At 46.3% G+C, this 71316-nt stretch overlaps 1 protein-coding gene across 4 annotated transcripts; it reads left to right on the top strand.

Annotated features, from left to right (window-relative positions):
• The first annotated feature begins 23110 nt into the window (after positions 1 to 23110).
• EHF (ETS homologous factor) lies at positions 23111 to 65865 on the top strand. 4 transcript variants are annotated; one of them, XM_060159425.1, is made up of 9 exons: positions 23111 to 23245; positions 44892 to 44991; positions 48627 to 48872; positions 51160 to 51222; positions 53896 to 53964; positions 54083 to 54151; positions 59549 to 59608; positions 61174 to 61369; positions 61473 to 65865. In XM_060159425.1, exons 2-9 carry the CDS (start codon positions 44895 to 44897, stop codon positions 61570 to 61572), a joined length of 900 nt encoding a protein of 299 aa, XP_060015408.1. In that variant the 5' UTR covers positions 23111 to 23245; positions 44892 to 44894; the 3' UTR covers positions 61573 to 65865. The 4 variants fall into 4 exon arrangements, with proteins under 4 accessions (XP_060015408.1, XP_060015406.1, XP_060015409.1 ...); XM_060159423.1 differs by having other exon boundaries at positions 59546 to 59608; XM_060159424.1 differs by having other exon boundaries at positions 23140 to 23236; positions 59546 to 59608.
• The last annotated feature ends 5451 nt before the right edge of the window (positions 65866 to 71316 follow it).

Below are 71316 nucleotides of genomic sequence, written 5' to 3'. Positions count from 1 at the left end.
AATGCTATGAAGAAGGGACAAAGCTCAGTGCCTTCATGACCGAGAGGGGGCTGGACAGAGGAAGCATGGATTCTAGGGATGGAGGTTTCCTGACCAAAGATTTTCCCTCTACTTGAAGTTTTGTCTAGACCTGGGAAATAAAGTAGGTAAAGCACCAAACACAGTGCATGCTACGTAGTAGGTGCTCAATAAAATGTTTTGTTTTTCTCCTTATTGCTTCTCTTTACTCTTTTATTTTTCTTTCTTTCCCTTCCTCCATCCTTTCCTGTATCTAATTTAATTCCACCTCTACTTCCTTCTTAGCATTAGTTACAGCGGGGGTTGGCAAACTTTTTCTATAAAGGCCCAGGCAGTAAATATTTTAGGCTTTGCAAGCCAGACCACCTCTGTCATAACTACTCAGCTTTGCTGTTGCGGTGTGAGGGCAGTGGCAGAGACTATATAAATGGGTAACTATGGCTGTGTTCCTGTATAACTTCAGTTATGGGTGCTGAAATTGGACCGGCATATATTTTTCATGTGTTACTAAGTCATATTATTATTATTTTTTTCGATCATTTAAAAATGTAAAGAACAGTCTTAACTCGCAGGCTATACAAAAGCAGTGAATTGGATTTGGCCCAAAGGCTATAGTTAGTTGAACTCTGATTTACAACCATAGTTTTTAAATTTGGGGGTCTATAGCCAACCTCTCTGAGAACCCAAGGAAAACTTCACATTAATTCATTCATCCTACAGATGTTTTGAATCCTAGGTGCTCTGCCGGCCACTGGAGCTATGGCAGGAGCGCCATAAAATCCTACCCTTGCGGAGCTTACGTTCTAAACACTTAATAAACACTAAATAAACAAGCAAAGCGAGACTTAGCATGTGCTATGAAGACATAAACAGGGTGCTGTGGGGAACTGGGGGAGTGATGGGGGGTGATGCTGATTCAGATCTGAGGGTGAGACATTGGTGCTGAACTTGAACTAGGAGAAGGGGCAGCTGTAGAAGTGTTGAGAGGGGGGACAGCAAGGGCAAAGTCCAGGGGCCTGGGCCGAGAAGGAGCCAGTGGGGCCCAAGCACCATCATCCTGACCTGAGGCCGAAGAAGAGGGTGACAGAGGGCAGGCAGGGCCATCTAGGTCATGATAAGTGTCTGCTGCCCTCACCTCCCCTGTAAAAGCAATGGAAACAGCAGGAAGTAACTCAAGGGTTTTAGGGTGAGACGTGACAAGATCTGGTTCTATCACTTTGGCTGAGTCTAGAAGCCCATTCCTAGAAAACTGTACTTAGAGTCACGCTGCCAATTGTTCTGCTGACTGTGTACCAGGGGTGGAGGATTCTTAAGTATCCTAAAAGTCCCTCTATGGAAGGCCAAACCTTAAATCCAGAACCCCAGCGTCAAAGAAAGGAAAAGGTGGAGGAGAGACTGATGTTCTGAACAGAAAAGGGCTTTGTGTCCCCTGGAGAGTCCTAGACGGTGCTGGTCCAAGTCAGCTGCTTCCAGCTGGTCTCCTTGGTGGCCTCCCTGAGGCGAGGCTTGCTGGAGAGGGGTGGGAGGTGACTGCAGCAGCTTATGGGGGCCGTCTGTAAACGCAGCTTTTATTTGACAGAAGATGCGTGGATCAGGGTTTGTACAGAAAGCTCCTGGGGGTGGTCGGAGGCAGGGGTGGTGACAGAGAGTCAAGCCTCTCTCTTCTCGTCACACTCCAGCCACCCTCCCCCGCCCCCATACACACACAACACACACACACTCTCTTCCAAGGAACCAGTGCAGACACGCCCTTCCCAGGAAACCCTGCCTGTTAGCACAGCATCAAACCACATGACCCCTACTTGGCTATGCCTCTAGCTTCTCCCATCTTGCAGAGAGAACTGGGCCCTGAGTCAGCTCTCCTGCTCCAACCCAGTGGCCACCTGTGCCCCTGGGGGAGCTTTGGAGGCTGAGAAACCTTCAAAGAGCAGTTAATCACTAACTAGCTGGAGATAAGAGAGAGAGAATGAAACAATGGAGCAAATGCCCAGCCCAGAGCTTAGAGCTTCCTTGCCTGCACACGCCAGGACCTCTCCTGCCCTGGGAGCTGGGATCGAACTGAGGTTGTTCGCCAGAGACAAGTGACACGCCAGTCTTGGAGGGGCTGTAGCGCACCAGGACTGAGGGTCTGGTGGCTGTTGTGGCTCCTTCCCCAGTAGACCCTGTCCCTTCAGCCAAGCCTCGGCCCCAAGGACAAATGGGGACAGGTACCCAGGGATGGCTCCCTTTATCTCTAAGGTCAGGGTCTGGAATTCAGATTGGCCCCTTTATGGTGCCAACTCTGTGCGGGACACAGAGAGCCAAGATAAATCAGACAAGGTCCCTGCCTTCAGTGAGCTCACCCACAGGGCATGTCTCCAGTAGTCTAGCTGCTGAAATGCAGGCAGAGGAGGAGACAGACAGGCTGGGACCAAGGAGGAAGGGTCAGCCCACCCTGGGGAGGTCAGGGAGGGCACTCCAAGGAGTTCACAAGCACAGTCACTAGTTGAGGGGCTGCCAGTGTCCGGCATCATCCCGGGCGCTTCCTATGCATTATCTCTAATCCCACATTGCCCTGCATGGGAGCTGCCTGCCCCACTTTACAGATAAGGAGCTCGGACACTCTCCCAATAATGCTAGAACCGGGATTCCAAGTTAGGGCTTCCCAACCTTAAAACCACATCAATTTCCATCCAACTGCCCCTTTCCCGTGGCTAACGGCTAAGATGTTCTCAGCGGGGTGTTTTCCCTTTAGCCAAAGACGTGAATCTTGGGGAAAACAAAAGTTCCAGACTTCCATTCAAGATGCTGACAGCCATTCATGCCTTAGTATGAATGATGAGGTGGGGGGCACGTTGCTGGGGGCAGGAATGTTGCAGTTTGGGACGGGGGTTGCCAAGAGTACAGAAAAAGTGTCTCCCAGCCAGAAAAAAAAAAAAAGGAGCCAAACTTAGAGCACCTGGTTCTGAGGTTTTCCTAGTTTTTCTTAAGGCCCTGCTGACCTGATAGTCCCAAAGGGCTGTTCATTTATGTCTCCCGAGAACTCCCTGATGTTCAGCCTGCTTTCTTTCTGATGCTGTCAGCGGGATCCGGCAGAATAACCTCATGGATCTTTATTACCTCCTGACTCCTCAGCATCTTGGACTTCAAAACTCTTGGCCTCCCAAGAGATCGGAGGGGCTTTCAGAGGAAACAAATCGAAACGCCTGCCAGCTGCAACCTGAGCTCTGCAAGGCAGAAATCTGTTCCTTCTGCCCGTGGCACATTCTCCTCCATCCTGTTCACACAGCTGCGCAGCAGCCGGGCTGGGGTGGCAGGGTGGGGTGAGCAGTGCCCTGCGCTGCTCTGACCATTGGCTTGGCAAGGTAGACTCGGCCTTTTAGGAATCAGGGCTGTTCAAGGGTGGTTTAGACCAAGGCTAAACAGATGCTGCAGAAGAGTGTGCTGAGTCTCCTTGGGGTGGGGGCCAGGACAGAAGGGAGGAGGGGTTGCCTTGCTGTAAGGAAGGCTCTCCTACCTCGTGATAACAGCCAATGTTTTTTGTTTTGTTTTGTTTTGTTTTGCAGTACGCGGGCCTCTCACTGTTGTGGCCTCTCCCATTGCGGAGCACAGGCTCCGGACGCACAGGCCCAGCGGCCATGGCTCACGGGCCCAGCCGCTCCGCGGCATGTGGGATCCTCCCGGACCGGGGCACGAACCCGTGTCCCCTGCCTCGGCAGGCGGACTCTCAACCACTGCGCCACCAGGGAAGCCCGGCCAATGGTTTTTTGAGCACCTAATATGTGCCAGTCACTGGGCAAAGTGCTTAACACATATTAACTCGTTAACCGTCCCGATGGCCGTATAAAGTAAGCCCTGTTATTATCATCCTCCCCCCTTGACAGGTGAGAAAACCCAGGCACAGGAACTGGCTCAAGGCTTCATGGCTGGTAAGTAGCAGAGTTGGGCTTCGCATCCAGGCAGTCTGGCTCCAGAGGGTGCTCAGGTTATGCTGTTCAAGCTGCGGTCTGGGGCCGCAGAACCCCAGCCCACCCCAAAGTGCCAGAATCAGCATCTTGGCATCTGCATTTGAACAGGATCCCCAGGTGATTCACATGCACACTGAAGTCCAAGAGCTGCTGCCCGCACTGCATTATACTCTCTATTCCCAGTAGGAGATTTGCTTTCCAAACTCTTCGTTCATTGCACTGGCGTAGAATTCCCACGCTCTAGACCTTGTGCCAGACAGCTGATGGCAGCTGAGAGACAAGCGTCCTCAGGATGCTGTCGACTATGTCCTCCATGCAGGCAGGGCATGGAGTGGAATGAAGGGGGGTGAAGTGGTACGAGCCAGGGTGCCGGGGCTGCCACTCGCCGGTGATGAGATAGTGACTGGGTCACTTCACCTTGCGGGGTCCCGGGTTCTTCACCTGCAAAACAAGGCAGGTGGAGCAGAAGACACCTGTCCCATGGTGAATTCTATATGCAAAGGGTGGGCACCCAGTGGACCCTCAGTGAGGATCTGCTGAAAGAGGGAAGGAAGGAATGAATGAGAGTGCTGATCTCCATGTGGGTTTTCTATGTGTACAGCAAGGAAACAGCCCCCCATTTGCAAGTGAAGAAAAGAAGGGGAGACAGGAGCATCCCTTCTGTCAGTGAAGAGGCAGGCCCTTCCCAAACCCCTCATCCATGATACGGGAGTGCTAGGTTGCCCCTCTCAGTGGTCCTCCGTCCCCTCAATTCATTGCTCCTGGTTTATTGCTCCTCTACTTCACACCTGTGGATCCCTCGGTAGCTTTGGCCCCATGTCCAGTGGGGGGGGGAGGGGGAGGGGGGATGACTGAGAATCCTGACCTCTGGCTTCAGGGATACCAGGGATTGACGGGAAAGGGGCGGTAAGATCTAGACAGTGTGATCATTGGGGCTCTTCTCCCTCCTCTAACTCCTCTCCTTCCTTCTCCCCTCTTGCAGACCACTCTGAGTCCCTTTTGGTTACCAAGACAAAAAAACTAATCCTAACAACACTAGCCAGTATTCCATTAGCTCTTACTCTGAGCCAGTCCTAGAATCATGCACTTTACTAGGTCACGGAATCCTCCAAACAACCTGAGGATGCGCAGGAACCATCGTTACTTCCCTTTTCTAGCCGAGGCGACTGAGGCTCAGAGTGGTTAAGCCACTTGCCTGAGGCAGCTCAGCCACTTCTTTGTGGTGATTTGAATCCAGGTTTGCTCAACTCCAAAGCCCAAGGACCAAGTCACTAACTACACTTACTGCCTTGGTAACGTAACTGTGGGTCACTCCTCCGCCACACAGGAAGCCCACTGAGCAGGGCTTCCCAGCCAAGAACTTCCTGACCCAGCATATCCAAACATAGCTGGAAGGGGGCACAAAATGCAGCTTCCCAGGCCCCATCCTGCAGTGACTCTGACTCAGCGAGTCTGCACGGGGGTGGGGGGGGGCCAGGACCCTTATGTTCTGGTAAAGCTCCTTAGGTGCCTCTGATACTGAGCCTGTGGGGCACCCTGGATCCAGAGAGAAACTGGGTTGGGTGGGGACTGGAGGTGTTTCTCTATCATTTAGAGTAGGAGGAGCCTGGCTTCTGGGAAGAAGGGTAATTAACTTGGAGGGAGCTTCCTGAGAGTGACCTTTGCCCTCAGTGAAAGTGTGGGGATTAAGATAAGGGAGATAGATCCCTGGCAGCGGGCGGGCGGGCAGGGTGTTTGCTGTCTGGCTCCAGGCTCAGCTGCTGCAGCCTCTGTCCTGGAGGCAGTGTGGGGTGGCCCAGGGGGACAGGAGTGGGATTCATTAAAGCATGAAGCAGTGAACCTTTGGGCTATCCCCACCGGTTCTTCAAAGCCCCAAAACAAGGTGACACGAGACTGTCTCTGTCTCGAGATGCATAAGTGCTCTTGGCCACACGGCCTAGTTCAAGGCCCCCCAGACCCAATGCTTTGCTCCAGCCACTGGCCACCTGTCCTATTAGCCTCTTAGGGCCTTCTTTAAAATGACTCCCTGATCAGAGCATTTACATTTATTTAGAAAGTGACTCTATCACTACCCTTGATGGAAAATTAACATCACTTCCTAGGCATACACGGTAACTGTCACAGGATGAAAATCCAACAATGGGATAAACTTTTAACTGGCTGCTGCCGTCGTGCCCTTTTTGTTAAAAGGGGCCATCATCAGACGGAGGTCTCCTTTAAGGTGTGTGACATGGAAAGAGAATTCGAAAGGGTAACGCTTTTCTCACGATGCGATTCAGTGTTGTTGAATTCCAGGCCCATGTATCATCTAAAATCATGTCACTCGTAACCACTAATACATGCCACAGCATGAGAATGTAAGTTTCATGACGGCAGGGTTTTTGTTTCTTTAAAATCTGTTTTAGTCCCTTCTCTATTCCTAGTATTCCGAGAGCCTAGAACAGTGCCTGGAACGCAGGAGATGCTCAGGTATCTATTGAAAGCATGGACCATGGGGCACCTGGCCTGGGCCCTTCCATCCCTTTCTCTTTTCTGGACTGAGAAGCAGAATGTCAAAATGCAGAGGGCATCAGACTGGCAACCACTTGTCTTGGTTCCTTGATTCTAGCCTGGCCGCTCACTTAGGACTGAGACCTCTGAAAGCCTGAGCCAAAGCCTGCCCAGCCCGGCTCCTCCCCAACCCTGGAAGGGTTGTGAGGACCCAGTGAGATGTTGGGCGGCCAGGACCTTGTGTGCACAAGGCAGGGCTGGGTTGATTGTAAATGCCAGGTGCCTGATTGTGACCCCGATGTCTTTGTGCACCAAAGGTCTGACTCTAGAACGTTTTCTTTGCCCTCTCCTGGAGACAGCCTACTGGCTTTCCTTTTTGCATTGGGCAAGCACGCTGGCCCGGAGGATGGAGCCAGACCTCACACTGTGGAGACCTGCTTCCGTGTCTTCCTGAGTGCTGGGAGGTTGTGATGCCATCTTCCCTGTGAGTGCTTATCTTTAGTGGAACCATTACTAGACTGCTGAGAATATTAATAATAATACACTCCTACTAATAACCCAAGGAGGCACCTACTTGTCTGCCACTGAGCCAGTCTGACCTGGACCTCTGGAGCCTGGTCACAGCCCTCTGCTTCTATTAGCACTTTGTAAACCTGAGGGTGTTCTGTTTTCCTCCCTAAGGAGTGGTGGTTAGAACCTGCCAGAACTTTCTCAGGACACAACCCCCAATAGTTACTGCCCTTTGTAACATAACTTATTCAAAACTTAAGATTTGCCAGACAAAGGCAGAGAGGAACTGGCCCCGAGGATGAAGGCAGGAGGATTTATGTGACACCCGCCAGGGCTGCAAGGTTACGTTCCATTGCTGAGATCTGATACCTGTCATCTACGGTGGGGTGATGGCCACACCATATCATCCCTCATTCACTAACTACGTGTTTAGGGATTCCTATAGTGCACCCGCCACGGCGCAAGCGCAGCCAGGGAGAGAGGCAAGTGACTAAGCCATTTCAATGCAGTGCAATGAATGCTCCTTGGAGGAAGAGCCCAGGAGAAGGGAGGGAACCACTCGGGGGTGATGGGTGAGGAGATGGTGTCAGGGCCATCAAGCAGCAAAGCTCCCCAGACGAAGCTCTGTTTGGGCTGAGATCTGAAGCTTGGGTAGCAGTTGGCCAGGAGAAGCAGGAGGAAGTATGCTCTGGCAGATGGTCCAGCATATGGAATAGACTGGAGGAGATAGAGACAGAGGGAAAGAGGAGGGGAGAGTGACCTGTCTGTTTGGGGGACTGAATGGAGCCAGTATGTGGAAGTCTAGTGAGGAATAGCTGGAGATGAGCTTGAAGGAATAAGTAGGACCCAGATCACAGAGGCCCTTGCAAATCACGTGATGGAGGCTAAACTTTACTGCAAAGGGAATGGGAGCCACGGAAGTGTGTTAAACCAGCAGATGCACGTTATAGAAAGGCCTCTGAGATCTCCTCTTCTTCCATCCGTGGCTCTGAGGACAGATCCCTAAGGGCCTCCTGGGCAGAAGTTCATGTGACATACCTAGAGTGAGAGTGGTCCACTGCCACGTCGGGGTTGAGGCTCGGCTCCCATACAGCTGAGAGCAAGATGGTGACAAATGACTCAGCCCCAGACACCGGAACGGTCACGGGAAGGAGGCACCTGTTAGGGTCTTGCTGGTTTGCTGCTGGCCTACACATTTAATTACTGAACAGGCGGCCACACCACTTGTCCTTCTCAGCCCCTTTTTATTTTATTTATTTTAAAAATTTATTTATTTATTTGGCTGTGCTGGGTCTTAGTTGCGGCACGCGGACTCTTAGTTGCGGCATGCATGTGGGATCTAGTTCCCTGATCAGGGATGGAACCCGGGCCCCCTGCACTGGGAGCGTGGAGTCTTAGCCACTGGGCCACCAGGGAAGTCCTCTCAACCCCGTTTTAATCTCTGTTCTCCACCAAGCACTTCACCTCTCCCCTCTCTGCTCTCTTCCCCTCTACCCTCAGCTTTCTTAGCCATGCTCAGGTATCCTAGTTTTCACCTTGGACCAGAGAAGATCTGAGGCAGCATCACCTGGTCTTGGCCTTGGAAAGAACACTGCAGGCATCAGTTGGGAGGGCTGGGAAGGTGCCTCGCACTGGGCTTCTTGTCCTGCTCTACCAACCACCAGCCATTAGACATGGGCAGAATGACTTTTCCTCTCTGAGTCTCTGTGTCCTCATCTGTAAAATGGGGATAATCTCACAGGGATAGTGTGAGATTTAGGTGAGGTTTGTGAACCTGCTTTGTAAACAGCAAAGCTCTGGGTAAATATCTATTTTGGGTTATTATGTATTGCTTTGCTGGATTCTGCAGAACGGTGGCAGGGAGAGAAATGGAGAGATCTGCTGTGTTGGAATATTTTTGTCATATAGATATAAATAGATAAATATACACCTGTCACAAAATTAAAACAAAGAAGAACGGGAACTTTCCTCCCAATCCCACCCCCCACCCCGGCAGAAACTATTAATATGATTGCTGTATATTCTCCCAGTCATACACAAAATACATAATTTAAACCAAAAAAATACAACAACTTTATAAGCCTTGTTTTTTAGCTTGTTTTTTTCACTGTATGTGGACATTATTTATTTATTTATTTTTATTCAGTAGTCAGAACTTCCTCTGACCACAGCCGGGAAATGTTCTCTCTGATTTTTTTTTAATTAATTTATTTATTTTGGGCTGTGTTGGGTCTTCGTTTCTGTGTGAGGGCTTTCTCTAGTTGTGGCAAATGGGGGCCACTCTTCATCGCAGTGTGTGGGCCTCACTATCGCGGCCTCTCTTGTTGCGGAACACAGGCTCCAGACGCGCAGGCTCAGGAGTTGTGGCTCACGGGCTTAGTTGCTCCGCAGCATGTGGGATCCTCCTAGACCAGGGCTCGAACCCGTGTCCCCTGCATTAGGAGGCAGACTCTCAACCACTGCGCCACCAGGGAAGCCCCCTGTGGACATTTTTTAATGTCATGGTATACAGACCTATCTTCCTAATATCACTGCATAGTATAGATGGACCATAGTTTATCGTAACATTATTCTGTTGGTGAACATTAATATTATTTCCAGTTTTTCATCATGTATTTCTGTGGTCTTTTGTGCCTATATCTATGAAAGAAATTCTGAGTAATGGGGTTGCTGGGCCAAAGGGTATGAGCGTTCACATCTTGGTAGATACCACCAAATTGCTCTCCATAAAGATTGTACAAACATACCCTCCAAGGTGCTCCTGAACTAAATGTGGGTGTTACCTGTTCTTCTGGAGCTTTTAAAACTGTGAAACCCCCTCCTCCCTCCGCTGGCCATGTGGTCCACTGACCAGTTTTGTTCCAATGCTCCTCTGCCTGACAAGCTGAGTGCCAAGTGACAGCAGTGGGCAGGGGTCGTCTGAAAAATGGTTACCCAAGAAAATGGTAGGAACCTGGCCCGAGACTATCTGGAATGCTTGCTTTGAGGGTTAAATGGAGTCACTACATTTCCAAACATAAAATCCAGAAGCAATAGAGTCACCTACTTTAAGCACATAGCATTGTACCTGACGCAAAATATTATTATTGTTATTGGTTTTGTTATTCTAGAAAGTTCTGACACACAGATCTTTGTTGTGTTTGGAGGGATGGTGGTGAGAGGGAGGAGGAAGGTGTGGAGAGGTTGAGGTGTGAGTTTAACAAAGTGTGACTTTGTCATTGTCAGGCTGTGACTGCTCACATGTCTTGGTCACATCCAGGCCTTCCGTGTTACAAAATGCAAATCGCCAGGTAACTAAGAGCATTTCCATGGAAAGAGCCTGTGACCTCCTGGTGGTGCTTGCGTGTGAGAGAGTGAGCGCTGTGGGAAAGAGGAAAAGGGGAAGAGTGGGGAGGGGGAGAAGGAGGCCTCTGCGGCCCTCGAAACCTAAAACAAGGGGCCATTGGAAAGTTCTAGACCCGATTACTGACAACACTGGCCCCGCTTGTGTTAGCCTAAGACTTAGGGCCAGCTTGGGGTTGGTCACCAATTCAACTGGCCCCATTCTAAAACTCCTTTAAGCAGGGACGGGGAGTCAAGCCCAATGGAATCTGGGGAGACGGTGATCTATGGACACCGTGTAAGACAGTTACACAGTTTGAGTGAGTGTAACTGTGTAAGACAGTTACACAGGCCGAGGAGGCAGAATTCAGAATGACAGGAATGATAAAACAAATAACTGAAAAAGTAGCCCTTTACATATATTACCTAACTGAATCCCTTTAATTACCCTACAGAATTAGTACTGTGATAGTCCACATCTAATAAATGGGGAAGTAGAGGCTCAGAGAAGTCAAGTCACTTGGCCAAGGTCACACAGCCACAAGTGGCCAATCTGGAACACAAACTTAGGTCTATCTGACCCTAAACCCAAGCGCTGAGGAGAACCTCTCTTTCGGCCTGGCAGAGCTCATCTTGGATGAGGCTGTCATAGATCGCTAAATATGATAATGGGAGGTTTTCATTTTTTTATCTTGTTGAAAAATGACCTATTTTTACCCATTAGTAGGACAACACGAAGAGCCCTGGCTTCCATTTTTAAACCACATGGCTGATTTTTGTATACTTGACAATTCTATCACACTCCAACTGTACACCCTCCTCCCACTGTCTTTGAGAATTTGGGGCTAGTGGGGGCCATCCGGGGAGGCTTAATGCGGAGGAAGGCAAGGCAAGAGGTTATGCCGTGTGGTAGATGGGTTGAGGAGCAGGGGGTCTGGGCTTTTTGTTTAGAAATTCTAGTTGGGTCCCCAGTGGCCTGGTGGAGCTTCTGGACCTCAAAGGCTTTGAGGTAGTGACTCATCGCTGTGTAAACCAGCCAGCTCTCAGCCTTCGTGCCGCCCCTCCAGGCTGCAATGAGCATCGTCACAGGGTGCTGCCTGGCTTTGTTCTGCAGTGAGAGACTTTCCTTGGTCCTTCTGCATTCCTGAGTCACTGTCAGGCTCAGGGGTGCTTATCCGGACTGGCCAATCGTTCACTATCACCTTGGAGGGCAGTACAGTTATGTAGGAAGAGGTGCTCCCATGGAGGGGGTGCTCCCACCCTGAGCTCCTCTCTCAACTTTCCAGGTACTGGTGAGGAGCATGGGCTGAGAACTGTGGAACAGAGGATGCTGCCACAGGGTGACCTTTGAGTCAGGCATGTTCACGTGTGTCATCTCATTGAAAGCTTTACAGTACATACATATTATGAGAGATAGTACATGGGAGAATGAGGCAAAGAGGGGCAGGGAGCAAGAATCTTGTGTTGGGCCACCTGGGTTTCAGACCCAGCTCTGCCTCTTACCGGATGTATGACTTTGGCCAAATTTCTTAGCTTCTCTGAGACTCTATTTCCTCAACAGAGATAAAAATGGTAACTGCATCAAAGGGCTTTTGAGAGGATTTGATGCAAAGATGGAAATATAATGCTTAGCACACCTGTAAGTTCTCCACGAGGGATGATGATGATAATGAAACTAGGACAAACTTTATGCCCATTTTACAGATAGGAAAACCGAGCCTCAAGTTGTCTGAAGTGGCATAGCTCGTAAGCGGTAGAGTTGGGATGAAAACCTCAGTCTGTTTCCAAGTCAAGAGTCCTTTTCTCCATACTGGACAGTCTACAGGCACGAGTCTGCCTATAAGACTGTCATGGGCTGAAAAACAGTACATCCAAACTACAAAGGTTCATCGACCTGGGTTGGTTCTATGTTTTCTGCACAGTCTGAAGCTGGGGAGCCATGTAATGAGATTATATAAATATTTACTCAGGGTTCTGGGAAACCCAGCAGGGTTGCAGGGTAAGCCATCATCTCACAGCAAGCAAGCAAGGGCTGGCCTGCTAATTCCCCTTCTCTCCGAGGCTGATCAGATTGCCCAGTGCCTCATCAAATGCCAATTTCCTTCTACTTAGAGGGGAGAAAAAGCGATCAGCTCCTGCCGAGGAACGGGGAGAGGATGTTTTTCACTTTAGGTTAGGGGTGGTTAGGGATAGAGGCTCTGAGGTCAGGCAGCCCTGGTTTCTGTCTGTCCTTCCCAGCAGTGTGACCTCAGGCAAGTTACTAAATCCCCCTCAGTTTCAGGTTCCTGTCATTAAAATGGGGGATGATAATGCTACCTTGAGGGGCTGTGGTGAGGATTAAATGAGAGATTGTATGTAAATAAAGTACTTAGTATCTGGCACGTAGTAAGTGCTTAATAAAAATAATAAGGCAGAGCTGGGTGGATTGTGGGATTGGTTGGCTAGCAAGTGTCTTGTTTCTTGCCATTCAGAGGCCCTGGTGAGACTATGGCCACTGTGGCCACGTGATCCTTGGCACGGGCACCTCTAAAAGAGAGCCACTCGGCAAGCTCTCTTACGAGTTCATTAACCAGCTCATAGGACCTTTGGTTCAACTGCAGCTCTCGGTCCAGCCTCCACAGGTTTAATCAGAGCAACCATTCATGGTGCACTGGCATGTTCCCCTAAACATACGTTATGACTTTAATCCCCTCCGCAGCCCTGGGTGATGGCAATGTCTCCATTTGCAGATAAGAACACGGGGACTCAGAGATGGTAGGTGACTGCCCAAGGACACACAGCTGTTAGAGAAGATCAGATTGGAGCCTTTGTGACACACAGCTGGATTGACCAACCTTCCTGGTTTAGCAGGAGCTTCCTGGACCATGGAGTTTCCTGGGAGGTGGGGCATTCAGTGCTAAAATCAGGAAAGTCTGGGATGCGTTAAGTCCTCTACATGCCACCTCCCCGCCGAGGCTGGGCAGCGGGTTTGGAAAAAACCCAGGGTGAGAGAGAGGAGAAGAGGGGAATGCAGGGATAGAACAGTAGCAGCAGCTCTGCACTGTTTCTTTCTGGAAAGATGTCCAGAGCTTCTGCCACTTCTGCCACTGTTCTCAGGCTCCCTCCTCTTTCCTGCAGTCACTACAGAGCCTTGCACCAGGAGGTGCTCCGTATCTTCTGTGGGTTTGATTCCCATTGGGAATTAGAGTTGTCTGTGTCTGGAGGTGTCTCTCCCTGAGGCTGGAGGAGAGCGGTTGCAGGGGCGAGAGGAGCCACTGGGAACCATGCACGTGACCTCAGACTGCTGTCAGCTCTGCGCTAACTGCACGACCTCTGGAAAGATGCCAAACCAAGTGGTGTCTTCATTTCAACCATCTTGTATGCATCACACGTTCCAGGGACATTGGGAAGATCGAAGGAGACACACAGAGGAAACCGTTTCTAAAGCGCCACAGACACACAGGGTGTGTGGGTTATGCCGCTGCTTCTAGATACCTGAGCCCCAGCTCTGGGGTCTCACCAACTCAGTGCCCTGCAATTGAGAGAAGTCACGGCAGGCCTTTCCGGGGATAGGCAATGTAGACCCTGTCTGCCTAGGTTACCCAGGCTGGCTGGGGAAAAGCGGAACCCCAAGTGGTCCCCATGGCAGAATAGTAAATGTGCTGATGTCTCGCTCCTTTAGAATCTATGTTCCGTGATGGCAGGAATTTTTGTCTTTTTTTTTCCTCCAGTGGCTAAATCCCCATTGCCTGGCACAGTGCTTGGCCCATGGCAGAAGCTCCATAAACATTTGTTAAATGTTGACTATTGGTTCCAAGTACAAACAAACCATCTGGGGAGACTTAAATTCTAATGAAGCAATTGGAGAAGACTGAATGGAGAAAATGGGTTGGCTTCCACTGGGCAAAGGTGGGGAAGGGACGGTCCACTTGGTGGGATGGCAGGGAAGCAGGGAAGCAGAAGCCGTGTGGGCCCACAGTGTCTGGGATGTACCCCCAGGGACTTAGTACATAGGTGAAGACCAAGTGATGGGGACAGGTAACGCTGTGCCCTCAGGGAGTTGGGACTGCCTGTCTTTAAGGCATCACTTTCCACATTTCAATCACTCAAATGTTATTATCACTATTTTTGCTATGTCTTGTACCCATTTATATTATTTGCTTAACAATTTTCATTTTCACTTACACGGACTCTCTTTTACTTTACTAAGTTTGTTTTTACATCAAAAACATATAATTGTTAAAATGGAAATTATTTGTGCTTAAAAATCATCTTGCCTACCCTCTGAGGAGCACAGCTCCAGGGAATGGGGAAACTGGCAAAGGTTTTGGAATAAGAGAATGATCTAGCTGCTTTTTGAGAAGGCGGCAAACATGAAGAATGGGGGTGTGTGAATACAATTCTGGTGCAGTTGTGACCAGAATGGTAAGAAATATTACCAAGGTGAGTTTGGAGGGCATTTCACAGTTTCTCTAAGGGCTTCAGGATGAAACATGCAGGAACTGCTCTCTCTCCATCTGTTTCCTTCTTGGTCTCAGTTTACCCTCTTCCCCAGCAACTCTGCCCCACCATCGAGTGCTTGCTGCCAACAGCTCTGAGGAACGGAGAGGGGTTGCAGTTAGAGCAACGAGTGGTCCGCTGGGGGTCAGGATGTGGGCTGCGCGGTGACCCATGGTGGGTGTGGATGCCCAGCGATCATGTCCATGGTGGCATAGTGCTGTGTCTTCCTAGGCTCATCTTACCTGGTTGTTCAAAGAATGTCACCCCAGCCAAGGCTCAAGTTCACAGAGCATTGACCCATCCCCTAACAAGCCTCTTTTTCCTAGCTGTGCATTCAGCGTCCAAGTTAAAGTGACCTGCCAAGCTGAAAAGAAAATGAATTAGCAAAACCCAGAAATCTGCCAAGGGTGTGCCCCCTCCACCATAACCACACACAATTGTGAGAGCTAAGGTTGGACTCCCTGAGGTTTTCTGCTCTAGTGGGTCTGGCAATTCCTGGAGAACCACAAACTGGTGAATTTGAGGATGGTAAACCTTGGGCAGACCTTGAAGTCTTTTGGCGCTGATGGAAAAAGTCCCTCAACGTCGGACTTTGGTGTTGATGGAGAACGTCCAAGGCAAGCTGACCGTGCCCTTCCCGCAGGCTCGCCTTGTCGGGTGCCTCTGCCCCTTGCCCTCCATTTCCCATTCTTTCCAGCAGCACAGAGCTCGAGGGCCTCCATGTTTTCCACTGTAAGGAGTGGGTAGACTGTGGCTGGTCCCTTTCACTTGGGGCTGTCCTCCCGAGAGAAGTTTTCAGATGAACTGACTGTGCAGATTTTGGGTTCAGTTTACAGAGGACTTCCTTATTTCAGTTTGACTGTGCACCCATCTACACAGTATCTTTTGGTTCTCAGAATTTCAGAGCTATTAACCTCCAACCTTAAATCAGGATTCTCATAAAACTTTCCTGGGGCACTTTCATAAGAGAAACCACGTCTCAAAATAGGTATTTGGTACACTGTCCTTGTCCAGGAAGACAGATTGACTAATTCCAAACCCTGAACTCACATGTGGTTGCTAAGAATGGGGATGGGGGAGAGAAAGGGGAGAAAAATCATAGACACACCATGATACATGCGGGGAGATTTCATCTGGAGTTCCCCTAAATCAGGAATTATTCAGAAATAATTCCAAGGGCTTCTTTCTTGACATTCCACCAAAGTGCAGGTGCATACGTTTTGAATGGACTGAATGAATAGTTTATTTATGCAATGAATTTTTTTACATAGTTCCAATGGACGTGCTTGTCAACTCTCGGATATCATTTCCAGGAGGTTTCTAGATGCATTCTTTCCAGAGGCATGAGCAGGTCCAGAATTCCTAACTTCTATCTGGAAGGCATTTAGGAGCAGAATCTGGTTGATTAGTATTTTACATTTTCTTGAGACACTCTCAATTGCTTATGAAGAGTGGGATTGGGAAACCGATGAGACCCTGCCCCCAACGAGTTTCAACTACTGCCCTCAACCTTCATATGTAATGCCTTTTTAAAAAAAAATTTTTTTAACATCTTTATTGGAGTATAATTGCTTTACAATGGTGTGTTAGTTTCTGCTTTACAACAAAATGAATCAGTTATATATATACTTATGTTCCCATATCTCTTCCCTCTTGCGTCTCCCTCCCTCCCACACTCCCTATCCCACCCCTCTAGGTGGTCACAAAGCACTGAGCTGATCTCCCTGTGCTATGCGGCTGCTTCCCACTAGCTATCTGCCTTATGTTTGGTAGTGTATATATGTCCATGCCTCTCTCTCGCTTTGTCACAGCTTACCCTTCCCCCTCCCCATATCCTCAAGTCCATGCTCTAGTAGGTCTGTGTCTTTACTCCTGTCTTACCCCTAGGTTCTTCATGACCTTTTTTTCCCTTAAATTCCCACATGTAATGCCTTGATCGTCACTCCAGCTCTTCACTCTATTCTGCCATTTCTGGATCTAGATGCTATGGGACTTAGCCTGCCGAGTGCTATTAGGCCTGGTGAGTGGCAGGGTGACCTTTGTGTCAAAAGAGACTCATGACTTCCCAGGCGAGACCAAGTCACAACACTTTCCAGTGGGTTTCCCCTCAATTCTTATTCTGAGCATTTGGCTTTTTACATGTTTGGTATTGAAGGGCAGGGGGTGAAGACTACCCTAGAAGGTCCAGACCTGCTTGCCTGTTTCATATTTTTTTCATTTCACCTTTACAATCTCACTCTTCCAAGAAACATCCACGTGTCCAATTGCCTTCCAGAACTGAGCTTGGTTTTCCCTGTCCCTATAAGATATTATAATCCAAATTTCAACACGCTGTTAAGCTTCTCTTTTTAGAAGAGGGTTGTGGTTGAGGTCTTGTTTTGGAATGACACTGGCTGGGTCTGAGCTCCAGCAACTTGCTTTACTGTGTGGCCTTGGCCAAGTTACTTATCAGGCTTATGAGGCTCAGTTTCCTCATCTGCAAAGTAAGAAGAATAATAAGACCTTTCTCATCGAGTTTTGTGAGGATTAAATGAGGTGATGCAAGTTAAATTCTTAGTCTAGTGACTGGGATATTGTTACAAATGAATAAAAGTGAAGAGTCATTATTACGCTTCCATTTTCCTATAACTTGTCCAGCACCACTCTCTTCTCCTACTTTGTCCTTTGAAGCGTGGAGAATTAGTGCTCTGATCACCCATATGTAACTTCATGTGTTGCTAAGGGGATCACTTGAGATTCAAGCCCCATACTTAGAGAAGAGAGTCAGCATTTCCCTAGAGCCCATCAAAGGCCAGGCACTGAGGCTTTGTACATTTCTCATTTAAATCCTCAAACAGCTCACTCAGAGTGTTTATATCCCCAATAAACAGATGGGGAAACTGAGAGCTAAAGTGTAAGTAAATGTGACAAGATTGTCCTGGTCCGTCTGGCTCCAAAATCTCTGTCCTTTCCACAATAACAGTGGCTGCTGAGACAGCTGAGGGTTTTTTTTGAGGGTGAGGGAAGAAGTTCTTAGCACCCCTCATCTTGCAACACCACAGGTTCTCCCCAATAATTAGACATTTAGATTGTGATTGTACACATTTTCTACTTGGGTCTGAGAGTTTGCTGTCTCTCATGGTCCCTGGGTGAAAGAGACGAGGCACTGAGACTTTCACCCAAGATCAGTCCCATTAAAATATCCTCTTGGACAGTAGGAACCTAGGCTTCTGGTTTGTCATTGGTGGAATAATATGGGAGCCCACAAAATAAAGATAGATGGTGATGAATGCAAAATTGATTATTGTCTCTGCTGTCACCCACCTTCGGAGGTGCCAATTTGGCAGGTATAGGCAGGAGCCCCTGAGTTGTATTAAGCAATACAGTTGCTCCCCTGGCTTAGAGCAAGGACGCAGGGGTCAGAGAAGGCTGAGTGCCTGTGGGGGAAGGGAAGGGCGACTGATCAGGGGAGGCTGCAGATGCCTCACCTCCAATCCATCTGCAGAAGCATCTCTTTATTCTGTTTTATATTTGGGGGTTCCATGATAGTGGAAGAAGTTCTAACGCCAAAGTAATACGTAAATACAACCCCTATAAGAAGCTCTTCCCCACACAAAAGAGAAGAAAATATAGGCTGCAAGAAGATGGTCTGGACGTGGCCAACTTTTGCTTCGTCTTTCCCCCTGCTCTGAGATGGAGAAATAAACTTTCCTGAACACCCTGATGGAAATGCTGTCTAGGCTCTCAGAGCAGTTTGATTCAAGAAGCAAAGTGCTTACACCAACAGTGGAGTTGGCATTAAGTCAGGGCACTGTGTAAAGCTGTTTGTGAGGTGAGATAAGGCCAGAAAGAAAGTAATGAGATATAGGTGAAGCAGAAGGAACAGGTCAGGGGTGAGTTAAGTAAGTCAAGAATGGTGGTATCTTGAGAATAATTAAAACATGAAGGGAGAGTTCATGACATTTACTGTTGGTGCCTAGGTAAGCTCGGTGGCGCAGCCAGGTGCCCGAGGGGTAGCTGTGTGTGTGTGCACGCAAGCGTGTATGCGATGGGTCACTTTTTTCCAGAAATGGTGAGCCACCCTTTCCCACTCCAGCACCAAGGTTGTCCCCACTTCAGCAGGTGTGTGGTACGTGCCATGGGCAGAGAATATTCTCAGCATGTAGGCACAGATGTGATGGCAAAAGACATGGTCAAAAGGTGCCTTGCATATCTGTTAGGACAGCTGTCAGACCTCCCAAATGGAGCTCAGGTGCTACCTTCAGAGCCCAGGAAATTTCTCCTCAGAGGATTTGTAGACCCCTGGGAATCGAATCTAAGCCAAAATGTAAAGATTTTGGAAGCGTAGCTTTTAGAAGGGAGTAGGGTGTGAGGCAAGATGATACTCATTAATCGTGGTACCTTATTTGACTCTAGCCAAGGTAACTGATGATAATGCTCTATGTCACTCCCCTCCCCCCACCAGAGTCTCTTGTTCCTGTTACTTCTAGAGTAATATTCTTGTGTGGCTCCCACTAAATAGTTGTTACATTCTGCCCCGGAGGTAAGTCCATGTCATCAAGAGCGGATGATAGACAGAAACAGATATAAACACACTCTTGCTTTCAAAAATAAATATGGGGCCTCTAGTTAAAAGGTGCTGTGTAAAGTAAGCCAGCATCCTCTTTTTGCAAAGCAAGCGCACCACTCTCGTTAACCTTGTAACCACAGCCTGTGTTGGTATTAAGACTCGACCCCTTAGGGCTTGATACTTGGCTCAGAGAGATTCTTTGTCTTGTCTTTGATGTAGGAATGTGGATCTCCTAGCAGACAATTCAACTGAACTCAGGGTCCCCAGGCCACTGCCCACACCCTGGCCTGGTTTGCTCTGCCCCCTTTCCTCTGTGTGAACCAGCAACGCAGCTTGACTCAAAGTCTCTGTGTCTTTGCACAGGTCTGAGACAGTGATAGGGCCTTGAAATCAGGAAAGTTTCTAGGCAGAGTAACTGGGTTTGCAGAGTTGGTTCCATTTATCTCAGTATTATCTTAATCTTGACCTGAGGGCAAGCTGCTTTGCCTCTCTTAAGTCCTTGCATCCTTAAAACCCAGGCAGTCAGCTTTGTCTCATCACTCTGTTGCTTCCCTTTGTCTTTATCAGTCTACAGGAGATCCTCGGAGCACAGAGCAAACAGAATCTGTGATGGGGCTGCAGCTCTGACATGATAACCAGACTCTTGCCTGATTCCTCCTTGAGAAAGTTATGACTTTCAAGAAACTAACAATGTGTTTATATAAAGGCTCTGGTGTGTTTGATGGTTTTGTGGTTACACTTTTAAACTTATCCGTGAGAGACATGCTTGATATATTTGAGGCTCTTGCAGCTGAAGGCTTCAGCATCAAATCCAACTTTTAGCATTTTCAGTTATAAATCAGGACTTCCATCCATTCCATCATGTATCTATCTATCTATCTGTCTGTCTATCTATCTATCTATCTATCTATCATCTATCTATCTATCTGTCTGTCTATCTATCTATCATCTATCTATCTATCTGTCTATCTATCTATCTATCATCTATCTATCCATCAATCTAATTTGATGTAAGTGCTGTCTCTTTTACCATAGAGTAAAAGACCTCATACTTTGAAGGAATTTCTCTATGGATGTGAAATCCATTGATCCATCTATCTGTCTATCTATCTAACCATCCATCTATCTAATTTGATGTAAGTGCTGTCTTGTTGAAGTTATACGGTAAGAGACCTCATACTCTGAAGAAATTTCTCTATGGGTGTAACATGCCTAAAAATCTAGCCTTTTTTTTTTTTTTGGATGGGGGAGGAAGATGTTTTTGCTTTTGTTTTTCGTCTGGGAGGTTCAACTAAGTCCCAAGTAGAGAAAATAACCAATACTTGATAAGAACCCACTAAGGACTAGACACATTGTAGGTACTTTGTGTATATACACAAAGACTCCACAACTAAAGTGGCTTGTGAGTATGAGGTGACGTCTTTTCATCCTCTTTCACTACTACCATCCTCAAAAGACTCTTCTCAGGAGTGCCTTAATGGAGCAGTCCTCTGATGGAAAATGGGCAGGGTAAGAGTGGATGAAGAAATAGACATGTAACTGAAACTCTTCACCTAGAAATGAAAAAGCCTGCAATCAAAGGTGGTTGGGACCGAACTGGAGAGTCACACCACTTTTGGAGTTGCTTTTGAGGTTTACCACCTCTTGACCACACACCCCCTACCTCCCACCTACCCCACTGCTGTCTCAGGTTTTTTGTTTGTTTTTTTAAAAATATTTATTTATTTATTTATTTGGCTGTACCAGGTCTTAGTTGCAGGATCTATGTTGTGGCATGCAGGAATCTTGTAGTTGTGGCATGCAGACTCTTAGCTGCGGCATGCATGTGGGATCTAGTTCCCTGACCAGGGATCGAACCCAGGTCCCCTGCATTGGGAGCCTGGAGTCTTAACTGCTGAACCACAAGGGAAGTCCCTGTTTCAGGTTAATCTCAGGCAAAATTGTAAAGAAGGCCAAGTTTGCTTCCTGGAGTTACACTGGCACTCAAAACACCTGGATGCCCCTCCTCCCAACACACACACACACACACACACACACACACACACACACACACACGCCCGCATAAACACACAGGCTCCTGTGCGAGCACACACACCCCCTGCAGTGGGTGGGGTTGGTAGTTCAGGTGGCTCCTGATTCATCTTTTAAGCAAAACATCACCAGTCTGTTCCCTCAGGGCCCTGCTCTCAGATCTGGAACTCATAGATTAATTGGGGCTAATGTGATAATGGGCAATAATGACATTTACTGTATTTATCGGACATTTGCATTTTAACAAGGCCTTTGAAGATAGGGAATGGTGGGAATGTTTAGTGAAGGCCAAGGAGGTAGAGGGGCTTTTTAGAGCCTCCCTAAATTGCACTCCCCAAACCTTCAAAACCTTCAAGACCTGCCTGAGTTCCAAGACCCTCCCAAACCCACCCCTGCCCTCCCACCGAGTCTTTTACACTTTCCCAAACCTCAGCAAACATGGTGGGTGCCCACACTAGGAAAACCAGCAAGAAAGGAGGGCTACCGTCCACTCACCACTCCACCTTAATAGGATAACTGCTTACTTTTTGCTCTATTCAGTTGTTGCCCATATATAGACTTTCCTTTTTTACACAAGGAACTTCTTGGTTTTGATCACAAAATCTTTGTCTCTTTGCCAAAACTCAAATTCCCTTTCCCCTCCCACAGAGGGGAGGCCTGGTGAGTTAAAGAAATCTGCCTAGACACTTAGCTCATGCCAGGCCAGAGTCCAAGGAGATCCAAGAGAGAAAGTTCATGGTTAGGGGAGGGTATTTTTCCTTGCCAGGAGCCGACACTCATCTGTATTGGTGGAAGGGCATTTGTGACCCAGTGAAGCAGGCCCTTGGCCCAGGGGGATGGGGATAGCATGGGCATTTGAATCCGTGGATCCTGCCCCAGATTCCATCTTCTTCTTGCCCAAAGTGTGTTGTTGTATTTCCAGTTACAGCATCCTGGTCTTTCCCCCTCTAGCACCTGTAGGGAGGGTCGATATATAGTAAAATAGACCATGGAAGTGTCAAGAGGAAGTAAAGAATCTGGATAATCCACCAACCAGATAGTCAGCCCTCGAGCTGTTGAGAGCTGAATCTTCTACCTGAACAACTCAGGGTAGACTCTCCCTTCCAGGACCCTCCCTTCAAATTTTCCAAAGCTCTTACCTAGGGCCAGGGGAGATAGGCTTTTCAAAGTCCACTGAAATTGCCAAGGGTCACTGTCAAGGAGTAAATCATGGTGCTTGGAGATAGAACCTATGTTCCCGCTACCAGGCCAGGAGTCCCTTAAGAACCTGGTACCTGTGTGACCAGGGCAAAGATCTTGATGTCAAAGCAGAGTGGACTGAATACAAATTAGTACGTGAGACAGAGGTTTAAGAGCGCCCCCAAATCCCCTGTACCATCATCTCCTCCAGATTTGAGCTTCTGCTCACTTTGCTCTCACATTCTCCATTCCTGCTGGTATCTTTGGGGAGCAAGCCTGGTGCTTTTCACCTGAAACAGTCTCTAAGTTAGAAAGAACAGTCACCACCAAATCAATTCCTCATCCATTAACAGGTTGTCTCTGTTCTCGAGACACAGGCATAACCTGGTTAGACCTGTTTTGTTTGAACACTAACGTGTGAGTTTGCCAAATGCAAATGAGCAAATGTTTGTAATCCTTTATTTTATTTTTTTAAAGGGCCCAGCAGCCAATCAGAAGAGGGGGAAGTGACTTAGGGAATTCCCGGTTGGTGGCTTATTGCTTAACATCCTACAAAATGATTTAAAATTATTGTCATGTGCATTGATCTTCACTCTGATGAGAGCTCAGACGTGATAACACTCCTGGTTCCCTGTAGGAGCTGGCGTGAGGGCTGCTTGCTACCTTCCCTCCATCCCCTACAACTATTGGATTTCCCACCCAGAATCTTTAGGTAAATGAGGTAAGTCCTTACTTTTAAACCTTCTTTTGAATCTGGAATTCAAACACCTGAGTGAAAAGAGAAACCTGCCTTGAATCAGACAGGTGAAAATAAACCAGACTCCCGGAGGCAGCTGGCAGGAAGCGAAGCTCACCTCAGCTGTGCTTTCCTCACTGGGTTGTCTTAGGATTTTATTTTGGAGGGCAGCAGGGTGACTTTGGCTGTTATCTGTGAACTCCCTGCATGGAGTCTGGTCTTTGATCACTGTGAATTTAAAAGCCGCCTGGTGTCCCTCTCTTTCTGTGACAAAGCCATTTCCCTGGATTGAATTCTGAAATTCTGAAAGCTGGGGATAGGTTCTTCTCAGTGAAGAACTGGTTGGCTGAATAGCTACTGGGGCTCAGGGCACATGTTCTCACTTTCTAGAGATGTCTTCTGTTGGTAGTTTTTCTGACTCATTACATTAGTTGTAGAGAAAGGCAGATTATCTTCAGTATATTCTGGTGTTTGAAAATGGCTGGAAACAGGCAAGGGTGTGTGTATGCACCCACATTGGAAAAAATGGTCAGGCAGCCCAGGTAGGGAAGGGTATTGGGGAGAGCTGCACATCTCTGTCCAGAAAACAAAAAAACAAAAACAATTTTGGCAAAGAGTTTTGTCATTTCACGTGGGGACAAACTAACCCTTTGTTTGTTCCATGATGGGATACTATGACCAGACAGCCAGATGTGAGTCAGCAGCCCCAAATGCCTTCTAAGACAGGGGTTCTTTTGATTTCGTTTGGACACGATGGAGAAGAACTGGCCTACGTGTGGATAGAACTGGAAACAGTGGGGAGTTAATCTTCTTGCTGGTAAATGACAACGCCGAGTCAGGAAATTGACATTCTCAGCATCCGTCTTTGCCAAGATTTAGGATACTCCTAGGATTGTGGGTGCATGTGTCTTGTTATGATGAAGCATAAGCTTCTGTGAGTCTAAGTTCACAGGTGTCTTGCTGGTTATCTGCACTGACCTTAGTAACAGGCATAAAGTGAGTGAGTGTTTGGACTTGAGAACTTTTCAGTGGAAGGTCTAATTCAGGAGTTGGTTCTATAGGCATGGCTGCGAGGATATGTTTAGATAGAGCCTTTCACTGCATAAAAGCAGAGTTGGGGATCAAGAGTGGCCATGCGCTAATTCCACTGAGGTCAAGGGAAGAGTTGATTTCCAACAGGAGAGATGAAGTTGTGTTATTGGGTAGAACTTCAGGCGTAAGAGATGCTACCAGGAAAGGCTGTTAAGAGATTTTAAGAATGACTTTATGGAGCTCTATAACAGTGAATAATCTTTCATTCTTAAAAAGGAAAAGAATGACTTTAATAGCTGCATTGGGAGTTGGCAGAAGGCTGCATTTATCCTCTTTTTGAGACCTAGAATTCTGAGACTATGAAATAACTCATCAATTCCATTGTATAATCTGAAGTCGGGTAGGATCACATTATTCCCACACCATCACTCATGGCTTATATGGATAGACTTTAAAAAACAGTGGGAACATGGAATGAGGGTCATTTGGAAGTGTGTGATCACACTTGAAAAAATAATAAATATAATGGAGATAATCCTCCATGTTTCCAAACCATTTTACAGAGGCATTTTATTTATTTACTTATTTATTTATTTTGAGGTACGCGGGCCTCTCACTGTTGTGGCCCCTCCCGTTGCGGAGCACAGCCTCCGGAGGCGCAGGCGCAGCGGCCATGGCTCACGGGCCCAGCCGCTCCGCGGCATGTGGGGTCTTCCCGGACCGGGGCATGAACCCGTGTGTCCTAGCATCGGCAGGGGGACTCTCAACCACTGCGCCACCAGGGAAGCCCCAGAGGCATTGCAGAAGAAAGTAACTTTGAGGGAACAACCGTGCTGTAAGTTCTCTTGTGTTACTGTTCAAGATGGCGGCGTTAGTCGAGACCTTTTTAGGGTGGTTGTGGGTAGGGTGATGCCTTTGATCCAGGCCTCACATGTATGAAAGATCTCAAATTCAATTATATTTGTTCTTTTGTGTTAAAAAGCATCTATTTGTTAAATTCAAACAACCCCTTTTGATTTTTTTCCCCATTTTTTAAACATACTGTGAGCTCCCCCAAATGGAAATGCCTTGGGCCTCTCTGGACCTCTGAGAAGCCCTACATTCACACTCATGATTCCACCTTTATGCTCCCATTAATTTACCAACTTTATGCAGATCTTCTTTCATTACCTTTTTGACAACTTCAAAGGCTGAGACAAAACGGAAAGTGAGAGGTTAAAATATTTACTCAACTGCACTCAGTTAGCTAATTGGAAACTGGAAGGAGCTCATGTCAGGTCCTAGGCCGGAAAGTGAGTGCTTTGGGTCAAAGTTCATTTCCAGGAAGTAGAATTTAGCTTTCTGGAATCTTGTAACGTTTTACTTTTCCTCATCCCCACCTACACCTCCGCCTCCAAATTACAGTTAGCACTGGGCTGTGTGCTTTGCTTTCTGAAAACTCAGTGTAGGAACCCTGTTTAATGTTAAAGCATCAAACCCAGCCGTAGAGGTTTATACAAATCGTTAAAAAGTGATTCAGTCCTTCCCCCTTTTCCTCCAGTTGGAGTCCTCCTTAAGTCCTTTTGAACAGATGGGATTTTCAAAGACCTCTGGGAGATGGGGTAGGGTGGATACCAAGAACGCCGTGGTAGAAATTGCTAACACACTTGAGAAGCAACGCCACGGTTTTAAGGAATCAAATATAAAGTCGGAAGCTGATTTTCGGTGATACCTTTTTCTGCCGTTTCAGCCTATTTCTCTCGTTAGGGTCCCTCTCCGGTAGAATTTAAGTGACAATCATTTCTGTTGTGGGAGGGGCCAGTCGGGAGGATTGGGCTCCATGTAGCCTTGGTGTTTGAGACCACGCTTCTAATCCTGGTTTTGTTACTGGGTAACTGACCCTGCGGGGCTGTCAGCCTGGGTGAGCCACACCGGCTCTGTCTGAGCTGGGGGTTGTCACCTGAAGACAGAGGCAGGGAGGCAGCCATATGGTGCTGGAGTTCTCTTAAATCTATTGCTGAATAACTGAAGAGACAGCGAAGATAATAAACTTCATTTAATATTTTCTTATCCAATTTTTCATAATAGGATTTTAAATCATCGGATTCGTTTTGAGGAGCTGCAATTGTGCTCCTATTAGACATATGTGACTATTATGTTTATTTAAATCGGACAGGATTTTAAAGCCCAGACTATTAAGTTGTGCAGGAAACAAAGAGTGCAGTGGGGGAGGATGGCTTCCCACAGCAGCTAATGTTAGGATGGGACATATGTTCAAGCTGAGTGGTTTTGATGTCGGGAAGCTGAGATGTGCTGGAGTAGAAATTTCCATGGATCCCTCAGAATTATTTGATAAAAAATTTATTGGACTTCAGAGGGGGGAAAAAAAGATATTTCTTTAAGAATCTTCCTTGAAGAATTCCAGACTCACGTTTTTGAGTGATTGGAGCATGGTGTGGGCAAGGCAGGGTGCAGGACAATCAGGCGACTGGCAGTCAGGAGACCTGGTTTTGTAGTCCCAGCAAAGCTGTGCTCCCAGAGCAGTACACTCCACCTCTCTGGGCTTTTGTTTCCTCATTTGGACAAAGGAGTTTGAACCCGATCATCCGTAAGGTCCACTTCGGCCCTCGGAATCTGATGACCCAGGGAAACTAGCTATGCCTAGAGGTCGGCAGGTTTAGCTCGAGTCTGTGAAAGCTGAGAATGGGGTGGGAGATGCCTTCCTAAGGATGAGACAGGAAAGAAGACCAGTAGGAGCCCTTAAGTGGCTTCCTTGGGGTCTTCAGAATTTTGGCCAAGGGATGTACCTGGTGGAGGTACTAAAGACTAGATACCTTTACTAGGGGTGCTTGAGCCGTTCCCATGACAACATCCCATCTTTATCAATTGCCTCATTTGTCTGAAGTTGGTGCCAGTGTAGAAGTGGATGCAGCTGACTGCTTTGTGACCCCCGGGAGCCACTGGTGTCCACGGGTAGGCACTCTAATGCTGTCTTCTGTAAAACACGAAAGCAGCCGGCTGAAAAGTGAATGCTCAGGACCCCGTGGAGGCTGCTCAGTTCATCTGACTGTCCATGAATTATTGGGTAGATTGGATGGACATGGACTCACTTCTCCAAGAGGAAGACCCGGGGGGTCATCAGAAAGGGAACGTGGCTGGCCAAGCCACTGGGCAGCCCACCTGGAGAGCCTGGTCTTCCCAGAGGCCCTTGGCGCGAATCTGGAGCAACCAAAGCTTGCAAGAGGGTCGAGCAGGATGGCCCATTTAAAGAGGCTACCAGGGTTTTAATTGGCCTTCTTTTAAAAGAGATACCTTGTAAAATACTTCTTTGAAAAGGGATTTCACTAGCACCTAAGCACGCTCTGTCTTCGGTTTGTTTTATGGGGCTGAGCCCCTTGTTCTGGTTCATTGGATTCACATTATCTCTTCTCTTCCAATCTTCCCCCACACCCCGGCCCTTAGAGCCTCCTTCCTGTCCTTTCTCAGGAGCATCTTCGTTGTTATTAAGGGTATCTGCCTATTTATTTAAAATGTGGCCAGCAGAGGTGCATTCCAAACCTGCTTTCTGATGGAAACCAAGCCCCAAATCAAAAGGAGCCAAAATGCTTCCTATAATATTTTGATTATTGGACTATTAGACCACCTCTTAAACCCCACTATTAAAGTAACTATTTTTACTTTCGTAGGACCTTGTCTAGATGTACAATTTCTTTGATGTGGTTGTAATTGTGTTGAATTCAAAATTTCCTATTCTGTCACATCCCCCTCACTCTATATTATAGACACCACATAAACAATCTTGGGGGCTAAATCTTTATGGGTCCAATTGTGGATCTGAGAAATTTTAGTCTGCCTGCCAGCCCTTTCTTTGCCTGATGCAGACTTCTTCCAAAAGTCTATTGAGTCTTTTTTGGAATATGAAGAAGGTCTTCTACTTTTGTGTATGACAGTGGAGCTTGGAGCATATGACTGTCTCATAGAGATTTTTTGGGGGGGGGTCCCTCTTGGGAACCTTTAAAAAATTCCCTCAGTAGGGCTAATGATATATCCTATTGGATGAAGTAAGTGGGGTCTGAAAGGTGAAGATTATTTCAGCCTTGTCTCCTTGTGACTACTGATAAGATGTTTTCTTTGCAACAGACTTTAGTTTATTATTTTTTTAAATAAATTTATTTATTTTATTTATTTATTTTTGGCTGTTTTGGGTCTTCATTGCTGCATGCGGGCTTTCTCTAGTTGCGGCGAGAAACTAGAGAAAGCCCTAGTTTCTCTTTGTTGCAGTGCGCGGGCCTCTCATGGCGGTGGCTTCTCTCGTTGTGCAGCACGGGCTGTAGGCGCACTGGCTTCAGTACTTGTGGCACATGGGCTCAGTAGTTGTGGAGCATGAGCTCTAGAGCACAGGCTCAGTAGTGTGGCACATGGGCTCAGTAGTTGTGGCTCACAGGCTCAGTAGTTGTGGCGCATGGCCTTAGTTGCTCCGCGGCATGTGGGATCTCCCCGGACCAGGGATCGAACCCGTGTCCCCTTCATTGGCAGGTGGATTCTCAACCACTGCACCACCAGGGAAGCCCCTGCAAAGAACTTTAGATTTGGCCCAAATTCAGCCTCTGTCTCAATTACGTCCACTGAGAAAAACAGAGAGCACCTAGCTTACCTTTCACTTGTCTTAACTCCATTGGCCAGAGGCTGTGGACTGAGGAGCATTGGTGAAGAGTAGACTTTGGCTGCTTATGTATCTGAAGGAGCAGGGGGCTATGAGTTTTTGTTGCCTGGAAGCAGCTGGAATGTGGTACAAAGAACATGGAGGTTAGAGTCAGGATACCTGGGTTCACCTTCGACTCCGCCACTGAGTAGCTGAGTGACTTTGGGTGAATTATGTAAGCTCAAGAATATATATTCCTCATCTGGAAAATAGGGTTAATAATATCTGCACAGGCTGTTGTAAGGATTAAATTAGACAAAGATTCTGAAAGCACCTGGACAAATGCTTGTGAGGAAACAATTCGTAATTTGTGGAACGGAATTGGAGGGTCAGTGCTCAACATGGGTGTTTTCAGTGAGGTGCTATTGAGTAGGAGTGGCTGATAATAATTCTGGAATTTTGTTTTTCAAAGTGATCGATGTTGATTCTGTACTGTGACCTTGGGAAAGAACTGCAATGCGGTTTTCAGTGGGGAAGGTGGGATGAGCCATGTGAAGCCGAGAACTCCAAATGGAGCCTTGGGTTGAACTGGCTGCAAACCACCACCCATGGCAGTTCCAAGGAAGACCTGGAGTAGGTACATAGCACGTTTTTATCCCGTCTTGATGCCTGACATGTAGGGGCCTCCAGGAGAAACTGATCTCCCTCCCAGCAGTTCACATGGTTAACCGCAACTTTATATATGTTGCTCAACCCTTAAATTCTTTTTTTTTTTTTTTCGGTACGCGGGCCTCTCACTGTTGTGGCCTCTCCCATTGCGGAGCACAGGCTCCGGACGCGCAGGCTCAGCGGCCGTGGCTCACGGGCCCAGCCGCTCCGCGGCATGTGGGATCTTCCCGGACCGGGGCACGAACCCGTGTCCCCTGCATCGGCAGGCAGACTCTCAACCACTGTGCCACAAGGGAAGCCCACCCTTAAATTCTTGAGTGCCTCCAGATACCTACTGGCCACTGCAGCTAAGGCATTACTTACTCTGGGTATTCTAGAGGCTTTAAAAAAATTCCTGGGCTTCCCTGGTGGCGCAGTGGTTGGGAGTCTGCCTGCCGATGGAGGGGACACGGGTTCGTGCCCCGGTCCGGGAAGATCCCACATGCCGTGGAGCGGCTAGGCCCGTGAGCCATGGCCGCTGAGCCTGCGCGTCCGGAGCCTGTGCTCCGCAATGGGAGAGGCCACAACAGTGGGAGGCCCGCGTACCGAAAAAAAAAAAAAAATCCTACTTATTTTGCCAAGGCACTATAGGGTCTGCCTCCTGTAAATTGTTCAGCTGAGGCTTCTGGCCATGTGGAAGTGGTCTCAAGAGGCTATTTGAATTGAACAAGCAGTCCTTGCTGTAGAACAGCAAGGGTTCCTAACCTGGGATCCAAAGATCTCTTAGTGTCCATGGGGAGAAGTCAGAGGGTTTGTGAACTTGGATGTGGGAAAAAAATTACATGTTTATTTTCAGTAATCTAACTAAAATTCAACATTCAGTGTGAATTCAATCCAATTTCAATATGAATATAAGCAAAACTCCCCAGTAGCAATAGCTGTAACTGATTGGCACCAGGAGAACTTGCAGATACTTTCATATCATGTTATACTCGTTACAGACGTCTCAAAACATCACTATTCATCACTACTTTGATATTACGGAAGTTATTGGACCTGCACTAGATATTCTTGTTTAATGTACTAATAAAGAAGCCCATATGTTATTATGATATCACACATTTATTTTTAAAGTATTTTGATAATTGTATTTCAAGATAAACTTCCTTTCTAATATTATTTTACTTTGTCATTTTAAAAGCATTTTTTTGAGAAGGGGTCTATAAGCCTCAGCAGACTGTGTAAAATGGGTCCATGGTATAAAGAGAAGGCTAAGAATGCCTAATTTATAGCACTCTCTCACACAGAGCTAATGAAATGACTTCTGAACAGCAGTAGCTAATAGATGGTCTCTATCGAAATGGGCTGTATTTTCTTCCCACCCATCATTCTTGCCTATGGGTAGCTTTGGAGCTGTCGAGGGACCTTGGCATAATGAAAATAATAATAATGACAACAACAATAATAATACTAGCTAACATTTGTTGAGTGCCTGCTGTAAGCCAGGTGCTGTTACAGACATGTTCAATGTCGTATTTCATTTAATTCTCCTAACTACTTTAGGAGCTTTAGACAGAAAAGCTTTAGACAGCAAAGACTCCCCCTGCCTTCCATGATGATAGAGCAAGGGTTCAGGTGAAGGCAAAAGTTGGGACTGACCCCGGGGACAGGGCCGGTGTCAGTGGGATAGAGCAAATGCAGTCACACAGGGTCCAACACTTAGGAAGCACCTGTGCTTAGTTTAATGCTCTGTTGTGGCTGTCTTGAAATTCTTAATACATTTGGAACAAGGGGTTCCAAATTTTCCCTTGCACCAAGCCCTGCAAATTATGTAGCTGGGCCTCCCTCTGGATGTGATGAAATTATTCAAACTTGTGACAGCTCCTGATGCTGGGAAGCCAGCAAGCCGGGAAGTTGCTGGGAGAGGCCCTACTCATTCTCATCGTGATCATCGAGCTGACCTTGGGTGTTTTGAGTTGGGTCATTTTGTTTGAGTGTCAGAGGTGTCCACTGAAGCAATGGGAGGGATGAATAATCGGCTGGAAGGGATTGGATTCCTTAGAAAACATTTCTGATAGGCAGTTGCTTGCCTTGTTGAGGAGTATTTTCATTTGTTATTTTCCAAAGGGCTTAATCCACAGGCCAGTGAGATAGGAGACACAGAGCAAAGTGTGTTTTGGAAGGAAAAATGAGACTTGGGTTGCTGAGAGTCTATTGTTCTTGTAGGATGGCACTAAAAAGGAACACGGCTTTCTTGTCTATTGTCATTTAATGATTGCCTGTATGAAGAGAAAACCCTACTTCTTCTAAAGAGGAGATCCTCGAATTCGTGAGAAAATTCAGATATTATTTGTTTCTTAAGTTGCAAAGATGATACTGGAACGAGTCTAATGAAGTTCTGTCTGTGTTTTATGGCTACGTTTTTACAAACTGCTGCAGGGTCATGCGCCTGTTGGAGGATGGGGTGGACTTCCCTAGAGTTCTTCTCTGAGTGATGGAATGCAGGCTCTCAGAGTGACACATTCACAGTCCTCCCCTTGTGGGTGTGACGTCCACAACACAGCAGGTCTGATATCAGGGCCTCTGAGTGACAGCTCAGTCATCAGATGCTTTTCCAAAGGAGGCATAAATTTCCCTTAATTTTTCAACAGTTTGTTTCCTTGTTATTATTATTGCTCTTTTATCATGGCTAATAAGTCTGAGGTGGCTTCAAGCAGCCAAGCCCAACTCCTGAGTCAGTCTGGGCCTTTCAACAGGAAGCCAGGCTGAAGTTTTGACAAATGGATTTGCGTGGCGGTGAACTGGTGCTTCTGTAGCATCCACGCTGATGGACAGTAAGAGAACTTTCATATTAGGGCACAAGGATGCTTAGTATGCCTCTTGTTCACATTTAGGGAAAAAATTAAAGGATCTCAAGTTCAAAAATAAAAGTAAGCGATCCTAAAGAGACATCTTCCTCGTCTTTGGAAATACAAGGATCCATTTTCAAAGCTACAAGAGTTGTATTGCACTTTCCTGCCACACTCCAATACATTTATTATAATATATCCAGTCCATTTACTAGCTCTGTGTCTTTGGGTAAGTTGCTTAACTTCTCTGTGCCTCCTTACCTGTAAAGTGGGGCTAATATTAGTACCAACATTTGAGGCTATTGCAAGGATCGAGTGAGGAACTTCCTGTAAAGCCTAGCTCAATTCCTGGCACATCGTTAACACTCAATAAATATAAACTATCATCCTCGTCATAATTTTGTCTGCTGTGTTGTAATTATTCAGTCTGTGAGATTCTAAATTGGTGGCTGTTGATCTTTCCTTGGCTGGGTCATCTTAGTCTTTCTCTGGGAAGACGCTTGAATCTCAACATGGTCAAATCCATTGTCCCAGTCCATCCCAACCCCTGCCTGGCTGCGGTTCCCACCTCTTACCTCCCTCCACCCTTCCCGCATTCTTGCGTCCTTGGTCTTATTTATTTTTCAGTCAACTGAGGGTGTTGTTAAATCTTTTATTTTTCTGGCTGCCCAGTTTGGTTCCAAGGCGCTCCACTCCCTGCCCTGCTCATGACAAGAATGCTTGGGAATGCTCAGCCAGGCATATCGCTCTTCTGTCGGAACACCTTGTTCGTAACGCTCCTCGAGAAGCGGCGTTTCCGAGGCCTTCCCCCACTGCTGTGACTCCCCCATTAAGCCAGTAGTCTGGTGATGATGAAGGCCCAACAGCCGAGAGAAAGCTGAGGGGAAGTGGTCATGTTGGGGAACAGTGAGTCTGGCCCACGTCCTAGGCTTTCTGCTCAAGGCTTAAAAAGAGATATTAAGAGGCTTCTTCTGACGCTGTGTGTTAAAGGGTGGGTGATGATGCCACTGCTTAATTAGTATTGTCATGATCTCCATCTGAGTGATTTGTTTAGCTCTTTGTGGCCCTTTTTGGCTTGAGCTCCTCATGGGATATTGACAAACTGTTGAGAAATGAGAGCACGACGATGCTTGAATTAATGCAGGCATCACACTGTGAACATCTTAGGTCCTTTCCACTGGGGACGGGACACATCAAGTCGCTTGGCGGGACGTGAGCGAGTCCATACATCTTGCCTTGGAGGTAGGTATGGCTAACCTCCCTTCCCCACTGGGAAAGCTATGGTCCAGGGACCTGGAGTTTTCGAACTTTGCTTGCTGCCCAGGGCTGGATGAAGAAGTCTTTGGGAGAAGCAGGCTGAGTCTCTGCTTAGGGAGGTACCCATAGGCCACACCTACTACTTGAACCATATTGACTTTCAGAAGTCAACCATTTGGAAGAGTGTGGTGTGGGTTTTGATCATACCCCAGCAGCCCCTTCTCCGCCCTTGTTAATCTGACTGAGGATCTTAACCTGGGCTGGCTGGAGGCTGGCCATGTCATTCTGCAGATCTTGGACACCCCTCAGCGCCCTCACAGAGCCAGCCGATGGAAAAGTACAGTGTCTTCTGGCTCCTTGGCCCTGCCAGCTCTGGCTGGCCTCTTCGATACCACCTTTTCTTCTGAGGGAGTGGGAGGGTAGCATCCAAAGTGAAAGCGTAGGTTTTTCTTTGATTTTTATAGGAAAAACAAATTGGCATGAACGCTCTGTCAAACCAGCTCAGGCTGTTTGGGCAGATGCCTTTCTTTGCTTTTTTCTGTTTATTTTCCAACAAATCAATGCTTAACTGCGTTGTTATTGGAGCAGAGCAACAGGTGCAAAAAAATAACTCTGCTGCCAACTCAAATGCAAAGGTAGGGCTCATACCCTCTGGGAGGTATTCAGAAGATAACAGAAGCCCCTGCCAGCAACGGAATGAACAGCTCTGTTTACGGTGGGTTTTATGTTAACCTGCCCCTAACCCTCCGACACATAAACACGCCATTGTCTCGGGGAGAGACATTCAGCCGTCCAGACAACCAGCCGCTTTATTCTGCCCTGAGTGGAGATTGGTTTTGGCTGAAGCTGCTTCGTGTGAAACTCATGGCTGCCAACTCCAGGTCTTGGTGAGGGTTTCCTGTGAAGGTGAGGGCTTGTTGGAGAGAGGAGAATCAGTCCTGTTTTTATTTTTTATTATATTTATTTATTTATTTATTTATTTATTTTTGCGGTACGCGGGCCTCTCACTGCTGTGGCCTCTCCCGTTGCGGAGCACAGGCTCCGGACGCGCAGGCTCAGTGGCCATGGCTCACGGGCACAGCCGCTCCGCGGCATGTGGGATCTTCCCGGACCGGGGCACGAACCCGCGTCCCCTGCATAGGCAGGCGGACTCTCAACCACTGCGCCACCAGGGAAGCCCATCGGTCCTGTTTTTAAATGGAGTTGAAGTTCTTTCCAAGCTTGGTGATTTCCAAATGCCAGAGCAGGTTGCCAGGCTCTGTCTCCTCTGGTTCCATGGTAACCCCAGCAGGAGATGGCGAATGAGGTCAGACGATTTTGGAAAGAGCTACTGTGGTTTTCAGAAGTGGTGTCCTCTCTGGATAGTCCAATTGAGCAGGGCAGCTTCTGTGTTTTGTTCACTGTTGTGCCCCCAGCTCCCAGCACGGTGCCTAGCATCTAGTAGACAGTCAAGAAATATATATTAATTGGAGGGGATAAATATTTATACCTGTGGGACAAACATTCCTTGATTGTTTCTCTCTGCCGAAGGTTAAGGTACTAATTTTCTTCGGTATGAGGTCTGAAATCCAAAGTGGTTAAGTAAACTTTGGAAGAGCTGAGGTGGGGTGGGTGGGGGTTGGGATAAGGGGTGACTCAGCCAGCCATGAGATTCCCTTGATGGAAATTATCATTACAAAAATCCTCTGCAAATGCTGGCTTTGTTTGTTTGGCCTTCAGAGACTCATACATGTAAGTTCGTTGAGCACTGTTGCATTGAACCATTTGGTGGCACTGGACATTAGGGACAGCTTTATTTCAAGTTTGCAAATAATACAGTGATAGAATCTCCGCAGATGAACTGGAGCTTGAGTTCTTCGGATTGAATGTATTGTCTCTGACTTTACAAAGATTTCCTGGTGTTTATGGATGTTTCTTTTAGGGCTGATATCTGCTGGAGTTTGTTATCTTGTTGTGGGAAATCGAGGGAGGGCAAGTAGATGAATCTTTGGCCAGAAGCTCTCAGCTGTGAGAGCGCTTAAGGATTCGTGAAGGGAGGGTCTCAAAAATGTAGATTCTGATTCACGGTCTGGACGGGACCTCAGGAAACTTCAAATTTAACTTCTCCTCAGGTGATGATGATACAGGTGGCCTATAGACCAACCTTTGAGAAACACGTGTGCGGCCTCATCAGCCAAGTAGGAGAATAAGGGCCATAAATGTAATCCTCTAGTCCCCATACCTGTACCTTTCCAAAGACCTACGGAGACCTAGGGTTGTAAAAGTAGGCCTGGTTTTTTGTTTGTTTGTTTTTGGATGTTTTTGTTTTTTCTATATGATCTTTACTTTATGATTATTTGGTTTTAGAATAGAGATCGAGGATTAGTGGGGAGAGAGATCCTGAGGTTCAGGGTGGTGGGGAGGATGGTGAATTCTTCACTGCATTGCCAAACAGAGGTCCTTAATGACCCTCCTGGATGCAGCACGATCCCTACTTTAGGTGCCGACGGAGAGGGACAGTGGGGCCCCTCCTGGTGTCACCATAGGAAAACTAGGCAACACCCATGTCAAGTAAGAACAAGAATAGAATCTCTCAGGCCTTCTCTCAGAAGTCGGAGTAGACTTGTCTCCCATCCCTAACTCCACTGCAAAGTTTTCTTTACATTTCAATCCAACATGAGAGCAAGAGAGTTGTTTTTTTTTTTTTTTAAAGATCCATGGTGTCCATAGATCTGCCGGGGTCAGTGGACGGTCTCTAGAGGGCCTGGGGCCCACGAAATACGTGCAAAACCTGGTGTGCGTTTTGAAGAGGAGAAAACCCTAGTTTCCCTTGAGGTCTCAAAAGACTGTGACCTTTTATGCTTCAAAGCTTGCCCTATTTTTCTTAGTTTGTCATATCTGAACGAGATGGATAAAGGCTCCTGGGGTCATGAAAGGTAATCTTGTTTTTTGATCAACTCTGGTGCCTGTCCACTGTCAGTATCTGCATCTTGTCTGCATCGGGCACTGAGACTGATAAAGATCTGCCTCATGCGTATATTTCCAAATGGTTCACAGTCGGTAAAGTGTATCTATAATGGATCAGCTCTTGGCCTCCCAATAGGGCATCATTGCTCATGAAAACGCTTGAAAGCCCAGGAATAATGCTTCTAATGTTGCCCCTGGGAACATGAAATGTCTGCTTCAAAACACATTATGAGGGTATGAAATTACCTGTGATGTAATCCCGAGAGGATCAAATACATTCCCCAAGCTTGATTCACATTTTAATTCATTTGGAAAACACAAATTATTGTCTGTATTACATTCAGTTAAATTTCACATATACTTGAATTTTCTTTTCTCCTCGTTGGGAGTAGTTCTCTTGAAATGATAGTCATATTGAAACAGGAAGTCGGTAATCTGTTGCAACATCCTTCAGGCAAATGCTGTGAATTCACCTGCGGGTAACTTTGATTAAGGACCGAGAATGGTTTAGATATTACTGTCATTGCAAAAGTAATTATTTACAATGTCTAATTGCTCCTCGGGCCTGAGGAGTAAAAATACCCACACAAGGCAGCCAGGTCTGAGGCCATTTGGGGATGTTGTGGTTGAAGGTATCAAGGAGCTGGGAAGAAGGCAGACCATGGCTTTGACTCTCAGTCCCCTGGGGCTGGGAACAGGGAATACAGGCAAAGCCCTGCTTGTGGTCTGCTCTGTGGTCCTGGTGGCTCCCAGTGTATCTTTACCCTCCCAGAAAGAGGAAACCCTACTTTCTGGACTGAGAGCTAATTCAGATGAAGCACAAAGAATTATGGACCAGTTTATTTCCAAAATATAAAATAAAAATAACATTATTGAGTCATAAAAGGAGAGTTTATATTATATATGTGTGCAAATATACTCATGTATATATATACATGTAAATGTGTATGTATATAAATATATAGGGCTATAAATCTGTAATTAATGGCTAAAAGAGTAAAATTGGCCCAGCTTTCATACCCTAAATATTCCTACCTGAGTATATGGTAGGTATGACAGAATGAAGACAGATTTCTACCCTTTCATTCTAAAAAGAACTCTTGAATATATTGAGAAGAGTGATGGCTTCGGGTTGCTCTGGCAAAAAGGAAAAGGGTTTCAATCAGGGACACTGCATGATTGAATGAACCAGAGAATTTTGTAATCTTGGAGAAACCTGGTAAAGGTGTGAGGCCCCAGATGAAAGTCCCCAGGGTTTGTTGCTAGACCCTTGGAGTTTGAATTCTCTTCTAGCTTCAATTCTTTCAAAACTGTGTGAGCTTGAACAAGTTATCCAACCTCTCTGAGCCTCGGATAAACCATCTGTTAAATGACATAATGCCTTACAGAGTAATTGTGAATATTGACTGAGACAATGTATTTAAAACTATTAACACAGAGCCAGCACATTTTAAATGTTCAATAAACCCTAGCTACTATAGTATAGTTACTATTATTATTACTATTATTTTTTTCTTTTCCGTTTTTACAGCATTTTGTCCTTGGTCTCAGTTACCTCACCACAGAGCAAAAGACACACCTTGCTCCAGATAAGCGAGCCCAAGCTGGGCTGCGTTTGTCTCTGCTGGCAGGTTCTCTCTGTGTGTTTAAGAAGAGAGACCAGTGGAGCAGTTCTTGGCCTTGGTAGGAGTCCCGAGACTGGGCAGAGGCTCCTGGGTTCTGGAGTGCATGACTCTGGTCCCTTGTCAAAGTCCCAGAGGTGCCTCCTTCCCCTCATTTTTCTGTTCCCATGAGCTCAAATCCCAGACCCCCTTCTTCCAGTAAATGAGCAGTTCATGTGCTAAGGGACCCTGTAGGATAGAGAGATCCTCTGGCTGTTCTCTGCCAGGAGATCCCACTTTGGATGTGCTGCTCTCCTGTGCACCTGCCAACCAACCATGGTGTGTGAGAGCACAATGCCGGGTGGTAACCCAAGGCCTGCAGAGGGGTGCCCTTCCACCGTTCCTGGCAGCCTCAGGCAGCGTGTGCCTGGTGGGACGAAGGGGAGAAGGAAGGATGCATGCCCAGAGCAGGGGAGCACGGCTTCTGTGAGCAGGGGCTGAGAGATGCCACTCACGGCTCAGCCTAATGGTGTGTCTGCCCAGCAGCCCAGGATGGGGAGTGGGGAGGCACGAGTCCAGCCCTAGGCTAGATTATGCCAGCCAGCTGGGGTTGCTGAATATTACGTAGATGGTGGAGGTTAGAAGCCTTGCTTGAAGTGAGTTAAACCCTCAATTTCCTCCTTGGAGACTCAACAAAATAATAGCCACAGCACAATAAAGAAATAATAATAATGATTATAAAGACCAGCTTAAATTTACCAAGTACTTAATATGTGTCAAGCGCTTTTCCAAGCACTCTACAGGTATCATCTCATTTTGTCTTTCAACAACCCTTTTCATATCATCTATCAACACTTTTCATACCATTCTATCAATGAGGAAAATGAGACCTTCAAGAGAAGTTGAATCACTTGTCCAAGCTTGCCCCATTAGTAAACTGGCAAAGCCAGGGATTGAACCATGGCCATCTGACTCCAGAGCCTGGAGCTCCCCACCATTACACCATCCTGCCCCTGAAGGGTCTAACCCGACCCCAAGAATGTCGCCCAAACCAACCAGCACAGTTTAGAGAGAGATCCCTGGGCAGACCCCATAACTGCTAACATTTCCTGGGTACTTGCCACGTATGAGATAATGTGTGAGAACTTTACATTCTCACACATTAAACATTCTCATTTAATCCGCACATCAACTCCATTTCCCCCACTTTCTGTCACAGTGGGAAATTGAGACTTTAGAGAGGATGGTACTTCCCCAAGGTCAACACAGCCTGCCAAGGGGCAGAATCAGGATTTCAAGCCTCGCCATCTGAGTCACTGTAAGAGCTGCCCTCCAGAAATGCAGCCACATCGGGCTGGGTTTGAAGGTCCTCACACCTTGAGTATGCCCTTTCAACCCAGATGCTAGTGGGACTCTTTCTCATGCATTCCCATCTGTGCCACCGAGCAGCAGCTAAAATGTGAGACCCTTAAACTTTAGGGTCAGGCCAAGTGCTCTGATGGCCTCCACCCCGATCCATGGGTCCTCCCTGTGCGTGGTGGTCAAGCTGGTGCTCGAAGGGAGTTTAGCCTTTGATGAAGGTCTGGCAGGGAGGGTACAGAGGTTGTAGATCGCCTTTATGCGTGGGTGGCCCAGCAGTGGTCTGAGACCCTAGCATCTTAGGGCTCTGTGGGAATTTGTGTTTAACTCCGAACTGCCACTTAACAAAGTAGGCGAGTAAAGGGTGTCTGTGGCCGCCCCGGCACGGCACGGTGCCGTCTCTCTGCCAAAATGGGTTCGGACTGGTCAAACCTTAGTAGCTCATTGTTTGCCAGGGAATTGCTGCCTAAGGTGGAATGGGTCCTGGCTGGAAGGCTGGCATGAGATGCCGTCTACTGTAGTCGACTGGGTCCCACGCGTGGCTCTGGACTTCTGTCGCCCAAAGTGTCAGTTCTAGAACTGCCGTGCAAAGGGTGATGTCTGGGGCGAATGTGGAAGTCAGGACAATCCCAGGGGTCAACAAGTTCCCTCCGATTGTTTGTATACACGGAGGGGGGATAAGAGAATGCAGATGGAAAAACGCCGCACCACCCACATTGCATTTCACTCTTTCGGTTTCAGTTAAGATTTACCTTTTTTCTGGTGTGCGGTTTTTAATAGCCCAAGTAGTAATTTATGCTGTGTTCCCAGAATACATACCATGTGGGAGTAGACAAAGGTGGGCCTGATACCCAGTGCATTTTCTTAAATTTCTACCTAGGAGGCAATTACCCGGCGTGACCAGGCGCTGTGCTGGGGACCTCGCAGTCCCTTATCTCAGTCAGTCCTCCAGCAAGCCTACGTGGTGATACTAATGCCATGGCTGTTTCCTGGGAGAGGCTATAGCAGCTCAGAAAGGATAGAAAACAGTGCAAGGTCACCACACAGCGAGATCAAAGCCTGAGCTGTCACCTCCACAGGCTCTCATTTGACTGGTGTTCACACATGGGGGTGATTTGGCTCCGGGGACATTTTTCAGGCGGGTGGTGGGTGAGTGCTGCTAGAATCTAGTGGCCAGTGACGCAGCTAAGCATACTGCAATGCACACGTCGTCTCCGCAACAAAGAACCATCCTGGACCAAGATGCCAGTCGTGCTGAGGTTGAGAAACTGCTTTTCACCCCTAGAATTCTCCCTCGAGCTGGAGATGAGGCCAAATAGATCCTTTTCCCAGCTTGCTTTTGGCTCGAAGGGTGGAACCTTCTTACTTAGGCTCTGAATTTACTTCTTCCAATCTTGGAAGAAGTAAAATGTGTTAGAGCGACACCCTGAGAACTGATGTTTAAAGAAAGGAAAAGAAACTGATTTTAAATGAGGGCATGTGTTCTGGCATCGGACTAGAGACCTTTAAATCCATGATATTATTTATCCTTCCAAACAGCCCTTAGGCTTGGAGGACATCCACTTTCCCCGACTTCCCCTTTGAAATCATTGAAGACATTGAGCTGGGAAAGGGTAACATACTCAAGGTCATGTTGCTGAAAGATGGGGAGCCTGGATTCCAACCCGGGCCTCAGAGATTCCAAAGTCTCTACCTCCCACACTTGATATATTTTTCTTTTGAAAGAAACGAATAAAAGCTATGCTGAAGGTAAAGTAGAAAGCTTAAAGAGCAGCATTAAATAATTCCCTTACTTTTTAATGAAAAGGGTTGCTTTTTATACCCCATAAAGTAATCACCATGTACCATAGAAAGTTTATATTCATATATGGGAGTGTGGGTGAGTTGATTATAATAATGCTTTTTTTTTTTTTTTTTTGCAGTAGGCGGGCCTCTCACTGTTGTGGCCTCTCCCATTGCGGAGCACAGGCTCCGGACACGCAGGCTCAGCGGCCACGGCCCACGGGCCCAGCCGCTCCGCGGCATGTGGGATATTCCCGGACCGGGGCATGAACCCGTGTCCCTTGCATCGGCAGGCGGACTCTCAGCCACTGCGCCACCAGGGAAGCCCATAATGCTTTTTTTTTAAAACAATTCGCAAGGCACATTTATTATCCATTATCTCATTTGATCTTTTCAACAGTCCTATAAGGCTGCTGGGGGGCAAATGTCCTCATTTTACACCTGAAGAGCTGGGCCTCCGAGGGGGTAGGACTTGGTGAAAGGCCTTCCGCCATGCTGGCCCCGAGGTGGGGGGCCTTCGGTGCCCACGCTAAGGGCGCTGTCCCTGCAGCCCCAAGCTGGGTTGAAAATACTGATCTTCTTTCCTCACAAGCCCGGGTGACCTCGGTGAACTCTGACTCACTAAGGAATAAGCGACATAAACTCTTTTATGGGCAGTAACCATTTCCTGTGCCCTGTAAAAAGGGGCCCCTCACCCTGCCAGCTGCTTTCCCTTGGAAAGGGGGTACCGGCAGGGAGCGCGCGCAGCCTCCTGGGGGCCAGGTGGCGACCGGGCAGCCGTGACCTTGTAGTCCTCAGGGCTTCTCTGTGGGTTGAGAGTTCTGGGTGCCTCGTGCTGAGAAATGATGTCTGCCCGGAGGAAAGGGGCTGGTGGGCATTCGGTCCTAAGAGGAAAACTGGCCCACATGGTCATGCGACATTTATTGAATTGTTCCTTAGTACCCACTCGGCTCTCTGCATGCACAAGCTCATTTGATGCCCACAGCCCTCTGCGTCTGGGTTGTTCCCATTTTACAGGGCGGGAAAGTGAGGATCAGAAAGATGTAGGCTAGACAGACTTGAACTTGCTCAAGGTCACCCACAGTGAGCAGGGGAAGTAGGTTCTGAGCCCACCTCTCCCTGACTTCAAAGCCAGGCGTTCAGTCCTCACACCACCCTGCCTTCTAGTTTTTTGGGAAGTGGTGAGCAGAAGGTCTGGACCAGCCGGCTGAGGAGGTGGGTCCTAGTTGGCCCCGGCAGGTCTGGCTTCCACTGAAATGGCCACTTTGAAACAGCCCTGCGGGCAAACCCTTGTGAAAGAATTTCAGGGAAGCCTCCGCCGCTGCCCACCCCACCCTTACCCACAGCCTGGAGGGCAGATGGGCTGGGCTCTGAGCTGCAGCCCCTTCAGGGTTAAACAGTAACCTGTCTACTGCTTGTAGTTGAGCAAATGCTGGCAAGGAACAAGCCCGGCCTTGAGCAAACAGGAGCCGTTGCCATGCCTCCTCCCTCCCCCAGCCACCCTTCTAGGGACCTGGAAGTTTTCTTGTACCTTGGAGTCCCCCATTTGGCTTCTTCGCTTAGGGCAATTGCTGTAGAAAGCTCGATGGGAAAAGGTGCAGTTCCTGTGAAGGAGGAGAAGGCTCGACTTGGGTTGGTTTTCTCTGAGAGTGAGAATCAAAGAGATTTCTGGAAACGAACTTAAGAAGCAATTTACCTTCTTTAAATTTTTGCGTGGGGAAACTGAGGCCCAAGGTTGCTTCTGGTTTGGGTTATCCAGAGATAACCTCCTCATAACACCTACCCTCCTCCTCATAACGCCTACCATGCGGTCATGTCCGACTTTGTGCCAAGCGCTCGAGGTACAGAAACTCGTTTAAGCTCTAACCAATACACATGGTACGTATGACGGCCTGTATTTTGCGTAAGAGGAAACTGGGGTTCAGAGAGGTTAGTGACTTTTGTTCGACTTAGTACCAACTTTAGCAGGTAAGTGTGAGAGCGTGGGATAAACCCCCGCTCTTTCTGACTTCGAAACTCGTCTCTATGGTACCACCACGTAGAATCCGGCGTTGCCATCTCTGCACCCTGTGGTCTGTTACAGTGTTCGCTATTCCCACCCCCTCTTTCCTTCCCCTGCCTTCTACTTAGGCCTAATTATTTGCCAAACAACCAGGATGATGATGTTAATAATCATGATAAATGTTCCTGTTTAGCCTAGTTCAACTCTTAATCACTGCTGTATCCCTGGTCCCTAAAACTGTGCCCAGCCCATTGCAAGGCTGATAAATATCTGTTGAATAAATGAATGCATGAATGAATTTTTATGCCTTTTCCAGACCCCTCTTCTCCCCTCTCAAGCCCTACATAGAACCAGAGGAGCACCAGCTAAATTAGAGGAAAGGGTTTTGAGGGATGGAACCACTCTGGCTGGGCAGTTTGGGAGAGGTTGGTGACTCGTGAAGATGCAAGATTTCCCCCATACAGGCAGAAACATTTCCATGATCTGCTCCTCTAAAGCTAGACTCTTCTCCCTACCCGAACATTTAGAAAGAGCAGGTTACCCTTAGAGGCCCTGGGTAATGCTCAGTCATCCTCTGGAAACAAGCTGTTCATCCTTTGGATGACTGAACACACTTCTGGGGCTTTCAGTCTGAAAGATGGAGGGCGCCTGCCTGGAGGGTAGGAAGACTGTAGATGCTGGACGACTGAGGTGAATATTTCTAAAGTGTAAAATTTTTACATGTTTTAAAAAGCCCAAACAGGCTCATGGAAGAAAGCCTCTTCTCCTGGGTCCTTTACTGAGAAAATGAGCCCTCAGACTGAGAAAGTCAGCTTCAGATCAGCTTCAAAGCCTGCCGTATTCTCCAGGTCTCTAAAAGGAGAGGGAACGGGGGCTGAATTTTTACCAGGAAGGAAGGGAAGGGGCAGTGTCTTGTCCCCAAAACCAACTGATTTCTAATATTATCGCGGAGCCAAATACTTGAAAAAGTCTAGGTCAAATATGGCTGAGGTCCTCCAAGACGAGCCTATCCCCTGGCAGACGTTTGTGCTGAGGAAAGTTACTGGCTGCCCAGGTGTAGGCTGCTCAGATGTGTCGGGACTTGTGAATGTCTGATTTCAGGTCAGAGTTCCTGCACAGGTGCCGGGTCTGTTCTGCTACCCATTTGGGTTTTCATTGATTGAAATTTTACTTTAAATAAAAACCTCTTTGGTATTTTCACTTTTGTTAAAAAAAAAAAAAAATTGGCTGCCAGCCAGACTCGCCCAGTGAGTAAGTATTCCATTTTCCTCCCGTTTCATTCCGATCAGAGATTATTCATTTGTGAATGGGTGGCTATAAAATCTTGCCTCATGCATATGAAAATCGAACCTGGACATTGTTAATTGCCAGTGAGTTTTGCTTTTACTGAAAGGGCTGTGGCAACATGCTTCGCAGGCGATGGATGGAAGGACCAAATTATTTCTTCCTTCCTAAATTCACTCTATGATCTATACTCTCAAATGACGTTTGTCTGAGAGGCGCTGGCTGAACGGCCTGTTTGATCCCCTTACAGATCATGATTCTGGAAGGAAGTGGTGTGATGAATCTCACTCCCAGCAGCAATCTTCTCCACCAGCAGCCGGCCTGGACAGACACCTACCCCACGTGCAATGGTAAGGGGCCGCGCGGGGCCAGTGTCACTCCCCATGGGGATTCTTCCTCGGCTTTCATTAGGCTTCGCTTCCCAACTTAATGAAAAATACAGGTTTTATTCAGCCGGGGGGTGTGGGGTCCAGGGAGACTGGAGAAAACTCTTCATGCTGGAGGTCCTCACCGGCCCCCCAGGGCCCCAGCCAGAAGCCCATTTGAGATATTCCGTGGTTTTCCCCCAATATTCAAAGGTCCAGGTTGGTAGCCTGGCAGAGAGGGTGACAGAAGAGGCACCCCAAAGGAAGGCCAACTTTAATAGTGTTGGCTGGGATATCAAGATAAGATAGGATGGAAAACTGTGTGTGCGTGTGTGTGTGTATGTGTGTGTGTGTGTGTGTGTGTGTGTGTGTCGCAGGGAAGCGTGGAAGTTAAGGAGAAGAGACGTGTAGCAGCTTAATCTTTCTATTTCATTTTCCGGTGACCTCCCTTTGTAAAGGGAGGGGAGAGTTTTTAGGAGACCGTGTGCCTGCCTTTGGTGCTTTAATCTAGAACCGATTGATTAGAAGAAGGAGGGCCTGGTGGCGGGGCTTATAGAGGGTTTGGTGATCAAGCCCATGGCTTACTGTAGAAGCCGGACTGAATAAAGTTGCTGCTGAATCAGGGCACCGCACCCCATTGTGAAGGTGTTCAGTTTGCGTAGACTGCTGTGCACCACACCGCAGTGGGTGTAGGGAGCTCTGGGCCTTCTCCCACCCCATACCTGCGGCTAATCTCCTCCCCAGAGACTCTGCTGCACTTGCTTCCCTTGAGAAAATGGAGATGGGCCATCGGTGAGCAGAGTCTGGGAAGCAGCAGTGGGAGGCTGATGGAAGGGGTGCATTCTTCAAGAAGTGGCCCATCTGTGGGCAGCTCCACCTTCCAGTTTGGAAGCCCAGCCACATGTGGTCGAAAGCGGGGATGGGTGACCTTCTCTTATTGATCACCTGTGCTTCTGAACTCCTGCCTTTTCTGGGCATGACCTTCCCTGTGGCAGGACTCAGGTTCCTTGTGGGGACCTTGAAGGCTGATTCCAAACAGGGAAACGCACAATCCTTTGGATGCCAGGCCCTAGGACCCTCGATTAGGGCAGCATCCCTCTGGTTTGCTCTGGAGTGTAGTCAGCAGGGAGTGGAATTTAAACATCACTTTTTTACTCTCTAACTCCCAGAGGCCCCAGAGAAGGCCCGGCTCCTGGTCATGACTGATGGGGGAGGCCAGTTGAATGCCAGAGAGGAGCTGAACTCATAGGATTTTCAGTGCTTTTCCCAAAGCTTCAGGAATCTGATGAGTCGCCTGGCTGATGGGGAGTCTCCCCTGGTCAACTTTAGACAAAAGTCTCGGGTTCTGCCAAGTTCTAACAGGCTGCGCGTCAGGAGCCATCCTCTCACCTGGGTCATGTGACATCGAGAGAAGAAAGTCCCGCAGGCCTGGTGTGGGGTTATTGTTGTCTCTTGTTTACAAACCCGGAGCTGCACGTTCATAGCAACACAATTCATTAAAAAATAAAAGAACAAAGACTTGGGGAGCTGCAAAAAATGTAGGCCACCCTTAAACAGCTGTATTGGTGGGACACCAAAAAGTCGGGAGGAAATAGAGACATCCGGTCTAGGCTCTGAGTGTTGGTGTATTAGGGAATATTTCTACGTAATTAAATTTTGGGACTAGATTCGTCCAGTCCCTGCCCCTTCCCCCTCCACTGTTGGCTTCTCCTTTAGGGCCCAAGCTGAGGGTTTAGGCCTGCTTTTTTGTGGCCACGAGGAAGGAGGAGCAAGGCACATAATATGAGTGGCAGGTGGGACCGGCTTGGAAACATTCCCCCTTCAGCCTTTCCTCCTGAGGTGTTGAGGGCTAGGCTATAGGCATTGTGGAGATCAAACCTTTTGGAGCTCTGTAGCTCCTTGCCATTCAAACTGTATCCACTGACCAGCACCATAATCATCCTGGAGAAGCTTGTTAGGAATGCAGAAACTCAGGCCTCACCCCAGGTCTATGGAATCAGAATCTGCATTTGAACCACATTCCCTGGTGATTCATAATCACATTAGAGTTTGAGAAGCACTGATCTAGCATGACCTTGAAGAAAAAGTTAGGGACCATTTTCTTTTGCTACGTTTTCCTCTATTGGTCTATCCTTGAGTTTGTGGGAATATCTGTGTGTCATGCTCAGCTGGACTTCCCCTCCTTCAGCTTGGTGGGCTATAATAGGGTTTTCCCCTTGTCCTTGCCCCTCACCTTGCCCACTAGAGAGCTCCTTCCCTTGGCCCATGCTTTCAAGGGGATCATAAGGTCTCTCAGTCTGGTTACATGCCGCCAGAGGCTGGTTCTCTCTTCTCCATCCCTCCAGGATTTTGGGCTGATTTCGTCATGTTCTCTTAAGTGAGTATGAGAGTCACATACATAGATGGTTAGTCCTTAGTGAGCTCAGTAATAGTTACTGGCTTGAATGAATTCCTCTTCTTCCCCGGTACTTGAATTAACCATCTTGTGAATGCACCTCACAACTCTTCCAGGTTCCGACGTTATTTCTTCTTCAGCCCCAAATTTACTAAAGAAAGAGAGAGACAGTACCTATGATGGCAAAGTCTCTGAGGTAGTTTTTATGGGATATACAAGGATGGGTAAGATAGAGTCCATGACCTTGAGCATACAATTTACAAAGGAGAACAGGACTGTAGTTAGAGTCCCACCAAGAGAGGCAGAACATGACAAACGTCATTAGGAGAAATGTAAAGTGCATCTTCTGGAGTTGCAGAGGACAGCAGCCCTCAGCAGTCAGTCTGCGATGGCTTTATAGGGTGGTCAGGGTCAGCAAGCTGGGTAGAAATTCAACAGGGAAATTCAATAGGTAGAATACAAACCGGGCTGAAAGAACAACATAGAAAAAAGGCAAAAGGTCACTTGAGGAATAGTTAGTGAAGAGCCTTAATGCCTGGCTTGGCAGTTTGGGGCCTAATTTCAGTGGATAAAGGGAAATTGCTGAAGGTAGCTGAGTAGGGAAGTGACATCCTAGTGGCTGTAATAACCAGTATGGGGTGGGAGGATGTCAGCACCGTGAGCAGATGAATCATCTGGACCATTTTGGGGAGCAGCAAAGGCATCACAGAGAAAAGAACCTGAGTCTCAAGCTTCAGTTTTGGTTGAAAATGGTCTGAGTTTTGGGTATGTATGTGTATATATGCGTGTGTAAGAGAGAGAAATAAATGGGAGAGAGAGAGGGAGAAGGAGACAACTATGTGGGTGTGGACAAGAAGCTAATACTCTGTTGAAACTGTAACAATGCTTTAGCTTTCATGGTACTTTGTGGGAGGTGGGGAAAGAGCTCATGATCTCAGAGCATTTCAAGTGTTGTGTCCTCATCCAGAGCTCAGGGGTAAGTATATGGAGAACAAAATGAAGATATACGGAGGCTGAATGATTGGCTCCCACCACAACTGGGGAAAGAACTGCGTTTCCTAGAGCCTCCTCTCCAGAGCCCATCTCAAGCTCCAATCCCCACTGATGCACGCAGAGGGTGGTTGTGATCCCTGTGACGTCTGGCAGCCAGAGGGGCATCCCCACGTCTGGGATCATGCTCGGAAACAAACACAGGTCACTCACAGGGCCGCCTCCTGTTTTGCAGTTTCCAGCGGGTTTTTTGGAGGCCAGTGGCATGAAATCCATCCTCAGTACTGGACCAAGTACCAGGTGTGGGAATGGCTCCAGCACCTCCTGGACACCAACCAGCTGGATGCCAGCTGCATCCCTTTCCAGGAGTTTGACATCAACGGCGAGCATCTCTGCAGCATGAGTCTGCAGGAGTTCACCCGGGCGGCCGGGACAGCGGGACAGCTCCTCTACAGCAACTTGCAGCATCTCAAGTGGAATGGTAACTCTTTCTCTGTCTCTGTCTCTGTCTCTCTGCCCTGCTAGGAGCCATCTGGGAAGAGCAGAGACTCCACAGCTGGCAGAGTTCCTGTTTAGGGGCATCCAAGAATGGTCTCACCTCCAAATTACTGTCTCCTGAGACAGAGAAGTAGAAGGGAGGTGAGAGGACAGGCTTGAAGCCTAGGGTACAAGGTGTGTCTAATCCCATACAAATCCAGCATAATGTAATTCTCTCTTTACATGGTTAATTTCCAAGGAGACAAAGGTTAGCTGGGTATTCACAGGATACTTGGTACTCTCAGAAAACCACTTCTTTCTCTTGCAAATGGGGTTCATTGTTTCATTCCCAATCCCTTGCTTGTTAAGATCATCATGGCTACTTTTTTTAAAAAACTTTCTACACCTAGGTTCTTAAGATGGGACGTAAGTGTGGTAAGAAAATAGGCAAAATTAGATCTAGTTTGTTTTTTGGGAGGGGAGAAAGCTTACGATACTACAACAGATTTTTAAAAGGTCCTGAATCGAAAAAAGACTTAAAACGAATGGTCTGGACACATCTGGGATGTTTCTGCAGTGGTTTCTGGGATTGGTGCTGCCCTAGAACCCCAGGTGTCTTTCCTGAGGCCTCACCTAGCACATAGACAGGCACCGTTTAAAGGCTGTCCATTGGTGCTAGTTTATTCACACATGCATGCGTGCTACACTGGCTTGCAAGAGCTGGTAGGGTAGACATCTGTCTTGCAGAATGTCCTTGACACGGGCCTAAGGTTCTTCCGATAGTGGTTATAAACACTAGCTCCTCTGAGAACTATTTTGGAAAGCAGTGATATGTATGAATAGTGAGCTGTCCTGTCCACATCGGAATGGGCATGCTGTCTAAGCAGAATCTGTGTTTGGGCATGTAGCTGGAGCTTTGGGAAGCATGAGCTCCAGGGCTGTGAACCAGATTCAGATCCAGAGAGCTGCCATCAACACTGAAGAGAACCCAGCGTCTGGCTTCGGAGCGGGCAGAAGTGGTGGTCCTTTGAGATGACCTCATTCAGCTCCTGGGCACTCCCTACTTCCCATCCACCTCACAGAGGTGGTTGCTCCTTTTTCTTTTACTAGAACCAAACCAAACAAAGCTCTAAAAATAACCCCCAGGCATCTTCAGAAAGAGCAGACTTACACTTGAAGAATTAAAAATATTTACCTCCCCACCTCCAATTAAATCCAGCGGGACAGCTCCTCTACAGCAACTTGCAGCATCTCAAGTGGAATGGTAACTCTTTCTCTGTCTCTGTCTCTTTAAAGCTTTGCCCTGATTGAAGCTTAAGGCAGGGAAGCGTGGGAGGTGATGTGGCCGTCCTTGACCTTCCACCTTTGACCTTCCATCTTTGGCCTTCCATGACTTGCATGCTGCTGGTGCCTCTGAATGCCTAATGTCCAGATTTCTCACCTTTGTTTCGTTGTTTGCCTTTTTGTAGACATTCCTCTAACTTCCATTTATTGAGTATTTACTTATACAAGGACTCTAAGTGAATTGATTCGTTTGGTGACCTTATGAGAAAATAAATATTGCACCCATTTGACAGGGGCAGTTTTCATCTGGGAAAACTGAAGGTCAGAGACATTAAAGCATGACCTCTGCTCCTGAGATATTTATAATCTGGATGGGCAGGAAAAACATATGAAATGAACTCACATGTATATATGTGCTCTTATATATGATACATCTGGAGAAAAGTTGCCAGGCATAAATAAGGGAAGAATCACTGCACTTATCCAGACAAAGCTCATAGATTAGATCTAATCAAAAGGGGTTTGATTAAATTTAAGATCAAAGAAGAATTAAGGTGATTTTCCTTATGTTTCCTTTGCATTTTGTATCAAATCTTAGTATGTGAAAGCACCTTAGAGGAAATCTAATGACTTTAGCTAGTTTAATCTCCGAAATATACAATTGAGGAAACCAAGATGAAGAAAGGTGAAGTACCTTGCAGCTATTAGTGGAAAAACTGGTCTTTCAACTTCTAAAGTTTTATTTCCTCCATACTGGATGCCTTCTCTATGCAAGGCCAAATAATTTCATCTGATGTTGGTGCCCTAGCTACTGATTTTCTGGGCCAAGGGCCCCAGGCTTGAGATTATAGATCCAGAGAGGGAAGCCCCCTCCCAGAAGCAAAGAAAGGTGAACATGCTGTGGGACTGTCAGAAACTCTTTCATGAAGCCAGCTTCGTCCTTGGTCAAGCAACACATTTTGGCTACACGTGGGCCCGCTCTGAGTTTCCCAATCTGTCCTTCACAGGCCAGTGCAGCAGTGACCTGTTCCAGTCCACACACAATGTCATCGTCAAGACCGAACAAGCTGGTGAGTCGTGGCAGATGAAGGGAGCCAACTTGGTAGGCAAAGGCCTGCGGAGGACAACTGAGAGGGAGTGTGAGGGAGAGTGTGAGAGCGGGACGGAGCCAGTACTTTGGCAGGAAACCCAGGGATGTCTCTTCCCTGGCTGTCTCCAATGGGCCCGGTAGCCATGAGCCTCATCCCTCATCTTTGGGACCAGTGACTGCCGACTATTTCTGATTTCTAAGATTGATGGTGAGCCTAATTCTGCCCACACTTCTCTGCTTCCCATGGTTGGTCAAGGGAACATCCAGGCTCTGATCCAGGAGCCCAGAAAATGCAGAGTCTAAGTGGGCTTTCTTGTCACCACAAAGAGTCAGGGGATTGGACTTGGCCAAGTTAGGAGAAGCCAGGGGAGAGAAGAGGAAGGGTCAGTGTCTCCTCTCCCTCTCCTCCCTTGGAGGGAGTGTGTTTCTCAAGGAGGAGGAAGGTTCGGACTTGGTGTTGTAGTTACTATAGTTTCTAGGGACCTTGGAGTTTCTGTAGGGATGTCCAAAGGCAGCTGTGGAACTGACTCCTGCCTTAAGTATGCTTTTAGACAAAAGCCACTATTCTGAGCTCTGAGTAGGGTCTGCAGGCCCAGAGTAGCTACATTCATTTTTGTTCTCCTTCATCTGCCTAATCATCCCTCCTTCCTCTGCCCCAAAATCTCTCTCCTGGGGACTTTCTGTCTCCCCTGGGAACTTGCAGGGGGCAGTAACTGCCTCGAGAAGTTGTGCCCTAGAGCCTTGTACCAATCAGAGGTCTTTATATAGTGACCTTTGGCCTATGACCTCTTAGTCTAGGGAGAGCTCTGCAAGTCCCCCCAGGTCCATAGGAGCTGCCACTGCTCCAAGGTCACTCCCCATGTCCACATCAGTGAGAATGTGGGCCACATGGACCAACCACGGAGTTTGCCTCAGGCCTCCCTGCAGGTTGCGTGCCGGTCACCAAGGACTATATTAGACCTGGGGTGATTTGTGAGTCACTAGGGGCAGAAATTGGCCCCACGCAGTTATTTACTCTTTTATAAGGGGGCTGGTCTACCATTATTAAAGAAAAAACAGTAGCTGCTAAACATGTGAATTAGGTATTCCTAGCCCTGCCCTTCCCCCCGGAGACCAGGGTTGAGTTACCCAGATGGCCTATGCTTTATGGACGTGACTGCCCTAGAGGCAGGCACAGGACTTGACCTAGAGGATGGTGCCCCCTGACCCCGAATCCCCACTGTTGACTGGACAGATAGCCCCAGCGGAGGAGCCAGGCTGGTACTGGAGAGGTCCCAAGTACTTGACAATTCCTCCTTGACCATCCAGATCTTCTCATGTTGCCAGTTCAGAAAAGCTGAGCCGAAGGGTGGGGAGGAAGCTCCACCCTGGGAGGAGGGGAAAGGAGGCTCATACAGGGGCCAACACCCCCAAACCTTTTTGGTTCAGTTTGTTTTCAGAGACAACAACAGGTACACAAGGTGACCCAACGAGGACAGAGGGTGTAACCCCTAAGTGATCAGGCTTGGGGTGCCCAAACACGTAGCTATTAGTTCAAATACCAGCTAAATCCCTATGTCGTAAACAGGAGGACTTAGCCAGTGAGTCAGGTTTTTATACCATTTATGCTACAAAAACAAAATGAAACTCGGCCAGTGGCTTACCACCCCGGCCCTGAAATTCAGATGCTGGGCAGGAGGGAGCCGAGGGCAGCCTCTGTCTGTGACGAGGGGAGAGCAGGAAGCTCCTGGTGGGGATGAGGTGACAGCTCCTGCCAGATCTCACAGCTCTTGGCCAGCCAGGAAAGAAGAAGCTTCTGTTGGAGATCAGCCCAGAGGTGAGGGGTGTGTAGGAGTTGGGCTTCGTTTAGGGTAGGTGGAGGGGAGTTTCCTTGGAGTCTGAAATCTGAAGAGTCAGGAGACGTGCTTACCCAGCACACTGAAGAGAGAGAGAGAGAGAACTTTTCCTAGATGAAGCAATGAGGCCCTACTCTTAAAACCTGTTTATTTGATTTAGTAACACTCTCATCTCCTTCTCCTTAGTTCTGTTTTGAAAATTTTATGTCACCCCTTAAGCATATTGGAGAAATCTTGGAGGGAGGGGGCTGTCACCCAACTTGAGGAGAGTTTCTCTCTGGATTTTAGCAATAAAGACTCTGTGATAAGACTGAGCAGACTTTTTCTTAAAGAAACATCATTAATTCTCCCAGGAAGACGTTACTAGGAAAAGATGCTCATTAATCATGAAATTATTTTGTCCCTGCCATTTTTTTTACTAGTCTAAAAATATTCTGGTGACAATATAGTAGAATGTAAGACAATGCCAGGCTCCTGGATCCCCCCCCCCCCCACCAAGTGCAGACTGGGAATATCCTCAGGAAAGCATTGGTCTAGGACAGGATCCCACTGTTGCAACTTCTCTCACTTCCCTCAAAACGCAACAGGTGTAGAACACCTGGATGGGGCCGTAACAAAGTCCACCTCCCCTAGGGCCCTGGAAGAAAACTGGGGTAACATTATGATAAGGTAACATGTGGCTGAAACAGAATCTTATCTCTTCTCCCTGAGAACCAGCCCCTCGTCCCACACCTCTCTGATGAACAGTGAGTAAGAAAAGGCAAACTCCTCACCTGGGGAAGGTGATTGCTGACATTCCCATTTTCTGTCCTTTGTAGACCCTTCCATCATGAACACCTGGAAAGAAGAAAACTATTTATATGACACCAACTATGGTAGCACAGTAGGTAACTAACTCCCCAACGCTTAAGACCCTTGTACATTCTTATTCTGGTTTTCTAACAGCCCAAAATTTATGTTGTAAGGAGGGGACTCTTAATGTCCTTTATGTTTTCATTGCCACAGAGTTGTTGGACAGCAAAACTTTCTGCCGGGCCCAGATCTCCATGACAACCAGCGGTCACCTTCCCATTGGTAAGTTGTCCTGACATCCGAGGCTGAGTGTACCTCCTGCAAGTGCTTCCTGTGAATTAATGAGAATTACCAATGCCCTACATTTCCAACTTTGCTGGAGTCTTTCCCATTAAAAGGCTAGGAAAAATTTATAGAGAATCTGCTTTCGGGCCCATATTTGTACATTGAAAATGACCAGCAAGGATGCCTCTAGGAAATGTGTTTTGCTCCTGTGAAACCAAGTCACTCTCTGTGACAACAGAAACTCTCTCTTCAGTAAAAACTTGCTTTTGTGAAATTATCCAATAAAATTATTCATACGTGGGTATATTTATGGGGGAGAAGGCTCTATTTAATTTTCAACAAGCTGTCTTTGGCTTTAGAGACTGAATGTCTAACAGTGGAATTCAGAGGTCAGTGAACCTGGGATGATGGTCTCTGGGTGGAGGGGCAGTAGCTGAAAACTTCTGGAACCCTGGGAATCAGGGTCAGTTTTAAAGTCTGACCTTGTCGGCTCATCAGGACTCTCTAATTAGTCAGACCACCTGCACATTATGAATTATGTTCATATGAGTTGTGTTTGGTTAGGACTGGATGCATCTGGGGTCTACCCATGACTCTCAATCAAGGTTACACTGAGCGGGAGGGTTGGTCTGTTGGGAGTCTGGGAAAGGAGCTTTCAGATTGCATTTCAGATTATTTCTCCTTGTCCACTTACAAATAGGTCCACTGGTAGGAATGAGTGCATGGGGGAGGTGAAGAGAGGGTTTCGTGTTGTCCCTTGATCTCGGTGCGAATTTGTGAATCTGTTTGGCTCTGTGAAATGGAGCTTAGACCCGTCACAAGTGAATCTGTCTTTTCCTGGAATTGAATTTGGGGCAGCTTCAGAACTGGGATTTAAAAGAGTGTCTGTGAAAGGAAGAATCAAACAACAACCCTTCCTCCTTCCTTTTTTTTTTTTTTTTTTTTTCATTTTGTTGAGTGTGCTTTTGAGAACTGAAAAAAATGCAAGCTTTTGGTTTGAGGTTTTGTTCGGGTCAAGCCCTTTGAATGAGACAGGGCTGGCAGCCAGGGTAAATGCTTCTGGAATTGAGGTTAAGAATGGAGGCCAATTCATTTCTCGACCTCCCCCTCCACACAGAGGCCCATCGCCTTATGTGTCACTCTAAGTATTTGCTGAAATTAGGGAACTAGATCAAACACTGGAAAGGTTCTGCAGTGGATTTGCCATGCTGGGGGAACTGAGCCAGTCAGGGTAAAATTTCTGTGGCAATCGTTGCCACCCAGTCAAGACCAAGGTTTTCAGAGCTGAAGAAACCACCACGGTCGCCCTCTGACTTCCTGACACACCTCCTGAGGTGTCACCTCCCACGTCCTGGGTCTTTGGCTTAGGGCAGAAGATTCCAAGGAAGAATAAAGTTGAACCAACCACTTCCTGAGCCTCAGGGATGGTTAGGTCTCTAGGCACCTGGGAGAGGAAAAGCCGTAAAAGGAAAAGCAACTCTGCTGCCCTCCCAGCCAGGCCACACTGCTCTCTCCTGCATCCTGACTTAACCTGCTGGAATCTCCCAATCAACAGGGACCAATGTCGGCTTTCATATTTGTAGTAACAGGGAACTAACTCACTGTCTCCTGAGTTCAACTATTCTCCTTTTGAATAGTCCTTCTTCAAATGGGCTTTACAGATCTGCTCTCCTGCACCTCCCTTGATTCTTGATCACCTTACTCCACATTCCTATCCCGAAATGGTAACACAGGCTGGAAAATGAGATGAGCCCTCCAGGACCCCGATCCGAATGATCACTTAAAGAATCATTTCAGTGTCTGGGTTGCTGAATTCTTTGGGGTAACAGCCTTCCAGGTAGGGTAGTTAATTACAGCCTTGTAAGGATCAGTTCCTTTCAGAATAGTTTAGTCTCTACTGGACGGGACCAGAACCACCCCCCCCCCCGCCAAAGACCCTTGTCATTTGTCTGAGTCTTTGGATTTCCAGCTCCCATGAAATGGAGTGCAGTTAAGTATCTTTATGTGTTTTAGTGCAAGTCACAAGCCGCGCCGAGGCGAGGCCACACGTCAACTGACGCCCTCGCTGATAAACACAGGTGGGGAAGCGGGCTCTGTTTTGATGTCTCTGTCATCTGCTCATTTCATAAAATGGCCACCGCCAGTGCTCCGGATCTGCCCGATAGTCCTCGAGCCAATGACGCTAATTCGGGATTGATGTGTTTATTTACCGACTCGCTGAGCCTAGAGCGAGGGTGGCATGGTCTATTATAACACTGAAATTTGTATATCCCGTAAAGAAATGGCTCACAGCTGAATAATATGCAAATGCTTCTAATCTTTGCTTCTTGTGAAGCAGCTTAGATGAAGTCATGCTCTGGAGCTCATCATAAACTCGTGCCTTGGTGGTGCCCCGTCTGGACTGGACCTTGGCCTGAGGTGCCTGGGAGTGGAGCAGGAGAAGGCCAATCTGGACAGTTTCCCCAGAGCAAGCCATTATTTTATAAGGATGAATCACTTAACCACGCGGCTAACTTCAAAGGTTTTGACTTTTATTTGGGGGCCGGGGGAAGATACAGGGGGCAAGGCCATCATATTAAGGTGAGGTTTCAGATCAAAGGATTTTAGTGCTGAGGCAGGTGGGTGATTCCACAGCTTGTCGCGCATGCCCTGGGGGCTGGAAGAAGAGGCTGGAAGAAATTCAAGTTTCTTTTGCCCTTGGCTGCATATTCTTGCCTATGGTGATGCACACATTTTTATTGGGGGATTTTTTTCGCGGGAGGTCTTTCTTAAGCTGGATGGAAATCTACCTTGGGCAAATGGCTGACATCTCGAAGAGAACATTTCCTCGTGGTGTAGCTGGTCTGGGGGTTCTTAATCTGGAGTCCATGGACTCCTAAGTGACCCACACACTCCTGAAATTGTTGCAGAATTTCACGAGTGTACACATATGTGCCTTTTTCTGGGGAGAGGGGCCAAGGTTTCCATTTTATTCATAAAGGTACCTTAACTCCCCAAAGTAACTGATTCTTGCATTACATGAGTTTGCAACCCGTAAACAATGATTGAGGCCAAGCTGAGAGACACCTACACTTGGGTTTTTCTGAGTTCAATGCTGGCTCTGAAATAATGGCCCTTCATCCCTCCTGGATGCCATTTGAAAATGAGCTTTGCTTGTGGCCTGCTGGGTAAATGCCACTCTTTGTCTGCAGAACAACGTGGCCCTGTCAGAATGATGTATCACTTGGAAACCGCTGTGGGTGCCAACCTGTCGCAATATTGTCACATCCTGATGGGATGTCGCAACCTCACCCTGAAACCTACAGGGAGGGAGAGTGGAGTCTCCTTGCATTTCCTGCGAATTTGTTCTTTCAGGTTTCAGAGAAATCCAAGTCGGGTGCGAACCCTCCTGCTGACAGTGTTGAGGGGGAGGGGCGGCGGGGTGGGGGAGGATGGTGGCACATTTAACCAGAAAAAGAGGTTTCTCTTGTAACCAGATCTTATTAAAACTCTCTCATCTATCCCACCACGACTTTCAAACTGCTGGGAGCTCTGAGTTGTGACAATCTGGGGGATCAGATAGGTGAATGCACCCGTGCATGCGGGGAAATAGAGAATCATCAAATTGGAATGACTTTTCCCCACTAACTAGTGGGTTGCAGAACTGAACCTGATTCTTGGCAGGGAAGACATTTATGAAATCTCTTATGTGGCACCCTCTTTGGAAATGGCATAGAATAGTGGTTATGAGTGAAACCTCTGGATCCTGCTATCGCCTTCTTCATAGGGTGATTGTGTGAATCAAAACAGGTGATTCATGGAAAGTGCTGACCACAGTGACTGGTACATAGTAAGTGGTCAAGAAACAGGAGCTAGTCTTCTTAACCATTTTCCTTAGGAGGTAATGGTATTCAAACTTTATTGAATAATGGATCACTACTGACAATCTTGAAAGCTGTGGACCCTCTTCCTTTACCTGCGGTTTCAGTCAGTCTGAAATGCCATTGAAGTCCACACATGGGTCAGCAAACCTTAAGTTAGGGAGCCCTGATGTAATGTACACAGAAGGGATGCGATATACTGGTCCAATTTCTTGTCAGGATTGGCTACCATTTAGGGGCTGCCCTGGATTCAAGTTGTCAGAGTTTTGATTGTGGGAGTTTTTTTTGGTAAGATCTGCGTTAGTCGTCCTGACATTTGAAGTGCCCACTGACACACCCACACACCCACACACCCCCCCCACACACACACTGCTAGATCATTTAGTTTTCTCTTTAACAAGTTTTATTTCACAGATTTGCCTCTGTCAACTCCTCTTTGTTGATAATCTCAAGGGTTACCATAATGAGTCATTTGTTAAACTAATCTGTGTTTCCATAGTCCACTGTGGCCCTCTCTACTGAGCTCAGGCCAGTCAATGGCCCCTTTGTCAGGCTGATTAAAAGGTAACTTTGCATGCCAAAAAAGGCACTCCTCTGGCTTACAAGTCATCTTTCTTTGTTATAAATGTTTACATTTTTGTTTTATATATATATATAAAAGCCTAAAACTTTTCAATGACCTAAATCCTTCAGTGGGGACTTCCCTGGTGGTGCAGTGGTTAAGAATCCACCTGCCAATGCAGGGGACACGGGTTCGATCCCTGGTCCGGGAAGATCCCACGTGCCGTGGAGCAACTAAGCCCGGCACCACAACTACTGAGCCTGCGCTCTAGAGGCCGTGAGCCACAGCTACTAAGCCCACGTGCCACAGCTGCTGAAGCCCATACATCTGGAGTCCGTGCTCTGCAACAAGAAGCCACTGTAATGAGAAGCCCATGCACCGCAACGAAGAGTAGCCCCCGCTCGCCTCAACTAGAAAAAGCCAGCGGGCAGCAAAGAAGACCAGCGCAGCCAAAAATAAACAAATAAAAAATAAATCCTTCAATGGTTTCCCACCTCTCACAGAATAAGAGCTAAAATCCTCAAAAAGTCCTACAAGGCCTTAGTGATCTGAACCTCACCTGCTCCCCTCTGCCCCTTGTTCACAGCCACACTGACTTCCTTCTATTCTATGCACACTGACCTCAGGGCCTTTGCTATTCTCAGGCATGGAAAGCTCTTCCACAACCTCTCTGTATGACTGTCCCCTCACACCTTTCTGGTCCCCATATCAGAGACGTCTTCTGTGACCACCTTATATTTAATGGCAAAATTATTCCTATCTCCACACTTCTACCCCTATTTCTTACCCTGAAATTTTTTCTCCAGAGCACTTATCACCTCTGTTTTGTTTTGGACACGACCACCTGCCTGAACAGTGCTAGGCATGTAGTAGGTGCTCAATAAATACTGGTGAAATGAGTGGATGAATGAATGAAGATGATAATTGTAGGAAATAGGGAAATGAAGCAGTTCTCATTTTTCTCTTTAGCAGAGTCGCCTGATATGAAAAAGCAGCAAGACCAACCAACAAAGTCCCACACCAAAAAGCACAGTAAGTTGGCTGGCTTTCAGATGCCTCCTGGCCCTTCCCCTTGAGTGGAGAATAACTGGACACCACCAGTGTTTAGACAAATATTGCCTCTGCCTTCTACCTGCATTTCTTCACCTCAGACTGGGTAGGGTGTGAAAAGAGAGGCATCACCCACTGTCTAAGTAACCCCCTCTGCAGTTGTTTCTCAAAGTGGAGCCCCAGTGGTTATTTCCTCCTCATTCTGTTCTCTTTGTGCTAAAACTGAGACATCAGTGAACAAGAACTTCTTGCAGGCATGGGGTGAGCAATTTCCCTTTCTCCAGAAAAAAGGGTGGGAAAAGGAGAGAGATGGGAAGAAACAGCTGAGGGTGTATTCTTTTTTTCTTTTGCTGAATGTTGGCTTCTTACTTTTGTGGAGTTATTGTTCCAAGAAATACTGTTTATTCTTAAGATTCAACAGTGCTTTTGGGGAGTTGTATTTCCCCCGATAATAAAACCTTATGAAAGTGTATGAAATATCAGAGACGTGGAGGTGGTGGGGGGGAGGACACGGAAAGAAATCAAGGTGGTGTAATCTGGAAATTGTAAGGAGTTGGACTGCTATCTGCTATCTGCTACTCCAGGTCATCCCACAGAACTGAATGAACACAGCCCTTCAAATTGGGTGTGGGAGGGAGTTGTGTGTCACAAATCCAGTGAGGGTAGAATTGAATTTGGTTACTAATTTCATTACAGTTGCTGTTTCATTTTCGAATTGGCCCCCTCCACCCCTGTGAGACCCCGCACCAATATATTCTAGGAGTTAGAATTCTAAGACCCTACCGACGCGCATTTGGCTGACACACAGTTGCTGGGTGGCAGCCGTCTAATTGATTGAGGTTCTAAACAAAAGAAGTTCTGAATAAAAGTGGTTGAGCGTTGCTCTCCTGGGAAGTAACAAGTTGAAATGAATGCCCAGCAATCTGTTAACCATATTTAGAAGATACACCTCCTAGCCTAGGAGATCTAAAACCTATTTTTAAAACTTATTTCTTTTTATTGAAGTACAGTTGATTTACAATGTTGTGTTCATTTCTGCTGTACAGCAAAGTGATTCAGTTATACATATATATACGTCCTTTTTAAAAAATATTTTTTATTATTGTTTATCACAGGATATTGTATATAGTTCCCTGTGCTATACAGTAGAACCTTGTTGTTTATCCATTCTATATAATAGCTTACATCTGCTAACCCCGACCTCCCACTCCGCCCCCTCTCCCAACCTGTGCCCCCTTGGCAAACACAAATCTGTTCTCTGTGTAAGACCTATTCTTTTGTCTTGGCTTTGCCACTCGTTAGCTGTGTGACCTTGGTCAAGTCAGTTGAATTCTCCATGCTTCAGCTTTCTGATTTGTAAAATTAAAAACCTGTGCTAGTTCATTCTTAAATACCCAGTGGGGAGTCTGTGACTTGGCGTCACAGGTGGGTAGCATGGAATCAAGTATCTCTGACTTGTTGTGAGATATTTCAACTCTAGGCTTCCTCTAGCCCTTCTTTGCAGTGACTTCAGCCATGAATAAACTCCTTTTTCTCCTTCACCTCAGATCCGCGAGGGACTCACTTATGGGAATTCATCCGCGACATCCTCCTGAACCCAGACAAGAATCCAGGGTTAATCAAGTGGGAAGACCGGTCTGAGGGCATCTTCAGGTTCTTGAAATCAGAGGCTGTGGCCCAGCTATGGGGGAAAAAGAAAAACAACAGCAGCATGACCTACGAAAAACTCAGCCGAGCCATGAGGTGAGGGGTTTCACGTCTCCAAGCGTGATAAGGCCGTGTGACCAGTCATTCCCCCGGCTGTCTTAATCAGACCAGCCACCTTATGCAATGCCTTTTGTTACAGATATTACTACAAAAGAGAAATTCTGGAACGTGTGGATGGACGAAGACTGGTATATAAATTTGGGAAGAATGCACGCGGATGGAGGGAAAATGAAAACTGAAGCTGCTGAAACATTGAACACAAACCTAAACACATCCCACATGATAACCAACCAAGAAGTCCCTGGACATAAATATTTCAAAGACTACTTTTCTCTGATATTTATGTACCATGACAGGGAAAAAAATACATCTACTTCTAAAGGAAGAAGGAACATGACAGTTGATAGAATTATTTTGTTACTTTGAAGTATGTCCTATATGGGGAACAAACGTACACAGTTTTCTGTGAAATATGACACTGTATGTGGCTGTGATTTGTTTTTGCCTCTATTGTGAAGTTCTTTTCCACTGCAAGAACAGAGTCTGTAGCCATGTGCTTCTTGCTAAGGAGAAAGAAAAAAAAATCAGATGGCATTAAAAGTTTTTATGTGCAAAATGATTTAGGAAAAGATGAGGTGTCCTCCGCACATAGCATCCTCGTGGCCTCTTCAGGAGAGGTGGGCGTGGCCTCTAGGATGAACTCCAGGGTCTCCGATTGGTGGGATGAACCAGAAGGATGCTGAGAAGTCTACCCTGACCTTCGGGAGTCAGTGAGTGGAGAATGAGGACTTCCACAATCCAGAGTGGACTGTAATCATTGCATAATCACATGCCTTTTATGCTTAAATCAGAAAAGAATAATGGTGGAGGGGGCTTTATACTCATTCAGGAATGATTTACCCGGTGCCAAGTCTATCTTCCCTCCTCCCCCTTGGATGATTGGTGAAAAACTTCAATTGCCACCTCTGCTCACTTTTAGTTACTTAAAGAGAAGGTCCGGCTTTGGTTATTTTTATCCCAGTTGCTTAAAAATAAGTGGGAAAAGGGAGGTAGTTATGAGTTTGCTCTTGTACTTCCATTGTCCTGTGGTTTCCCAATTGGCACAATTGATATTTTTGTCTGAATTATTCTTTGTTGTGTATTATTTGGCTGTCCTGTGTGTTTTGGGATGTTTAGCAGTATCTATGATCTGTACCCACTAGGTGCCAATGGCACTCTGGTCCTCGAAGTTATGACAACCCAAAATGTCTCTAGACATTACCAAATGTCCCCGGGGCCTGGGGGGGAGGGAGAACCACTGATTTAGCTAGTCAAGATGAAGATGGTGATTTATTCTCAGAAAAACAACAACAAAAAATCCCTAGAGTGAAGCAAAAGCAAGACTTTAAAGTCAACCTATTTTTCATTTTTAAAATGTTTGGACAATGGGTTGAAAGAGCTAGAGCGATTTCTTTTCAGAACCTGAGATGAGAGCTAGACTCAGATAAATTAAACAAGGGCTAACAATAAAACACACTGCACTAGAATTACAAAACAGAGTAAATATTATATTACAGAAGGAAACACTGAGAGGAGAGAAAAAGAGTGTGTGTGTGAGAGAGAGGAAGTTAGTTCCAGGGGAGAATCTTTGCAGATGTTAGTTCTTATAATCTTTCCTCTTTTGGATAATCTCTTTCCTGTCTCATCTTAACTCATTCCAAAGTGAATGATGTCTTGCCTAGATTTGCATCTAGAAGAATGTTAAAAAAAAAAAAAAGACAAAGAAAAGAAAAGAAGGATGGAAGAGAAAAACAGAAAACTCAGTTCAGGATCTATGGTCAGGGAGGAGTTAGAGACTTCTCCAATGATGCCATTGTTCTGGGTCCCTGGAGACTTATCGCCAGACCCTGAAATCTGGGAGGAACGTGAGCCTGTAGACACTTTGAAAATGAGTTTGAACATCCAGATCCCTTTTGCAACTTTTCTTTTCTGCTCCCCATGTCCTTGGCTTTCTCCTCCCTCCTGCCTCTCTATCTTGAGCATAATATGGGAATGAAGACATGTACCAATAAGAGGGGGCTCGTCTCATCCACTGATGGAACACCTCCTGCAGTGCCTTCCTCAACTCAGGCAAGCGAGTCATAGTCAAAGGTTGCAGAGTGTCTGTAATGGATTCAGAATGTTGGAAGTATGAAGAATTTGTCCTAATTATAATGAGAGCCATTATGGCCAGTGACCTTGGAGCACAGCTTAGTGAGATGAATGACCTTCTGAAGGTACAACCGAGTTGTTTTTCTCTCTGCCTGACTTGGTGCTACTCAGTGTTGTCAAGTCACAGTTACTGAGGGAACTGAGAGAAATGAAGATGAGCAGCACAGATCTGAGACATTCCTGCATGAAAGACACACCTTGCTCTCCGGGGAAGGCTAAAGAGCTATGAGGCTTTCCCAGCAGTTGACTATACTTCCCACAGAATGAATTAAACCTCCAGATATTTGAATTAGTGTAAACACATGAATGTTTGTGTGACTGTGTGTGCCTGAATTGTGTGAAGTTATTAGAGGTGTCTGCTAATTCGCTCTCTGCTGTTTCTTCTCTGGCTTGGCCTGTTCATCATCTAGGCAGCCTGGATCCTTCTCCAACCTTGCTCTTCCACAAACCTGTAAGTTTCTCACATTCCTCCAAATTGGTCTTGCTCTTTCCTCACCCTCTCCATTGAAGAGCAGTCCCTGCTAGGTAGTGAGTCTGGGGTGTACTGACTGGAACACTCTGCAGATAATTAGCAGATTGTGTTATTTGTTGAAAGTGACGGTTTCTTGGCATCCGGTTCCTGCATAAATAGGTGGGCGTATTAAGTTCTCAGCATATCTCTCTATTGTCTTGGCTTGAGTTTGATGCATTTTCTGTGTGCTGTTCATGACTTGGAGAACTCGAGGTAATCGAGCCATGCCAATTTGGGGTGTGAATAGAATCCTTCCCCCCGGTGTTGCAAGGGAAAGCAAAATCCCAGAGACAAGCCAGCACCAGGTGAAGCCCCCTTCTTTTGGCAACTCACAGCTTCTCACTTGAGAAGCTCGTCTGAGCCGATGCTCCTATGGTCACTGCGCACAGTCTCCTTAAACTCTCCTTAAACTAAAGGCTCAGGCTCTTCTTTGTTTTTTTCCTGGGAACCTGAGGCAGGAAAGGTATTTCTAAGACTTTACCAGACTCAGATCATCTGAGGCTTCTAGATATTTGACTTGATGAAACGAGCAAAGCCCTGACTCCCAGGGACATACTTACAGCTTCTTGAACTTGCTTTCTGAGCAGGGCAGACCTGGGCAATGAGTTTTCCTTTGAGTGTGCTTGTCCTTCTTCAAACTCTTACCTTGCTAGACTGTAAGCTCTTTGAGGGCAGGGATGATATCTTAGCAATATTGTTTTCCCAGTATCTAACATGAGACAGGTCCTCAATAACCATATGTTGAGTGAATGAATGAATGTCTTCTGGAAGACTCCTCGGATTGGGAAGCTATATCCATAATCGTGATGTAAATTGTTTTCTTCACTGGATGAAGAGCACAACGGCCAAAACTTCAAGGACATATTATCTATCAGGTGAACATTTTACTGTGAGACTCTTTACTTTGCCTTCCTACCTGCGCTGAAATAAAATCAAAACAGGTTATTTGGTTCTGCAAGTCAATGTATGTTGTGTGAGAATTCTGTCACCTTATTAGGAACTGTGAGACTTATCTGGTGTAAGACGCCAGTCATGAACCTTGAACCTGTTTAAACCAATGAAGATTATGAATGTGTTTATATGATGTAAATTGCTATTTAAGTGTAAAGCAGTTCTAAGTTTTAGTATTTTGGGGTTGGTTTGTATTTTTTGTTGTTGTTTTGAAAAATATTGAGGGATCTTTTGATAAGGTTAGTCATGCATGTTAGATTTTAGTTTTACAAGTGTGTTGTTTTTCAAATGTATAAAGTGTAGGAAAAGTTAAAATAGTAAGAGGGAAAGGCAATTATATTATTCTTCTATAGTTAAAAAAAGTTTATCGAGTGCCTACTGTGTGCATGGCGTGGAACCGTATTTGTGAGGAGCTTATCTAACTATGTGGGGTGTAATAGGTACTCCATAGGAGCCCATTGGATGGATACCTCCTGTGTGAAAGAAACAACACAGCAATCACAATTATCAGAGCTGAATTAACCTCAGCATTGCTTCTCAGTATTCCATTTCTGGAATAAGAGATACAGAGAACATTTAATAAAAACGTGTTGAGACTGGGCCTCACGAACCACTAAAATGTATAAGCCTTCACAAGTTTAGCTTAATTGGGATTAATCTTTCTGTAACTATATGCCTAATTCTTGCTTTTCTTCTCATCTGGCTTCTGGGTTGACAATTTGTGGGAAGCAACCCTACTGCTGCTATTTTTTTAAAAATCAGAAATCTTGCCCTTGAAACTGTATTAAATTCAAACTGAATATTTCTGTTTTATGAAAGAATTATATTTTTCAAAATATGTTTTTTTGGTTTGATGGGTCCCAGAAAACACTAATAAAAACCACAGAAACCAACCTGTAACTGTGTGCTTCTTGCTTCAACAAGTCATTCAAAACCAGGCTTAGAGGGAATGCACTTAGCAACACACTTAGCAACACAACATATGCAGTTTCTGCATATGGTTACTCAATATGCATTTACTGAACATCTACTACTATGTGTCAGGCACTGTCCTAGGCACTGAGTTATGGCAGAGAATGAAAGAGACAAAAAAATTCTGCTCTTTTGAAGTTTATGTTCTATTGGATGGAAACAGACAAGAAACAAAATATTAAGAAACAAACATAGCATATCAGATGTGTAGTCAAGAAATGTAGAGCAAGGAAGAGGAGTAAAGTGTGCTGGAGTATGTAGGGTTGATTGCAAGTTTAGACAGGGTTAAGAAGGGTGGAAGGAAAGGAGCCATGCAGATGGCTGGGGGAATGGTACCCTACTGGAGGGACCAGCAGGTACAAAGTTCCTGAGGTTCCTGACACGTGTTCCTGACATGTCCAAGGAACAGCAGGGCAGTCTGTTTGCCAGAGTAGACTCAGCAGTAGTAGGAAATAATGTTAGAGAGGCCCTGGCAGGCCAGATGACACAGAGCTTGGAGGTCAATTTGAAGGCTCTGGTTTTTCTTTTGAGCGAGATGGAGAGCATCTGATGCTGAGTGTACATTCTTAGTGAAGGATGAACAAAGAAAGGCAGAAAAGATCACTCTTACATCCAGGTTTCCAGTACAATAGGTAAAAAGATTTCCAGGCAAGAAATGAGCTCTACCAGTTCATAACATATTTCTCCTGGGGCCCAGAAAGTCTCAGTCCTTCAGTCACTTAAGAAGTCATAATGAGGGACTTCCCTGGTAGCGCAGTGGTTAAGAATTCCCCTGCCAGTGCAGGGGACACGGGTTCGAGCCCTGGTCCGGGAAGATCCCACATGTCACGGAGCAACCAAGCCCGTGAGCCACAACTACTGAACCTGCACTCTAGAGCCTGCGAGCCACAACTACTGAGACCACGTGCCACAACTACTGAAGCCTGCATGCTAGAGACTGTGCTCCAGAACAAGAGAAGTCACTACAATGAGAAGCCCGCACACTGCAACGAAGAGTAGCCCCCACTCGCCGCAACTAGAGAAAGCCCGCGAGCAGCGACAAAGACCCAATACAGTCAATAAATAAATAAATAAATAAATAGAAGTCATAATGAAAATAATAATAGCTAACCATTTGGGGAAGATCCACTTGATCCCAGGAGCTGTGATATGTTCTTTGCATACACTATTACATTTAATCCTCATGCAAGCCTGCTATCTATAGCTATTATCTCCAATTTTCAAATGAAGGAAATGAAGGTCAGAAAGATTAAATGACTTTCTCAAGGTCACACAGCTAGTAGTAAGTGGTAGAACTGGCATTGCTCACCCAGCTCTCTTTTTCCCAAAGTCCATACTTGTATTTTTTTGGCCTCACCACGCAGCTTGCGGGATCTTAGTTCCCTGACCAGGGATTGAACCAGGGCCACGGCCCTGCAGTGAAAGCACTGAGTCCTTACCGCTGGTCCTCCAGGGATTTCCCCCAAAGTCCATACTCTTAACCCTAATATTTCTCTAGTGTGTCAAAACACTAATGTTTTACACACACGCACACGCACAAACACACACACACAGAGTTTCATGGTTAAATACATTGGAGAAAGTGAGTCAAACAATGTATCACAGAATTATTTACTGTAGGATTTCCCAGAGCCTTTATGCTATGATGTGTATTGTGAATCTATAAGAGAAGGAAAAAAGTGCTCCCAATTTTCCAAGCCTATTTGACAATGCACGTTTTTCATCAAAGAAGACTTCATGAAATCAGCACCCTTTAGAACACACTCAGGGAAATGATGATCTTTAGAGATTACCTCTCTGATTTATAAGAAGCAGTATTTTCATGTTTGGGCTAAATTAGTATGCTGATAATTTTCAAGCACATCAAACTTGGCCTACTTTGTATATATTCCTGTTTTTTTTAATTGAGAAGAAATTTCCTCATTGCCCTGGGAATTATTTATTTGCATTGATGCATTTCTCAGTAATCACAAAGAACTTGCAGAGTGTCTTCTCTTTGGGAACTATGAACTCTCCTGAATTTTAACTTTAGAACTATCTGTCCAAAAATATGGGTGCTAGCCACAGGTGGCTATTTAAGTTAGTGAAAATTATGTAAATGAAATTGTTTTAAAAAATTAAAAAAACTTTTTTTAAACTCTATTCTATTTTAATGTAAAGCATCATAAGTCAATAACATTATGAATTATATTCATATACCTACAAAATAGGGGGATTTGTCAAATCTGCTCTTTAATATCTAAATAATAGCTTAAATTAGCTCTCTGATGAAAATAAAATGAGTCACATATGTAATTTGAAATTTTCCAATTTTCCCTTTAACCAGTAAAAAGAAACAGGTGAAATTACTTATAATAATATGTTTTAAAATCTAATATATAAAAATATTGTCATTTTAAAATTAGTTAATATATTAATAATGAGATATTTTATGAAATATGAAAAGTTTCATATTAAGTTTGTAAAATCTGGTGTGCATTTTACACTTACTGAACACATGTTAAATATTGATTGGAAAGACTTGATCTGTATTTAGATTTCATAAATTTTATAATCAAATTATTTGACTCATATACCTGATGTTTTCCAAACATACTTATTTTCCAAACATTTAAATGTGTCCTATTTTTAAATTAATGTTTAAATAAAATTAAAATATAAATTCTTCTCTTGTCCTAGCCGAAATTGTGACTTCCTCATGGCACTACCCAGCTTCCAAGTGCTGCATAGCCACATATGACTCATGGTTCTTGTATTGGACATGCAGATATAGAACATTTCCATAATCAAAGAAAGTTCTATTGGACAGCCTTTCTCTAGAATTTGACCTGGGAGGATGGGGTAAGCATGAAAAGATAGTGAGCAAAACTAACCAACAGTTAAATAAGATACAGTAAAGCCTTAGAAACCAGAGATGACCCTGAATTCTAGAGAACAAAAAAAAATAAAGATCCAAAGCAAATATCTCTGTGTTTGCTGAAATGGTGACAGTATCTACAAGTGCAAACAAGTTCCATGCTGTCAGTGAAAACTTGGAGTGGGAGGATTTGAGTATTCTTATCTCCAAACCCCACAAATACCTCATAGTCATTAATGTGAATGTTCCAAGGATGTGGCTTTCCGCTTGAGAATATTGGTATTGAGGGGAAATCACTGAAATGGGAAGGGAAATGAAAGGTACCCAAATAGAAATGGCTGGCACTGCCCACTGTCGACCATAAATGCCACCAATACCGTTCTCTTCCTTCTTTTCAAGACCAGCTCTTTGAGTGAGTAGTTTACCCATAGACTCTCTATTTCCTTATACTTCAATTCTCTTCTGTTAACTGTCATGATCTGGCCTCTGTTCATATCAAGTCACTGAAAATGCCCCGTTGAAAGTCATAGTCAAACTCATCCCTACCTCGGGAACTTTGCTTCAGCTGTTCCCTTTGCCTAAAATACACTTTTATTATTTTTTAACATCTTTATTGGAGTATAATTGCTTTACAATGGTTTGTTAGTTTCTGCTTTATAAAAAAGTGAATCGGCTATATATATACATATATCCCCACATCTCCTCCCTCTTGCGTCTCCCTCTCACCTTCCCTATCCCACCCCTCTAGGTGGTCGCAAAGCACCGAGCTGATCTCCCTGTGCTATGCGGCTGCTTCCCACTAGCTATCTATTTTACGTTTGGTAGTGTATATATGTCCATGCCACTCTCTCACTTCGCCCCTGCTTACCCTTCTCCCTCCCCATGTCTTCAAGTCCATTCTCTACGTCTGTCTTTATTCCTGTCCTGCCCCTGTGTTCTTCAGAAACATTTCATTTTTTTTTTGATTCCATATATATGCATTGGCATAGTATTTGTTTTTCTCTTTCTGACTTACTTCACTCTGTATGAAAGACTCTAGGTCCATCCACCTCACTGCAAATAACTCAATTTTGCTTCTTTTCATGGCTGAGCAACATTCCATTGTATATATGTGCCACATCTTCTTTATCCATTCATCTGTCAATGGACACTTAGGTTGCTTCCATGTCCTGGCTATTGTAAATAGAGCTGCAATGAATATTGTGGTACATGACACTTGTTGAATTATGGTTTTCTCAGGGTATATGCCTAGTAGTGGGATTGCTGGGTCGTATGGTAGTTCTATTTTTAGTTTTTTAAGGAACCTCCATACTGTTCTCCATAGTGGCTGTATCAATTTACATTCCCACCAACAGTGCAAGAGGGTTCCCTTTTCTCCACACCCTATGCAGCATTTATTGCTTGTAGATTTTTTGATGATGGCCATTCTGAACAGTGTGAGGTGATACCTCATTGTGGTTTTGACTTGCAATTCTCTAATGATTAATGATGTTGAGCATCCTTTCATGTGTTTGCTGGCAATCTGTATATCTTCTTGGGAGAAATGTCTATATAGGTCTTCTGCCCACTTTTGGATTGGGTTGTTTGCTTTTTTGATATTGAGCTGCATGAGCTGCTTGTAAATTTTGGAGATTAATCCTTTGTCAGTTGCTTCATTTGCAAACATTTTCTCCCATTCTGACGGTTATCTTTTCATCTTGTTTATGGTTTCCTTTGCTGTGCAAAAGCTTCATTAGGTCCCATTTGTTTATTTTGTTTTTATTTCCATTTCTCTAGGAGGGGGGCCAAAAAGGATCTTGCTGTGATTTATGTCATAGAGTGTTCTGCCTATGTTTTCCTCTAAGAGTTTTATAATGTCTGGCCTTACATTTGGTCTTTAACCATTTTGAGTTTATTTTTGTGTATGGTGTTAGGGAGTGTTCTAATTTCATTCTTTTACATGGAGCTGTCTGGTTTTCCCAGCACCATTATTGAAGAGACCATCTTTTCTCCATTGTATATTCTTGCGTCCTTTATCAAAAGTAAGGTGACCATATGTGCATGGGTTTATCTCTGGGCATTTTATCCTGTTCCATTGATCTCTATTTCTGTTTTTGTGCCAGTACCATACTGTGTTGATTTCTGTAGCTTTGTAGTATAGTCTGAAGTCTGGGAGCCTGATTCCTCCAGCTCCATTTTTCTTTTTCAAGATTGCTTTGGGGCTTCCCTGGTGGCGCAGTGGTTGGGGGTCCGCCTGCCGATGCAGGGGACGCGGGTTCGTGCCCTGGTCCGGGAGGGTCCCACGTGCCGCGGAGCGGCTGGGCCCGTGAGCCATGGCCGCTGGGCCTGCGCGTCCGGAGCCTGTGCTCTGCAGCGGGAGAGGCCACAGCAGTCAGAGGCCCGCGAACCGCAAAAAAAAAAAAAAAAAAAAAAAAAAAAAAAAAAAAAAAGATTGCTTTGGCTATTTGGGATCTTTTGTGTTTCCATACATATTGTGAAATTTTTTGTTCTAGCTCTGTGAAA

The sequence above is a fragment of the Lagenorhynchus albirostris genome, chromosome 9, assembly GCF_949774975.1.
Source record: "Lagenorhynchus albirostris chromosome 9, mLagAlb1.1, whole genome shotgun sequence".
Classification (NCBI taxonomy): Eukaryota; Metazoa; Chordata; class Mammalia; order Artiodactyla; family Delphinidae; genus Lagenorhynchus; species Lagenorhynchus albirostris.
Note: the sequence above shows the minus strand (reverse complement) of the source record. Positions and strands in the feature narration are given on the sequence as shown.

Bases quoted from the DNA above. Each gene is read 5' to 3' on its own strand.
- EHF (XM_060159423.1), top strand. From the start codon at position 44,895: ATGATTCTGGAAGGAAGTGGTGTGATGAATCTCACTCCCAGCAGCAAT. The intron at 48,873-51,159 runs GTAACTCTTTCT...TGTCCTTCACAG, and splicing joins GCAGCATCTCAAGTGGAATG to GCCAGTGCAGCAGTGACCTG. The intron at 51,223-53,895 runs GTGAGTCGTGGC...TGTCCTTTGTAG, and splicing joins CGTCAAGACCGAACAAGCTG to ACCCTTCCATCATGAACACC.